General features: G+C 44.9%; 1 protein-coding gene and 1 pseudogene across 3 annotated transcripts; one reads left to right on the top strand and one right to left on the bottom strand.

The window, feature by feature from the left end:
• Positions 1-30,345: 30,345 nt before the first annotated feature.
• On the top strand, positions 30,346-69,811 carry Slc26a5 (solute carrier family 26 member 5). 3 transcript variants are annotated; one of them, XM_032905319.1, is made up of 18 exons: positions 30,346-30,497; positions 31,318-31,457; positions 36,590-36,700; positions 39,368-39,534; positions 40,030-40,194; positions 42,800-42,952; positions 45,707-45,789; positions 55,715-55,862; positions 57,225-57,338; positions 58,567-58,644; positions 59,344-59,439; positions 60,047-60,153; positions 63,419-63,488; positions 64,633-64,725; positions 65,568-65,675; positions 66,611-66,811; positions 67,324-67,378; positions 69,618-69,811. In XM_032905319.1, exons 1-18 carry the CDS (start codon positions 30,346-30,348, stop codon positions 69,809-69,811), a joined length of 2,235 nt encoding a protein of 744 aa, XP_032761210.1. The 3 variants fall into 3 exon arrangements, with proteins under 3 accessions (XP_032761210.1, XP_032761212.1, XP_032761211.1); XM_032905321.1 differs by lacking the exon at positions 36,590-36,700; XM_032905320.1 differs by lacking the exon at positions 59,344-59,439.
• A 700-nt stretch (positions 69,812-70,511) lies between these two features.
• On the bottom strand, positions 70,512-71,603 carry LOC116904490 (annotated as a pseudogene).
• Positions 71,604-71,874: the final 271 nt, after the last annotated feature.

Genomic DNA, 71,874 nt, shown 5'->3' with positions numbered 1-71,874 from the left:
GTCACACTGCTGCTCTTGTCAGTGCAAAAGGCTGCCACAGAGGGAGTGGGCACAGCAGATAAAGATAAACCAGTGGGTTTGCGTCAGGGCTGGGGATCCCTGAGCTTAAGAAATATGTCCTTTAAAGGGGCTGTTAGCACACCTGCCTGATCTCTGCTCTAGAACACTACTGGTATCTCATTTGCAGTGAAAAGCACTCTGTTCTAAGAGAGAGACACCATCTTTTTCTCTAAGGTTCTTATATCTCAAGAACCCCTGACAAGATAATCCAGACGAAGCTGTCACACTATGTAGATAGACAAGTAAGGCCCATAGAGAATCACCTCCCAAGACTCCAGTGTAGTCACCTCTCTATGCCCCAGTCCCTCGTCAGTCGGCAAGCCTAGTCCAGCAACTGAAGAGCCGCACATCCCCTCCTGCATCAAAACCAGGGCTGGGGCAAGATTTCGTCACTCAAGTTGCTGCTTTCCCCTGCACCCACGCTGTCCTCAGCGCACCCCCCTCCTGTCTCACCCTTGTCTATTAAAACACCATTCCTATATCAAATAATCATTGGTCTCGTGGCTTGGCTTTGACACTGTGGGCCAGAGTTCCCCTGGAATAACCTCCCCCACTTTCTGTTGTGCACTTTGTGGGTGACGCTTCGGCTCTGACAGGAGTTAGGTAGCCCACAGCTTGACTGACCAACACCTTGGAGCTGGGCTGGCTGTTGTCAGAGAAACCGGATGCCTACTTCTTCCTGTAAAGCCACGGACCTTTGGCTAAGTTCTGCATCCACGGGGATGAAATGAGCAGAGGTTTTGTAAAACCAGGCTCTGGCAGAAAGACACTGCTTCTAGTTCTCCTAGCCTGGTAGCTAATTACCTTGCCCTAAGCTGAGCTGGCTCATCCACCATCTGCACCGACCCTGCTCACTTCTCAAAACACACATGGCTCTACTGCCTCCTGTCTAGACTTTTCCAGAATTCACACTGCCTTTAGACTAGAACACCATTCTCAGCATGATCTGCCAGGCTGACCTGACTGGCTCTGCCTGCCTCTCCTCCACCAGGATCTTCCTCCTGCTCTTTGTCCTCCAGGCTGCATGCCAATCCTGACCCCTCACGTAGCATCTTAATGAACCCTGTCTTTCCCCCACCACCCCACATCCCTGATGATTGACACCTCTTCCAGGTATCTGGAATAGATGTGTATTTGCATGTGTTCATAGAGAGTACTTGCTCTTAGAGCACTTAGCCAAGTTTACGGTTGTATTTTACAAATGTGTTTTAAAAAAAAAAACTCACCAAATTCTGTTCTTTGTTCTTTCTCCATGATCTTCACAAGGTGTTTGAAACAGTGACAGTTGTTAGAACAGCAAATGAACTTATAAGTACATTCAATAAAATTAATTATTCATAAACCTATGTTCTTGGACAAATCATTTAATATTAGTCTATTTGTAAGACAGGAGAAATGGCATCTACTCACAAAACAATGAGAATCAAATAAATCCCCCACCTCCGGGTTATTCATACCACAAGGCCATGCCTAGCATTTTACAAGGATGCTGGTAATCTAGACTTGGTCTTCATATTTGTGCAGTGTTCTTTCTCACTGACCCGTCTTTCCAGCTCCATAGTAAATATTCCTATTTAAAACAAAACAAGTCAGCCATGGGCTGACTTCAAGAAAACTGTTCTCCCGACACAGCAGGTCGGTGCAAATGTAAACTCAGAGATTGTGACAGCAGGAGACCTGCACAGGCAAAGGTCCAGTGTGGAGAAGAGGACAAGGCACAAAGCCTCACCTCCCGACCAGGAAGCCATTTGTGACCCATAGCTGCTAAAAGGGGAACATCTGCTTTCTGGAAGTGACCCGGGGTCTGTCAACCCCACTCCAGGGTAGGCTCAGGAGTAGCTGGCCAGCACAAAGCAGACTGTGTGGGTTTGATTTTTTTGGTTTATCTCTTCTTTTACATTTACTTTTAGTTTTAAAAGAAAGAATCAACGTGAACTTGACCAGGGGATGGGGAGAGGTGGAGGGAGTTGGCAGAGGGGAAGGAATAGGATCAAAATACATCGTGTTCGCTTTTCAAACAATAAATAAAAACTAAAAATGGAAGACAAAACAATAAATGAAAAAAATTGAGGAGTAAACAAAAGACGTGAATGGATCGTTAATGGGTTTCTATTAATTTGAGATGGTTCTTAAATATATGGAAATATAGCCACCTTCCCTCATAGTAGGCATGCCAGTTAGACCTCACTGAGGTACTCTTCATGCCTACAAGGATGCAAACTCAGAGACTGAGCAACTGAACTTGGAGGGGCTCCTATCCACAGAGCCCTTTATTCATAGCTGGTGAGAGAGCAAAATGACAGAAGTTTGACTTGCAGGCACGTCCACCTTTTTGACATCACCACAGAGCATCTACAAAGTCACTGTTCTCTAGAACTGCTCAACCAAGCTACAAAAAGTCACATGCACACACACTCTCTCTCTCTCTCTCTCTCTCTCTCTCTCTCTCTCTCTCTCTCTCTCTCTCGTGCATGCACATATGCGTGCACGCCTGTGCATACACACACACACACAAAACTCAAAATGGCTTAAGTTTATAATTTTTTGTTGAATCACTCATAGCTGTCCTAAGCCACCTGCAGCAGCATGCTGTCCCCAGGGCAGACCACGGTGGGCACACCTACACGGAGAAGACGATGACAGAGGTTTTTAAAAATTGCATATGGATTGGATCTGGTAACCCGGTAAATAGAAACACTTCCAAACACATGAAATCCCACATGGGCAGATGACTGACTGCAGCAACATCTGTAACTACAAAATACTGTTTAAATGCCCAAACATAGGTGATTTTTTTTTTAACCCAGTGGATCACGTAGCTGTAAAAGACAGTGAGGAAGACCTCTGTGAGGTGATGTGAAGTGGCTTCCCTAAGATATGGGCATGTGAAAGATGCTAGCCACATAAGAGCATAGAGAACACCCACCTGCATGTCTTTTAGCCGTGCAAAGAGAAATGCAGCAGGGAGAACAAAGCAGAAAGTCCCAAGACGGTTTACTCCAGCATAGGCAGAATAGGTGGAGGGAAAGGGGGAATGCTTCTGAGGCTGTGTGCTGTTTTCACTATTTGATCATGTTAACGTTCTACAAAGAATAAAACTAAAGGACTGGAGAGTAGCTCAGAGTCCTGAGTTTAGTTCCCAGCGCCCAAGTCCAGAAGTTCCCAACTGCCTGTAATTCCAACTCTGGGGCATTGGCGCCCTCTTCTGACCACTGTAGGCATATGCACACATGAGGCATACAGACATACGGACTCACATGCAAACTCTTAAATAAAAATAAAAAGTAAATCTCCTATTTAAAAAAAGCAAGCCCTGGGGTTGGGGATTTAGCTCAGTGGTAGGATGCTTGCCTAGCAAGGCCCTGGATTCGGTCCCCAGATCAGAAAAAAAAAAAAAAAAAGAAAGAAGAAGAAAAAAAAAAAAAGCAAGCCCTACCAGGCACCAGTGACACATGCCTTGAATCCCAGGTGACACATGCCTTGAATCCCAGGACTCAGGAGGCAGGCAGGTCTTTGTGAGTACAAGGCCAGCCTGGTCTACAGAGAAAGTCCCGGGACAGCCAAGGCTACACAGAGAAACCCTGTCTCAAAACAAAACAAAACAAAAACAAAAAAGAATTAAAATATAAATACATACATAAATAAATAAATATGGGTGGGCACAGCACCTGAAACTCAAACTATAAACATCTCTGAGCCAAGTGAACACGCATATTGGGGTGAAAGGCCTTACTTGATGATGATTTCTAGGGTTCTGAGTGCTGCCCCAGCGGTAATGTTTAATCTATCTATACGCAACGGTTCTGCACGAGTGTGGTTCTCCAGCAGCCTGGATACTTAAGGGGCAGGGTTAGAAATACTCAGCTGGGGGATCCACTCCAGACCTACCAAATCCAACTCAGCATTGTGACCTGGGTCCATGGGTGCTGCTGGGGCGCTTACAACTTCCGAAGCAGTAAGCTACGGGACAAGTATGTGACAAAGCAAACTTAAAATGACAACTGCAGAGTTCCAAATGACTGACAGCGAGACAGCCAATTTCTCCTTGGGAAACTTGCCCACAAGGACTTGTTCTGAGGTGACCAAAAGCCTAAGGGGGAAAAAACCTGTTTTACAACATTGCCCAGACTCCACTACTCAGAATAGCAGGGGGCCTCTCCTCCTGTGAAGCAGGATCTGCAGCCCTTCCTCTCATACAGGCCTTGGCTGGTCAGGCTGGTTTCCTTGTGAACACTACAGCAACCCGTTCTCTTTTCAACTTTTAAGAGGGCTGCTACGGTTGGTCATAGGCCACTACAATGAGCGGCCACAGAATGCACAAATCAAAAAAGCGTTTTCTAATGAGCCAATCCTAAGTCTTGCTGAACCATAGAAGCAGAGTTAGCTGTACGTTGAAGCCGTTTCCACCCCTCACCTTGTGGATGCTGGCATTCGCCAGGGCTCCCAAATCCTAGCTGTTGGAAGTTAAACGGCATTTATTTCCCCCTCCTTTCTCTTCGCCTTCTTTCTTTGTACCAAGTAACACGGTAATCTGGTTCAAACAGAACAGCTGCTTGGTAAATTCTAATTCCAAAGCCTGCATAAGAACCACCGGCAGCTAAGTGCACACAAGTCACTATTCACAAGTAAAGTTCTGATCAAAGCTTAAAGAAAAACACCTTCAGTTGCCACCCAGCATTCCCTAAAATGTATAATTGTCTGATGCCCGAGTCAGCTAATGATTATACTTTTTTCATTTACATAATACCAAACCACACTTTCTATTGAACGCTACTGCAGCCTCCTCAAAGCTATTCAAATCTACCCTGACAAACTCGCTAGCCATGTCGGAATGAGAGCAGACTGTCAGACCAGTCACCCATGTCCTTGCAGATAATTTTACCCAAATCTAATTTTCCCAATGCATCTTAGAAAGTTCTAGGTGTTTGAGAGACCTGCGGAGATCAGGGAAGCGGGGATCCCGGGCTCTGAGGCGGGGCGGTCTCGAGTTACAGCTCCACCACCTTCTGAGCCACCTGTGCCTGCTCCAAGAGCTCGCACCAGGACAGTGAAGTGGAGTTCACTGCAGTGGCGGCTCCGCCCAGCGCAGCCCGGGGCAGCGCTGGTGGCCGGTGAGTACGTGGGCGGCCAGGGTCCTGGGTGCTCTGGAGGGGCCCTCCGTTCCACCAGACCCTGCGTTCTGACTCTCACCACCTCTCCTATGGGTCTATCCCTCTTGCTCTCTTCTCCCAATAATGACCTGACTGCCTGCATCCAGCATCCCGTTCCCAGACCCTGCAGGGTAAGATTATCAAGAATCGCTTTCATCCAACAAACTTCTTCAGACCCTTTTCCTCTGTCAGCTCCTTGGGGACGCTTTGATTGGAGGGACCACTTGAGGTCTCTTTGATGTTCACCTTGATTTTGTCATTTCCAGGGCGCCCTGAACTGTCTTTGTCCAGGGACCCTCTTAGCCCTAGCTTCTTTGAATCCACACATTTCGTCTCTGGCGACTCAGAGTCCTCCTGTTGGGCGAACTCTGCTAGCACCTGCCTATTCTGGGTTCCTGGGTTTCAGGAGTGGGCCCCCTGCTGAACGCTCAATAAAGCGTGAACCTCAGTTTTCCACTTCCCAGTTAGGACTGCTGTGAACTTTTCTGCCCTGAAATATGGTGTTGGTCTCCTGCCCAAAAACCCTGTGCTCACCAAATCCCTTAGATGGCAGGTGCTTTAGTGTAGTGTCCCGGCGGTGTTTGTAGTTAGTAGAAGCCCTTTGTGTTCAACCAACTTTACTGGTGCTTACTCTGCCTCCCTTTAACTTGCCCATGAGCCAATCTCTGCCCAAGACACAAACTTGACGTTCTTGGTGAACTCAGCATGCTAAGATAGAAAAACTGCCAGGACCTGCTGGGCCCTGGTCCGACATGAAGAGAGATGGGGAGACGAACTCGTACCTAGGAGAAGGCTTGTGATACTGCTGGAACTAGAACTAATGATAACAGTAATAATAATAGCAATAATAGTAGTAATAATATAAAGTCAACAACAACAACCAAAAAACGGCAATTTGGGGAAAGATTCAGTTATTTCCTATCTGAAAAGGGGGAATTGTATGTACTGGATATCAATGTATTATCTACCAGGAGTGTCCAACATTTGACATTATGATTTGATATCAACATCTACAAATGCGTTGGGGTTTGTTCGTTGCTGTCCTGGGATGCATGAGTCCCACAGCCCTAGGACTGGGACATGCATGAAAATTTGGAAGCAAATCTGAAATATGCAATAGGAAATCTAAATGCTTAAAAAAATAAAATTTGAATTTCTGGGGATGGGGAGCGTGGGGGCCCAAAACTCAGGATCTAGCACAAGCAAGTCCCCATACTGAGCTGCAGCCCTGGCTAAAATACACTTCCACCAGCCCATTTGTCTAAGTATGGGAGCAGAGAATTGCCCTGTATCAGAATACCTTAGCAAGGAGGGAAAATGAAAGTCAAACCAATTTGCAACAGAAAGAAATTTAAGGGTAAGGAATTCCTAAGTGAGGTTGATACCTTAAGTGCACTGCTGGACTGCTTTCTGGTCTGTTACGTAACACCAGGAGCCCCATTCTGTCGCACAGAACTGCCTTTTTCTCTCCTTAACTACTCTGAAACTAGACAGAATTACATGGTCCTCATTAATTTATGAGTGATACCAAAAGAATCGGCTCAATCCAAGTACCTCAGTGTCTTCTGTGCATAGACGCTTTGCTAAGAGCTGAAGGCTGAAGACTGGGACCTCCCCTCTTAGCCGAATGGAAAGGCGTGGGTGCACGTTTGCCCAGCCGCTTTGATTGACAGACAGTCCAATCAATCTTCAGCTCATTTGCAATGCCTTCTGGACGTTCTGATCCATCTTGCAATGATGTATTTGCCCTTGCACATGGCAATGGTTCCAAAGAAAGCAGTTTTCTAGGACATACCCTGGTGTTTGCATTGCCATCAAGATGGTTAAGATCCAGAGGTGACATAAGGAACTTGCTTTTCCTTCCCTTGGCTTCACTTTGCTTGGCTTTACTCTGTTTTCTTTCTAACTAGTGAACTGTTGAAACAAAGTCAAAATGGATACATTTAATCTTCCAGGGTCTCTACCCTATACTTTTCGTCTAAGTTTTGATTTCATGAAATGTTTCCTTTTCTTTTCTTTTTTTTTTTTTTTTTTTGACACTGTTTTATGTTGCCCAGACTGGTTTCCAGATACATAGCCAATATCACCTGCTTATATCTCCCACATACTAGGATGACAGGGGTAAGCAGCTATGATCAGCACGTGCAGGTTTGGGTATCAAACCCGGAGGTTCCTATATGCTAGGCAAGCATTCTACTGAGCTAGGTTCTCAGTCTTCCAGATGTAAAATCTTCCACTGTAGACACCAGAGTCATCCTTGAAACCCAGTGGTGGCAAACCTTTCTCAAAGTCTAGCAATGCTCGGGACTTTATCTCTAAGAAACTGTGCAGGCACTCAAAGTGTGGCATACCTTCCAGAAAACTCCTGATGCCCAAGTTATGGGACATCAAATAGAGAGCAAATAGATGGAGGGGAACAGCTGTGCAGCCGGGATGTAGGTAAGCAAACGAAATGCATCTGAGTTAATGTGCTGTGAAACAGAACAATCTAACCTCTGGAGAATGTCTTTTATGAATGAGGTGTGCCAGCTGTGTCATTTGAGAAACTTAAAAGACTCATACATTTTTTTAATTAAAGCAAGATCACTTTTTAGGTTAAAAGCATTCCACCTTCACCAAATCTCACGTACCCCAGGCTAGCCTTGAATTCACTGTGTAACTGAGGCAGGCCTTGAATTCATCGTCCTGCTACCTCCAGTCCCAGTGCACTTTGAGTGTGCGTCACATCCAACTCTCTCAGATCGTGCACTGAGATTGTGCACCACCACAACCAGCTCTCTCAGTTTTCTATTTCTTTTGCTCTCCTCGAGGATAAAAAAAAAATGCTCCCTAAAAGATTTGTTCCCAGTACTGATGCTCCATTTGAGGGAACTGTTCCTCACACACAGGTCTGTCCTGATGAATATCAGAGTGGCTGAGTATCCTGCTAATTCAAGCCTACAATCCCAGCTACGCTGGAAGCTGAGACACAACTATCACAAGTTTGAGGCTAACCTAGACAATTTAGAAAAGCCTGACTTGGGGGTTGGGGATTTAGCTCAGTGGTAGAGTGCTTGCCTAGCAAGCGCAAGGCCCTGGGTTCGGTCCCCAGCTCCGAAAAAAAGAAAAAAAGAAAAGAAAAGAAAAGAAAAGCCTGACTTAAAATAACTAAAGGGAATTACAGATGTACTTCTCTAACCAGTATGGAACTCTGGGTTTGATGCACAGTAACACACACACACACACACACACACACACACACACACACACAGAGTTTCTCTTTATATTCATTTTGGGTTTTTTATATATCATGTAAGTATCATGTCATATAAACCACTGTGATAACAGTAATTCTGTCTTGGAAGGGAATGGGTTAATTATGAATGTCAAGGGCTGAGAAGATGGTACAGTGAGTGAAGGTGCTTGCCCCCAGGCCTGCTAGCCAAATTTGATCCTGGGACTCATGGTAGAAAGAGAGAATCAACTCCCTGGAGTTGCCCTCTGACTTCCAGGTGTATACTATGATATATACACCACAGACACAATTCCAGGTGTATATTATGATATATACACCACAGACACACAATTCCAGGTGTGTACTATGATATATACATGCACAGACACAATTCCAGGTGTATACTATGATATATATACCACAGACACATTTCCAGGTGTGTACTATGATATATACACACACAGACACAATTCCAGGTGTGTACTATGATATATACACCACAGACACATTTCCAGGTGTGTACTATGATATATACATACACAGACACATTTCCAGTTGTGTACTATGATATATACACCACAGACACATTTCCAGGTGTGTACTATGATATATACACACACAGACACAATTCCAGGTGTGTACTATGATATATACACCACAGACACAATTCCAGGTGTGTACTATGATATACATGCCCCACACACACACACAAATAAATAAATGTTTTAAGAAATTGTGGGATAAAAAGGGTACAAAATATTATGGATGTAATTTCCTTCATAGAATGAACCAGAAAATACTGATTTAATTTCCCTTTCCTCTTTGCGTAGGGAAGGGCGTACTGTCCCTTTTCCAGCCCTCAGCAGTGTACGGCCCTGTGCCTGGAGCTCCCGGCTGCGTGGTCATCCCCTGCCCCTTTTGCTACACATTGGATCTAGGTGAGTAAGATCCTAGAATCCTGGGATACCTAGGAGCAGGTCAGATCGCGCCTGAACCAAAGACAGCCTTACATTTTCTGTAGGCCAGGACTACAGGACGCTATCTGGAAGGAAGGTTTTAAGCTAGAATGAGATCAGACTAACTAGTTTTAGAGATCCATCAGCTTTGACTTAAGCCTATTCTTAATGGCAAGTAAGTGGCTCTCGGTCAATGCTAGCGTCTCATGGGTAGAAGTCACTGGAAGCCATGGCTAAGTAGGCGTGTGCACTGGGTAAAACACAATTCTGTGTGTAACAATAGAACCAGTGGCTCTCAACCACGTATGGGGAATTCCATTGTGCTTCTACTGCCAAGGAGTTTGCTTTAAAATAATGTTTTAAACATTATTTTAAAGCAAATGTTTTTAGCTCGTTGGCTTGGCAACCCAGGTATCTCTAGTTTTGAAAAGTTCCTTGAAGTTCCTTCAGTCGAAACAGAAGATTACCAACTGACCAGACACACTGTCCTTGTGGATAGAAGAAAAGTCCTCAAAACCTCCATCATACCCAGTCTGCAGCAGCACCAAGCTCACCAAATGCTCACACACATGCACATGCACCTCTCAGCCGTGGTCCAGCCCCGGCTTCAGTATCTCCAGGCACAAGACTGTGCCTTGCCTCCTCTCTACTCCCACAATGCTTTGCTGAGTTCTCGGCTTCCTATCTCTTTGGATGGGTGAAACTCTCGCCTATCAGTGTTGATCAGCTGTTCTGAAAGGCCCCGGGAGACGATAACATCTCTTCTCTGGGTATCCATGCCAGTGTTTAATAGCCTCTTGAAACTGCGGAGAAGTGATCAGCAATTGTGCCGTGGGGAAGAAAGGTGTCAGCAAGGAATAAAGAGATCATCTCGACAGTAGCTGAAATGTGAGTTTCTGTGTCCAGGCCGAGATAAAAACCGATCCTCACACCTTTCTCAAGTAGCCAGAGGCTATTGAATTTCCGGACTAGGGCAGGAAAACAAGAGCCCGTTGCTAACCTTACTTAGTACTCGGGACCTGATCTTCTTGCCGTTACATTGTAATTTCTGTCACTGTCATTCTTGAAAAACTATGGTTTGATTTAGAGATAACTTATGACAATGTAACTCATTCTTTTCATTCTCTTTACTCCTACATTACTTAGGATACAGGAAAAAGTGTAGATAGTAGACTCAGGCTAGGGCTAGAACAAAAGGCAAGCTGAGGAACTGTCAGAGAAAAGAGGTGGTAAGAACCATATTGAATTTCTTACCCCACTCCCCGCCCTACTCCCCTTGACTCGTCCTACAGCTTCCCATCCCAGAAAGGATTCGGGATCCTTTCTGTTCCTCATGGGCTTCCTTACAGTGTGTGGAGCAGCAGCTCCATGGGTGACCTGGTGACCTAGATACACCTGATCTGACCCAGATGCCAATCCCAGGGTCTTAGTTATTTTTTGAGAATGTCTTGGGCTAGAGGATTTTTTTTTCTAGAATGGGAATTGACTTGCAATAAAGTTCCTTAACTGAAACCAGAAACCTAAGGCCTATAGGACCTGCCCTCCTCCACCCTTCCAGCCACCATTAAAGACATGTCCAGGACTGGACTCATTTGATAAGCTTCTTGCTAATGAGATGTCGTACTTTCGAGCATAAGCTGTGTCACCATTTCATAATCGATTCTTTACCAACTGCTTACACTGAATCAAGGGACGAACAAAGACACTAGGAAAAGATGAATTTGTCACCATAACTTTATTGGAAACCCTATGATTATTAACCTCAAGGGCATATTCACATGGGTCTGTGCAAGCATTTGTCCTCCCATATACCGAACATGTTTAAGGTTGCACAAAGTTTGTCTTGGTCCTTAAGATTATCTTTACTTTCCTTTTCAATTTATTCAAAATAATAAAATGCTGTGAAATAATTAGAAATGATAACTTTTTCTCAACTAGTCCCTGTGTGCTTGCTACTAATGACAGGATCTCCTTCCTTTTGAAGAGTAGTGTTCTATTGTGCGTACACACCGTATTTCCTTTGTCTATTCATCTGTTCATGGCCGTCAGGCTGTTTCCATGCCTTGCCTTTTATAGATAGCACTACAATGACGAGATCCATGTTGCTTTGGGAAATTGTGTCAGTAGAGTTATTAGCGTATATGCTAGTTCTTATCTATAGCTGGGGGGGTGGGGGCTCTATTCTGTTCCCTAAAATGGCCCAACTTACTTTCCCCACCAACAATATACAAGATTTCCCTGGTCTTCACACCCTCAGCAATACCTCTTTCCTTCGTCCCTGCTTTCCTGAAGGTCATCCAGGCTCACCTGCATCCCCACTGTCACTTTGCTGCATCATGAAATCTTGGTAGCCTCAGTAGTTTCTGTATGTTACTCCTGAATTTAATATCCAATGCCAGAAGACTCCTGTATCTGCAGAATTCTGTGAAAGGAAAACAGAAAGCATCCGTTGCTCCTGTCCTGACCCCAACACCTGTTATTCTGCAATTAGGCAGCAGTTTCTACTATGGACAAGCTAGAAGATGCGGCAAAGCAACAAAAAGAGCAAAGCACCTCCTCCCCTGCCACTTAACGTAAACACGTACCCATCTTCCCTATATGTGTATGCATGGCAAGACAAAGAGTACATTTGGTAAATTTTAACATACACCTGCTCAGAGTGCAAAATAGACAGTAATAAATCAAAGGCTCACGGTAAGAGAGTAACACAGGCATTTGTTTTTTTTTTTCTCCCCCAGAACTCCATTTAAATGGCTGTAAAGTTATGCACAAAGGGAAATCTTTGAAGAGAATGACATAGAGAAGTGTTTAGAAGCAAGTTAGTGACAAAACAGAACCAAGAGTTAGTGTCAGAGGTCGGGGAGGACTGGGGCAAAAGTCATGTCCTCTGGAAATGACTGGACCAATTCACTCATAAACTCACATTAGCTGTTCTTGGCTGGACAAGATAAGACGGTCAGCATTCCGGCATGAGTCAGGAGAGAGGCCACGAGACTCTACCGATAGTTAAAGGAAGGAGGGTTATTTTTCTTTAAAGGCATGGGCTTCTGGAGGGTCAAGCATGTCCCACTGGGTGGTCCCCACACCTAACGTGAATAATAAGCATAAATTGGACACGGTGGGTTATAAAAGAAATAGATAAAGAAGGGGAGGGGGGATTAGGGGGATGTTTGCCCGGAAACCGGGAAAGGGAATAACATTCGAAATGTAAATAAGAAATACTCAAGTTAATTAAAAAAAAAAGTAAAATAGTTATTTCAAAAAAAATAAGAGATAGATGTCAGATAGATAGATGATAGATAGATAAATAGATAGATAGATGATAGATAGATGACAGATAGATTCACTAGAGCACACGAGGGGAAAAGAACACAACATCAGAAGGAGGGTAGCGTGCAGGGTGGATCCAACAGGAATAAGGGGGGAGGAGAAGGGATGAATATGGGCAAAATATATTGTTCACATTTACAAAACTCTCAAAGACTAAAGATAGTATATTTTTAAGAAGAATTAAAGGACAACCACAAAGAAGCCAGAGATTCTCAAGGAAAACACACACACACACACACACACACACACACACACACACACACACACAAAATGCAAGCGCGGACCCTTTCAAAAATGGAAAACATTCATGAATAGAGTGTCGGAAAGCAAAGAGATGTGACAAAGTTCTTGTGGGTTAGTTGTAGTGAACTCCAGTTCCTCATAAGGGTGTGAAGCCTGCAGGGTACAGTCGGCCCTCAGTATTCATGGAGATCGTATCTAGTACCCCCTCCCTAATTGCCAAAATCCACAGATACCCAAGTTGCTTATATAAATATTTTTATATAATCGACACACATCCTTTCAAATACCTTAAGTAGTCCTCGGTAAATTATTTATAATATCTGATGCAATGTTAATGCTCTTTAGAAAGTTGTTTGGAGAAGATGATAAGAAAGAGGTCAGCCGATTCAGGATGCAGTTGCCATCCACGTCTGTTCTATCTGTGGTTGCTTGAATCTGTTGGGCATAGGATACACATGTAATACAGGGAGGCAATCATGTTTCACTTTTGTCCGACACTCAAAAGGAGGGTGAGCCCTGCCCGGAAAGCTGCCTCCTTACTCTAATGTGAAACTAGCTGCACACAAGGTCTGCTCTGTGCAAAAGCCTTCATTTTGGGGATTGAAAAGCCTAATTCTAGAATGTGTAAAGATCAGACAGTGGAGGAAGGCAGCTCGAGTTAGGTTAAAAAAAAAAAAAAGTTTGTGACATCCTTAACCTGTAAAGAAAATGTAGAAGCAAGAAGAACCTGACGTATAATAGAGCAAGAAAAAGAAACATCAAAAGAAATCATGCTATTGCCAGACAGAAGAGAATTCAAGGGAATGAAAAAAAAAATTTTTTAAAAAAATCTGGCTACCAATGGCTCCGGCTGCATATGTAGCAGAGGATGGCATTGTTGGGCACAATGGCAGGAGAAGCCCTTGGTCCTGCCAAGGCTGAATTCTCCAGTGTAGGGGAATGTCAGGGCAGGGAGGTGGAAAGGGGTGCGTGTTTGGGTGGGGGAACACCCTCATAGAAGAAGGGGGAAGGGGATTGGATAGGAGGTTTATGGATAGGAAACCGGGAAAGGGGATAACATTTGAAATGAAATTTAAAAAATCCAATAAAAAAATCTGGGTACCACTAGAATAATTAAAATATATTCCTTACAAACAGCAAAAACAGAATATTAAGAAGAAATTAAAAATAAAGCAAATATATTACAACAAATTTGTACATATTAATAAAATAACATTTTATTACCCCTGCTCAACATAGCAAGACCTCCATCTAGCAGTATAGGGAAAGTAGTACTATTGATAATAATAATAATTATTATTATTATTATTATTATTATTTCTTAGCCTAAAGTGTACATTTTAAAAGTTCTTACATTGCTATTTATTTTGTACGTGTATGTGTGTGCACATACATACGGGTCATGGTTCCTGAGGAGGTTTAGCCTGCAGGAGCTGACTCTCTCTTTTGACCATGTGGGTTCCAGCCCTGGTCCTTGGGCTTAGCAGCAAATGCCTTTACCGTCTGCACCATCTCTCCAGTCAAGTAAAAAATCTAAATCTCTCAAGTTGCCTAACAAGGAGATGAAGAATATGCCGAGAATAGGCAAGAATGAGGTTAAAAGGAAAACAATTCAGTCAATCTACTAGAACTTCAGGAGGAGAAAACAAATGGAGGGGAAGAAGTTGACTAAGAAATTACAGGGGGAAAACCCTATAGTAAGATGGACTTAGCAGGTTGTAAGTAGACAGACAGATGTATAGATACGTAAACGCATAGACTGATTGCCTCTTTTCCTTTATTGTAATTATCAGTCTCAGAGGGAGTAGGAAGCATCCAAGGGCTGGATGGAGGAAATGGAAGAGGAGGTGATTGTAACTATATATTTTAGCATTTTAATGTAAACAGGGGTCTGGACATGCAGAGATGAATGTTTCGAAGTCAGGGCGGAGACTACTGGAGCTTTATCTCAGGGGAAAGCCAAACTTGTCTGCTGAGGATTGGCAGGAAGCTGCTCAGGAATGGACCGGATCCTGTGGGATGAATTCTTTCAGTTTTGCTGGAGAGCATGATCTCGTACATAGAAATCGATTGCCGGTAAAACCATCGCTTATATGTAAAGGTGAAGTGAAGCTATCTTTGGGCAGTGAAAGGCACCTCATCCACTTCCGGCGGCACTTCCGGAAACAGTGGCCGGAGGACACGCTCCACACAAATGAGAGCGAAAGCACAGAGGAAGATGTGGAGTTAAAAATGGCGGACCTAACCCCCAAATACAATGAATGTGTCCTATGGTGACATCGTTTCGCAGGCTCACGTGTTGGGCACCATGGTGCACACCACAAATCCCACTACTCAAGAGGCTGGAACAAGAGGGTTTCATTCAAGCTCCGTTTGGGCAGAATAACCAGACCCTACCTCAAAATCAAAACAATAGACACCTGGCTTAGAAAAAATACAACAGGTAGCTTGCTTATAAGATGCAAGATGAATGACTAGGAATTAAACAAATCCCATTTAATAATAAAACTAGTAATGGACAGTAATCACAGTCATTGTAACTGGAAGATAGGGACACCAAGGGCTAAGCTGATTCCTTTAGCTCCCCCATCCCATACAATCACACACACACACACAAATGGTGACATACAGCAAAGTGTTTAAGTGAATCATCTCGGAATTCACAATGCTACAAGAATGCAGAGAACTGTATGAAAAGGACAGTAGGCACACACCATGCTCAGCATGACCCAGAGGAGCTCCTCTGTGAGACACAGGGTGTTGTGAGGTGATCATCCCATCCACACCTGGAAAGGAAACACGGACTCAAGGCCACAGGAGGCAGAGAACTGGGATTACAGCACTGGAACAGCCTAGAGCCCGGTGACCTCTCAAGTCTGTCAACACAAAACCAGGGAAACTGTGTAACTACATAGGAAAGCAAGTTCTCCAGGCCGTGAATGAGAATTTAAAAACAAACTCACTCAAAACAAAAAAAAACCCAGGCCTGTACTACACATAAAGTTGACTTCAAAATGGCACTCTTGCCACAGCTCAGAAACCTCAAGCAATTGCTAAATAGAAGTGTAGAGGTCCAGTATAAACTGTCTCGGTCTGTGTCCACTCTGGCTAATACTCACGGTTTCTGAGATACCGGTTCTTGGTGACTTGGTTCTGTTACTCCTAAGCATGGGCGTGGTGAGGCAGAGCCTATACAAATCTCAGGGTCATCTACGGTGGACAGAAAACAGGGAGAGAGAAAACAGAGTTCCAGCATAAGACATAGCCCCCAAAGACATGCCCCCAGTAATCTAATTCCTTCTACCCCCCTAAAGGGTCCTAGCATGTCCACTGACACGATCAAGTTATGGATCCAGCAATGTATTTATGAATCCATTGATTAATTCAGTAAAAGTGCTGTAAATCCCAATGTTTGGATCCACCATCTGAGAACCAATCCTTCAACACGTGAGTCTTTGCTAGAGGAAATGCTTAACATCTAAATCTCAACAGCCAAGAACCTCCAGAACCCTGGCAGGGAAGACACAGAGTCCAGGGATGCTTCCAAAATGTAAGCACACAGGAACAAACACCCAGAGAACCCCTCCCCTTCTTATTTCAGATGTGTTCACAATGTGAAAGATCAGTCAAGTCTACGGGAGTATCAGCTAGGAAAGCAGTCATAAGAGAAGTTAAAATGCAGTGGTGCACGCCTTTAATCTCTCAGGAGGCAGAGGCAGGAGGATCTCTGTGAGTTTGAAACCAGCCTGGTCTACATAATGAGTTCTAGGACAGATAGATAGATAGATAGATAGATAGATAGATAGATAGATAGATAGATAGATAGATAGATAGATAGATAGATAGATAGATAGATACATAGATAGATAGATAGATAGATAGATAGATAGATAGATAGATAGATAGATAGATAGATAGATAGATAGATAGACAGACAGATACATAGATAGATAGATAGATAGATAGATAGATAGAGAGAGAGCGCCTGTCTCAAAAAAAGAGGGACAGAAGAGAGGAGGGGTAGGGAGACAGAAAGGAAGGACAGAAGGAAGGAAGGAAGAAGGGGAGAAAGAAAAGAGAAGTTAAAACATTAGAAAGCCAACAAGTAGAGTGGGGCCTATCTTCGTCTCTGTTCCCTGTCATTGGCTCCCCTTCCCGCTACCTGGACTGCCTGGTTGGGCCTAGGTGAGGATGTGCCTGCTAGGACTAGATGTCCCAGGGAGGCATGGTGCCCAAGCAGGGAGGGAGCAGGGACAGTGGAGAGAGGGATTTGTAAGGGCAAGACTGGAAATTGGGGAGAGGAGAGTGATCTGGATATAAAATGAATTAAAAACAAATTGTTGGTGGGAAAATTGGAAAGACCTGGTGGCATGGTAGTATATGCCTTTAATCCTATCCCTCAAGAGACTATGGGAGGGGTTGGGGATTTAGCTCAATGGTAGAGCGCTTGCCTAGCAAGTGCAAGGCCCTGGGTTCAGTCCCCAGCTCCAAAAAAAAAAAAAAGAGAGAGAGAGAGAGAGAGAGAGAGAGAGAGAGAGAGAGAGAGAGAGAGAGAGACTATGGGAGGAAGATTAAGAGTTCAAGGCCAGCCTCAGATACATAACAATACAAAAGGTTAGGGATATAGGTCCTTTGTCATAGCATTTGTCTAAGATGTGTCCCCAGCACTTGACAGGTAGAGGCAAGATTGTAAGTTTTAGCTCCTCTTCAGATGCACAGTGAGTTCAAGGCTAGGCTGGGCTACAGGGACCTTGTCTCGAAAGGGAAAAAAAAGATGAAAATACAAGAACAAGAAGATAAATATGTTAAAGAAATAAAAAGAGAGAGCCAGACATGAGGCATATACCTTTAATCCCAGCACTTTGGAAGCAGATGCAGGGGGATCTCTGTAAGTTCAAGGCCAGCCAGCTCTATATGATGGGTTCTAGGATAACCAAGGCTACAGAGAGACCTTGTCTTAAAAAATAAATAAATGAATGAATAAATGAATAAATAAATAAATAAATAAAATAACGAGGGAAATCAGATAATATGAAAATTAAATAAGCCTATTTCAAAAAGGTATAATAATTAAAATGTGGACACTAATTCAAAATATTTAAACTTTATTATTACATTGGAGCATGAACACCACAGCACGTGTAGAGATCAGAGAACGACTTAGTGAAATCAGTTCTTCCCTTCAGCTGTGGGTCTAGAACCAAACTCAGGCAAATACCCTTACCCACTAAGCTATCACGCTTGCTGGCCCTAAGGTGTTTTAATTAATCTACTATTTAAATAACATAGCCAAAAATAGTGAAGCAAAAGCTGAATCTGAGAAAGCTTAACTAGAATCAAATCAATGTCATTAAAAGCTGGAGATCTGAAAGGTACAAAGACACATGGGGACAGGCTGAGGAGATGGCTCATTGGGAAAGAACACTCTCTCTACAAGCATGAAGACCTGAGTTTGAATCCCCAGTAGCCACATCAAAAAGTTGAGGATGCCTGCAACCTCAACACGAGGTGTCAGAGACAGGTGGAACCAGAGAGCTCACTGGTCGGGCCGCCCAGTGAAAATGGAGGAGCTGTGGTCCAGTGAGAGACTCTGCCTCAAGGCAATAAGGTGAGGAGAAATAGAAGACACCCAGTGTCCCGCATGGGCCTCTACATGTATGCACATGTGCTTGTTTATACACATACACATACACACACATACACAAACACAGAGAGATACCACATATACACACAAAAGAACTAGATACACTAATATGCTTCAACAAATGTCTAATAGAAACTCCAGGGGTCCCCATTGGAGGAGTTAGAGAAAGGATTAAAGGAGTTGAAGGGGTTTGCAACCCCATAAGAACAACAATACCAACCAACCAGAGCTCCCAGGGACTAAACCACCATCCAAAGAGTACACATAGACTGACCCATGGCTCCATCTGCATATGTAGCAAAGGATGGCCTTTTTGGGCACCAATGGGAGGAGAAGTCCTTGGTTCTGCCATGGCTGGACCCCCCAGTGTAGAGGAATGTCAGGGCGGGGAGGTGGGAAGGGGTAGGTGATTAGGTGGGGGGAAGGGGATAACATTTGAAATGTAAATTAAAAAATAATCCAATAAAAAAGACACATTCTTATTAAATCAAACAGAAAAAAAAAATTCCAGAAGAGAGACTAGGAAGAAAGAATTGGCCTAGTTGGTTATATAGGTAAATAAGTTAAACATAGAGGTGTAACTTAGCGAAAATATGGGTGCATAAACACATTTAAATATTCATTTTTCATGGTGAACATTCATAGATAAAGTCTAAATTTGATAAACTGTTTATATATGTGCAATTTTATTGCTTAGGGCAATGGATCTTGATTCTGGAGTTTGTTTTCTGAAATAAAGTCTCACTGTGTTGTCCAGGATAGCCTCCAATTCCTAGGCTAAGGGATCTCCTGCTGACCCTCCCAACTAACTGTAGATGCACACCACCATACCCAGCCTTAGAGATCTGGAAATCAGTCACAGCGATTGGGTGAGCGTTAAGATGTGATCAAGAACGGAGAGTTTTGGGAAGTGTTGTATCTCGGCTGACAGCATGCTTGCCAAGCAGACATGACGCCCCGAGTTTGGTTCCCCAACACCACATAAACCAGGCATCTCCTCCTGGGGGTGGGGTGAGGCAGAGGCAAAGGAGACAAAAGTCAAGGTCATCCTTGCTATAGAGTGAGGTTAAGGCTAACCTGGGCTACAATCTATCATCCAGAGAGAAAAACCTAAACACACAGCACAACCTCATCAAATCCCACTCTATATTACCAAGTACACACCTGTCAGAGACTGGTCTGGAATGAAGGCCAGTGAAGCCAGTTACTTGGGAAACTGAGGTAGAAAGATCACCAGTTCAAGGCCAGCCTGGGCGATATAGCTAGACTTGGCCTCAAAATAAAAGGCAAAGTAAAAAGCACATACAAAAGCCCAAGATTCAAGCCTCAATGCCCACAGATAACAATGAAAATAAACTGATCAAAAAAATTATAATAATGGGGTTGGGGATTTAGCTCAGTGGTAGAGCGCTTGGCCCTAGGTTCGGCTCAGCTCCAAAAAAAATTATAGTAATAAAAGTGGTTACTTTAGGGACTAGAGCAGGAGCTGAGGAAGGGTGTAGTGGCTTCATCATTCACTTCTTCACCGGGCAGCCAGCTTTATCCAGTCTATGCTCTTTCGACTAAATGGTGCTGGGCTAAGGCCCTGGGTTCCATTTTCACTTGTCCCCAGCTCTGACAAAAAAGAACCAAAAAAAAAAAAAAAAAAAAAAAAAAAAAGAGTTCTAATCCTTTCCTGAGATCTTCCTTGAGCCCAGCTTCTCTTTTGGCTCCAACCACTTTTCTTTATAAACAATAAATCATGCCAAGTAGGAACATATACCTCAAATCACTATAAGGCAAACAATGCTAGATAAGCATTGCCGTACTCAGCCTAAGGCACACTTGGTGGGGCAGTTAGGATAAGAGCATAGTCTGTGAGCTGGGACAAACCAAACTCAATGCCAGCTGTCCTGAGGCCATCAGACCCTGAGGCACTTTATCTGACAATGTGGTCAATTGACTGCTGTGACTCTGCCAAGTTTCCCAACAGCTAGTGGTTGTAACTGGTTTTGACTGGTGTGTTTCATAAGACCCCCTATCAACACAAACTTTTCATACTTTTTAATTGTCTGCTTTGTGTGCTCATATAATGTATGGCTTATAATTAATGTCAACACTGCTTAAATATTATATATGTATACATATATATGTACATATATATATTTCCATTTGTAATAGCAGAATAGTGGAAGAAACCCAAATGAGTATCAGTAACAGAGTAAGTAAGTAAATCATTGTAAATATACTAGAAGATGTCACATACCCATTAGAATCTATGTTTATAAAAACTTTAATGACATAGCAAAATGACTTTAATACAACGCTAAGATAGAAATCAAAGCTGCCAAATGGTCTCTTGGCCATGTAAATAGACCACATATGGGTATATTGTGCATATATATATATAATTTATATACATTTATAATATATGTGTACATTATAATATGTGTACTTTATGGATGAAAATAAGTTTCCAGCTTTTTACAGCATAATAAAAAAATAGAATACATTTTATATATCCAAAAAATATCAGTCTCATTTCCTGAGCCTTGATTTTTCCTCTTGGTCCCAGCCCCAAAATTTCTGCCTGTCCCCAGGTGCTTCATCACTTCCCGTGGGCCTGCCCACCTGAGTGGAGTGTTTAAAGGAAGCTGATGCAGCAAGCATCTAATAATGTGTCCTAAAGCAATGAATGATAACTCACCAGTCCCTAAATATAACTAAGTTCTAGGTTACAACCTAACATGTAAACATACTGATAAATATACTGATATTTAAACTCAGCATCAGAAACTTAGTATACATCATTTAAATGAATACTTAAATCAGTATCTCAGCCCTTGTGAAATAGAGCAGTTTAAAAAAAAAAAAAGTAACTGGGCAATTAAATTTTAATATAAAGATCTGTACGGTGGCACAAGCCCACAGTAGCAGCTGTGTGTCAGACCAAAGCAAGAGGATTTCTTGAGTCTAAGAGTTCAAGACCACCCAAGGCAGCCTAGTAAGCCTCCACCTAAAATATAGTATTTTTTTTATGTATGTACTGTCGCTGACTTCAGACACACCAGAAGAGACCATCAGATCCTGTTACAGATGGTTGTGAGCCACCATGTGGTAGCTGGGAATTGAACTCAGGCCCTTTGGAAGGGCACTCAGTGCTCTTAACCACTGAGCTATCTCTCCAGCCCCAGATTTCTTATCTACTGAGATGACAATTGCTGAATTATGAAGACTATATCCTAAGCCCTTTGGACTTTATATTTAGCCTTGATGCAGCATTGTAAGTATAAATTAAACACGCCGTGATTCCATGACACCATGATTGCACACTGAACATCCTGTGGCTGTTTACAACAGGGTTCTCACAGAAAGAGCACCAGGATCTATTCTTACTTAACAAGGCCTCACAGACTTGCCTCCCAGCCAATCCCAAGGAAACAATTCTTCATGGAGGCTCCCTTTCCCCAGGTGACTTGTCTGTGTCAAAAAAAACTACGCAGCACAGAGGCCCTAAGACTACTGTCCTCTGATCCTGTAATCCAGAGAAAACTACTCAGCTTCCAGGCTCCGAGATGGTGCTCCCTGCTTGTACATGTCCCTACCTTCACACACAGAATCTGTTCACACCTGTCTACGTGCAAAAGGATTGACATTTTGAGCAAAAGGTCAAATTCTCTTCTTAGAGTGTTCTCTCTGGAAACCTTGATTTGAGACGAGGGAGAGAGAGGCTAAATGGTGGTTGCCAGCCAGGGACCAGAACGAGGGGGTTACTGAGGAGGCTTTAGTGAAAGGGAATACAATGTCATCCAGGCAGGAGTAACAAGCCCCAAAGAGTTGCCACACACAGTAGCCACAGCTAGCAATGAGGTCTCACACATTCACAGTGTTAAGAAGGAGGTAGATCTAATTAAATGCTCTTGTCACAGAATAACAAAGATGTCGAGAGAAAGCTCCCAGAAGTCATAGATGTGTGGAGGGCGTTGAACATGGGGAGGGTTTCACGGGTATATACTTACCCTAAATGCAGGCTTTCTTAACTATGCATAGTCTTTGCATTTCAATCATACCTTAACAACGTAATTTAAAAGTGAGCATAAAGACGGAGAACGAGACCCACCAAAGCGAGTAATCTCCACGTGGATCCGACAAGCATTTCTAAGCCTGCATACCAGACGCCAAACAGAAACCACCAGAGTGGATTCTGTTTTATTTGTTGTCTATTGCTGTGATAAACGTCAAGCCCAAAAAGCAACTTGAGGGGAGAGGGCTAACTTCAGCTTAAAGTTTAGTTTCCATCATGGAGAAAAGTGAGGCAAGAGCTGGAACCAGGAGGTGGGAACTGAAACAGGAACTAAACCAGACACCATGGAGGACTGCTGCTTATTGGCTTGCTTCCTGTCCTACATCATTCAGCAACCACGTTTGTGCAGCCTAGGCCCACCTACATCAATTTGTAATCAAGAAAATGCTGTGTATTGACATGTATGACCCTGGGTCGCTTTGATGGAGGCACTTCTTCAGTTGAGGCTGCCTCTCCTGGGTTGTCAAGTAGACAAGCAAGATCATCATGGCATCATAACAAACCACCACAGGTTGTCCAACCGTGAAGCCGACAGGCTGTGCATGGCTCTCACTGCATGAACTTAACAAGTTCCAAGGCTTGGGGAGACATCTGTGTTGTCAAAGTGCTTGTGATAAGCATGAGGACCTCAGTTCAATCTCCAGCACCTATAGAGTGCCAGGCAAGGTAGCTTGCTTCCACAATCCCAGGGCTGAAAAGTCTGCAATGGTGGCTGCCCAGGGCTCACTGGCCAGCCACACTAGCCCAGCTGGTGAAGTGCAGGTCCCAGTAAGAGACCAAGATGGACAGCTCCTTAGAGACAAGCCCTAGTTTTGACTTCTGCCCTCCTTCCTGCATTCTTGCATGTAAATGGACACACATACACATGCACACCTCACACACACACACACACACACACACACACACACACACACACACACACACACACACAGAAAAAGTACATTGGGATTTAGCATGCATACACATGAAGAGAAAAAGAAAAGCGTTCCAAGATTGGAAAACTAAAACCAGGCAGTATTAGGAGGTGATCTTGTCATGACCCCAACTCAGAAAGCTCGGGTCCAAGGAGCACACTGTGTGTACTTACGTCTTAGGAGCAGACACAGGCTCAGTTCTAAGGCCCAGCGTGGAACATAAGCCACAAAACCACGCCAATTCTCTATTGTCCAACAGTTCTCCAGCTCTTAATTGAGGGCTGATCATTTTGAAACCTTTGATTACACTAGGAAATGGAGTTTGTGATTTTAAGCATCTGTGGACGAGTTACTTACCCCCAGTGTAAATGGTGTCATTTTCTCACCTTGGGAAGTTAGAGTGAACTATCTCCAAGGCTGTTTCAGGTCTAAAACTCTGAAACAAAAGGTATTATAAAGTAGTCTGATTGTTTTTGCTTCATAGGTGTTGAAAATATGACTCGAACCTAAGTTAAATATTTCTTTTGTGATTTGTATTAAATTTCGAAAGACAAAAAAAGAGAATAATACTTTGCACAACTTGCTTACATCCTATTCAGATGTTTCCTTCTTTATTTTTAGGTAAAATGCATAGACGGGCTGGGTAGATATGTGGATGGGTACGTAGGCAAGGGGGTGGGTGGGTGGGTGGGTGGGTGGGTGGGTAATAGATGGGCAGGCAGGCAGTATAAGTATTTGTTTTGGCACCTTCTGGTCAGTAATTTTGTATTCATTTTGTTCTAATGCTTGTTTTCTGAGACTGACCTTGAAACTCTCAGCAGTCCTCCTGCCTCAGCCTCCCAAGTAACAAGATTACAGGTCTGAGGCATCGCACCAGCTTAAATCAATAGTTTTCTGTCTTGGCTGACTGCACAGTAGAATAGATGAGAGCTTTTAAAATGCCCCGTCCCTGCCGGATTCCCAGAACACTTAGATCAGAAGCCATGGCGATAGAAGCAGGCAGTGGCTGTAGTTAAAGCCGTCCAGTTGACTCCAGTAACAGACAGAGCCAGGCACCAGTGCCCAACACAGAAACGGCAAAAGGCAAGTAACGGTATACAGACTGAGCAGGTCGCTTTTGTGTATTTATGTGTATATGTTTTAGGAATATATGTAATATATTTAGGGATGTGTACATTAATTTTGTTTTGTGTAAATGTATATATGCATATTTGTATAATCATATATGTTGTTTTGTACAAATATGTGCACATGTAGATAGATAGATAGATAGATAGATAGATAGATAGATAGATAGATAGATAGAACAGTTAAAGAGAAAGGAGACCATGAATTTTGAAGAAATCAAGGAGGGGTATATGACAGGGCCTAGAGGAAGGAAAACTTATAGAAAATTATGTAATTATATTATAACCTCAAGACATAATTTTTTAAAAGTAATTTTCAAACCAGCATGGTGATACACATCTATAACTCTGGAACCTGAAGTGGAAGGGAATCACAAATTTGAGACTATTATGGTCCTCAAAACAAAACTTTGTCTCAGAACCCAAAATTAAAAAGGGAGGGGAAGAAGAAGAAGAAGAAGAAGAAGAAGAAGAAGAAGGAGGAGGAGGAGGAGGAGGAGGAGGAGGGGGGGGAGGAAGAGGTGGGGGGGAAGAGGGAGGGGGAGGAAGAGAGAGGGGGGGGGGGAGGAGGAAGAGGAAGAGGAGGGGGAGGAGGAGGAGAGGAAGAGGAGGAGAGAGGAGGAGGAAGAGAAGAGAGAGGAGGAGGAGGAGGAGAAGAAGAAGGAGGAGGAGGAGAAGGAGGAGGAAGGAGGAGGAGGAGGAGGAGAATGAGGAGGAGGAGGAGGAGAGGGGTAGAAAACACCAAGATATATCACTATACAGCTACATTCAGAGGTATATGGCTGCAAAAGGCACGGCTACCAGAATGAATAAACTCCAGACAGGAACAGAGACAAATGCTTGTGAATTTTGGAAAATCCGGGTCTCTCGTGGTTTGGCACGGGTCTCACGTGAAATACTTTTTTCTTTCTTTCTTTCTTTTTTTTTTTTCAGAGCTGGGGACCGAACCCAGGGCCTTGCGCTTCCTAGGCAAGCACTCTACCACTGCACTAAATCCCCAACCCCATGAAATACTTTTTTATTGACAGTTCTCTTACAAACTAGATTGTACCTACAATACTATGCAGAGTGCAGAACTTATACTAGATCCTGGATGTCAACCCTTGAAAATGCAAATCCTTAACAAATCATCTGAGCATGACCACTTCCGAATCACTCCAGTCCTAGTAGTCCCAAATACTGGACAAAACACACACACTTTCAGCGAGCCAAAGGCTAAGCTATAAAATACATCTGTGATGGATCTTACCGTCTCGATTAAATCTCCTTAGAAAAACCTATTCTTATTGAACCAGGCAGAAATCATTATAGAAAACCACAACTAATGAAAATTTAGACTTAATGCAGCCCAGCCTCAAATCAGACACTTACCACACAATTCCTGCCCCTAAGGCTTATATGGGTCATTGTGGAAGAGGAGGTTGGAAAAAGCTAGGGGAACAGGGAGTTTCTGGTGAGATTGTGTTTTCTAGGAACGCCAGGACCTGCACCCAGTGTGATTGCCCAAACATGAACTAAACAAGGACAGCATAAATATCAACTACCATTGTCTCACAGCAGTGGGGGCATCGCTGTGAGCTCCTCCCCATCCACGAGAATGTGGACTGGCTTGATCCTGTGAGATCCCTGAAGCAGCCACAGCTGTCTGGATCACAGCTGCTGTGTGTCCTCTTAACTGCTGTGTGTGTCCTCTTAAGTGCTGGCAGAATTTTAAGTAACGGAAGCTTTTGGAAACCATACAAATGCATTTAGAAAAGCCACAAATGCTGCAAGGTATTAACCTGATCAAAATTACTAGGTGAATAATTATGAAGTTTAAAAAAGTAAAATAAAATCAATATTTTGTTAACTCCTTATTTGAAATTTTAACAAAAGATAATAACAAAAGAAAATCATTTATCATCTTAGAATCCAAATAGAAATTACTCAAATGAAATATACATATTTTGTTTTTATTTTCCCTGAATCTTTTTTTTTCCTTTTCTTGACTTTAAATTACATTGGATATCACTTTTCCTCAGGCAAATTTGTGTTTTAATTTTGAAGACAATGGAGGCGAGAGAAAGTGGAAAACTTTCCAAAGTGTATCTATTGTAAAAAAAAAAAATGTTTGAAATACTGTTTTGTGACTGTATTCTTTAAAACACAATAGAAGATATTGAAATGATATATATATGATATATATGTGTATGTGTGTATATAAATACAAACATATACACGATGTATAGGCATGTGTATATCAGTGTGTATATTCTTGTTCTATATATGTGTGACTATATAGTTATCAGACACATGGTAAGTTAAAACACTCTAGACTTTTTTTAAGATTTATTTATTTATTTATTATATATAAGTACACTGTAGCTGTCTTCAGACACACCAGAAGAGGGCATCAGATCTCATTACAGATGGTTGTGAGCCACCAAGGGGTTTCTGGGATTTGAACTCAGGACCTCAGTGCTCTTAACCGCTGAGCCATCTCTCCAGCCCCCAGACTTTTTTTTTTTAAATGGTGAACAGCAAGCTCGGAAGCGTGTTTACTACTAACACACGTCCTTACCGTATTTAAAATTCCCCGCAACACTGGTTTCAATTACATTTAGCAATCATGTTATTTTTACTCAATATTATATTGGTTATATTGTCTGATATCTTAGAAAGCCTCCATTTAAAAATAATATCATCAGCTTTTAAATTTCACTATTAATTACCTAAACGCCAAAAAATTGTTCCCTTATCGTTTCTTAGAGTCTTTTCCATATCTGTTTCTCTGTCTTAGGTTGAAAATTGGTGTTTTACTACCTGAACTGCTTGAATCATCTAAGGATGTTCTAGAATAAATAATTAATAATTTTACCTGGCACACACATACACTTGCATGAGACACATACACACACATACACACACACACAACAGTGAGGGGCATGGGGGGGAAAGTGTACCCACCTCTTGGCTGAGTTCAAAGTCCCTTGTAAGGCCAGACTTCAGTATTAGTATTGTTTCTTAAGTTACTGAAGAGATTCCAGGCTTAAGCAGAGTCCAAAGCCAGTGTTTTAAATGCCAAGTAAGACCTGAGCCCCTGAATGCCCTGGGGAAATTTTACAATGTGCATGTAATCTACCTGGTTATAAAATAAAAGGAAATTTGAAGTTCTAGGAGAAATGAGGGGATGGTAAGTGGCCTTCAGAAACGCAGGTAAATGTAGAATTCCTGAGGTTTCAAGGACTTGGACATAACTGTAAGTCCATCATTGGGTGTGGCGAGATCCCAGCAAAACTGAGGCAGGTTCCTCCAAGTTCGAGGTCAGCCTGGGCTACACTGTGAAACAACGTCAGAAGAGGTAGAAAGGGAAGTGGCCCTGTGTCCTCTCCTCTGCTGCGTCTCACTGTCACTGTAGCGATTTCTTAAGTGGCCACAGATGACACACACAGATGAGGGGCCGCCAGGGAGCCTTGCTAACCCCAAATAAAAGATGTGATCATTACTGGTTCTGCTGGAGAAGTCTCCTTCGCTGGGTTACTGTTCCTGTCTTGGTTTATTTGTGTTGCTATTGCAAAACACTACAAACCATGTCTTCAGCAGGCAGAGAGCAGGCAAACTCCTTCCATCAAAGGACTCCAAAGCCCATGTATGAGGACAGAGTCCTGCAGCTCAACCACCCATAACAGCCACACATCCTCGTACTCCTGAGTGGGTAAATAGATTTCAACACGAACTTTGTAAGCAACCAAAACATCCCAGCGGTGGTACTTCCCTAAAACCCTTGCTGCATTCAAAGTGTTTGCCAACGTTCCATTCTAGTCTAGGCTGCCAAATTTTCAATCCCCTTGAACGTACGCATTTGTCTTTGTCTGATGATGCTTTAAGCACAACCCCTCCTTGGATGTGATTCCAGTTTCATAAAACCTAAAAGCCTGACTTCTCGCCATCACGGGGCTGTGCTGACCAAAATTATCAAGCCACAATCCCAGGACTCCACATAAGACCAGCTATTTACTTAACCCCAACTTAACTTACCTCAGGAACACTGGGTTTAGCTGCTGGGTACTTTTCATTAGCGATAACACAAGCCAGTGTCTCAGCGTGAACCACTTGACCCCCAGCTGGGGACTTTAAGAAGTGGAGCCTGGCTGGAGGGAACAGGCCTCCAGGAACGGCTTTGAAGATTGCAAAGGACTCCGTTTCTCTGTCTGTCTGTCTGTCTATCTATCTATCTATCTTTTATCTCTCTCCCCTCCCCCTTTTCTTCTCCCCCTCCTCTTCCCCTTTCCTCCCCCCCCCCTCTGCTCCTCTGCTCCTCCCTCTCACCCCCACACCATTCTTTTTCTCCCTTCTTCCTGGCTACCATAAGGCTAACCACTCTCTTCCACAATACCCTTCTGCTACAATGAAATGAAAGTATAAACTTTAAAAAATAATTCCTCCCATAAGCTGTTTTGCTCGAGGGTTTGATGGCAGTGACAGAAAGCCTGGCTGACACAGCCTTCCCAGTCTGTCACAACCTAAAACACTGCAGACAGACGCAGTTTGTTTAAAACCTGACTGTCCCTTTCCAGCCTTACTCCCCTTTTCTCCTCTCTGCTCTTTGTGATTATAATTTTATCATTGTCAGGAATGGTTTCTATGTTTTCTTTTAAAGGTGGGATCGCTCCAGGCAGCTCAAGCTAGACTGATACTATGTAGCCCAGGCTAGACTTGAATATTTTGATTTTTCTGCATCAGCTGAAATCTTCTCACTTTTATTATATATAAATGCCCATTGTGTCTCATTTTTTATTTAAGAAGTAAGTCCTTGAGATTTATTGACAATGACGTGTCTATAGCTACTTTCTTTTAGCTAGTACACATTGTTCCATTTATGTATACAGTGTGTATTTTTATCACATGCAAGTAGGTATTTCTATTTCTCCAATTACTATTGTAATTCTCCTATGAATATTCTTATATGTCCACGCATACAACCACGTTGGGGTTTTGTTCTGCAAATAATTTACTTATACGGGGGTTTTTCAGTGTGTATCAAAGGAAAAGGTAACGATGTGCTACACTGTTCCAAATAGAGCCAACTTTAAAACAATATCATGGTGCCTTGATGGTTTTAACTTGGCACTACTGTGAAGGTCACCAAGGACTTCCCCCATGGGGTTACAAGCCTCAGCTCTGAACAGAATAGCAAGTGAAACTTTAAGAAAGAGGGTAAACTATCTCCCAAGACGTGAGGTCAGTCTAAGGACCAATCTTACCATCGTCCCTTCTGTTGGACACAGCTGCTCAGTCTGCCTGACTTCCACTTCCCCCCAATGCAGAGCTAGGGGAATGGATTGAAGGACCGCCATTAACCTTAACATGAACTCTTGTTGAACATTTACACGTTACCTATTTATTGCTCTGAGGGGGAATAAATAAGGTTCATGGTTTGTTTGTTTGTTTGTTTGTTTTTTCATTTATTTTTGCTCACTATATTTGTAAGGGAGCACAGCTCTGCACAACAATATGGGATGTATTCTGCAGTTCGGAGAAATCCTCAGTCTAGAGCCTCCCGAGGAAAAGACGGCCTTTACCATCTAAAGTGGGTTTTTTGTTTTCTCCCTTAGTGGCCATCCAGAAATGCTTGTCTCCTGCTGTTGGTGAATAACCGCAGACCATGGATCATGCTGAAGAAAATGAAATTCCTGCAGAGACCCAGAAGTACCTCGTGGAAAGGCCTATCTTCAGTCATCCGGTCCTCCAGGAGAGGCTGCACGTCAAGGACAAAGTCACAGACTCCATCGGGGATAAGCTGAAGCAGGCATTCACGTACGCTTAACCATTTCCTCCTCCGTGGCATTTTGTGCGAGCGTCTCAAGGTCACGTGTGTAAAGGAGGGTTATCTGGCGAACTGGAAGAACAAACGGGGAGCACTGCCAGTTTACAGGGCGGTTCAGCTGCTGTCAGGGTTTTGGTTGGTCACGTGAGCACCGTGTATTTCACCACGGGTCCTAGTTTCAGGTCTGTTGCTCTAATAAAACAGCCTGAAAAAACCAACGTAAGGGAGGAAAGGGGTTCTTTAGCTTTACAGTTCGATTACTGTAGGCAGTCAAGGTAGCAAGCATCCGATCCACAGCCAAAAGCGGAGGGTGGATACACAGGTGGATCCTTGGTAGCTCGCTCCTCCACTCCGGCTTGGCAAATGGTCCCACAACAGGCTGGGTCATACCACCATTAACAGTCAAGGCAACTTCCCCACAGACAAGCCTGTGGACGAATCAGATCGAGACAATTCCTCATTAAGACTCTCTTCCCAGATGATTCTAAGTTCTGCTAGCTTAATTAAACTAACCAGCATACCACATTCATAGGTTTGCGACTGTGCCTTACATCTATGTAAAGGTTTACATCTGTTCTCAAACTCTCCACAAAGCTCTAAAGCATCTACCCCCCGAATTGTCACCCAGGGATGGCTCGGCCTCTCTGTCCTTGTTCCTATCCGTGGCTCCCAGCCTGTTAGGAGCATCTTAATTCCTAATGGTGGATTGTCCCTTATCACTCCTGGAGCTGAAGGATAGAAAACCCCTCAGTGTGAGGTCCACAGAGACGTCCCTCGCCGACAGCTGGGTCTGTGTCTTTGTCTTCTCAGGTGCACTCCTAAAAAAGTAAGAAACATCATCTACATGTTCTTGCCCATCACTAAGTGGTTGCCAGCATATAAATTCAAGGAGTATGTGCTGGGTGACTTGGTCTCGGGCATAAGCACTGGGGTGCTTCAGCTCCCCCAAGGTTAGTATAACTCATTGCTCTCTCGTGTTCTGGTGTGTGTCAGTCTGTCTGTCTGACCATCTCTCACTCTCTGTCTCTGTCTCTGTCTCTCTCTCTCTCTGTATGCCTCTGCCTCACTCTGTCTCTTTCTATGTGTCTATGTGTCTGTCTCTCTCTGTCTTGGTCTCTCTCTCTCTCTCTCTCTCTCTCTGTGTGTGTGTGTGTGTGTGTGTGTGTGTGTGTGTCTATCTGTCTGTCTCTCTCCCTGTATGTCTCTGCCTCACTCTGTCTCTTTTTCTCTATGTGTCTGTGTGTCTGTCTCTCACTCTCTTTCTCTCTCTTTCTCTCTGCATGTGTGTGTCTGTCTTTCACTCTTTCTCTCTCTGTATGTCTCTGCCTCACTTTGTCTCTTTCTCTCTGTGTCTGTCTCTCACACTCTTGCTCTCTGTCTCTGTCTATCTCTCTCTGCATGTATGTTTGTGTGTGTGTATCTGTCTGTCTGTCTGCCTGTCTCTCTCTGTATGTCTCTGCCTCACTCTGTCTCTTTCTCTCTATGTGTCTGTCTCTCACTCTTGCTCTCTCTCTCTCTCTCTCTCTCTCTCTCTCTCTCTCTCTCTGTGTGTGTTTCACTGTCTTGCTCCCTCAAATAACCATTTAGCTTATGTGCTTCATAGTTTCAGATTCATGGTTTGTTCTGATGAATGCCTTGGGGTCATTCACGGTAGAAAGTGATGATACTGGATGTGTTGCCCAGTCAACATTTTACTATAGTTGCGGTAAAGTTCTTGCTTCTAGGCCCATGACATAACTGAGAGGAATTATGGCATGCTGAATTTCCCTTACAACTCCATGGTTTTATCTGTAATATAAGAATGTTAGAAAATATCAACTTGTGACCCAGGCCTGGTGGCACATGCCCTTAATCCTAACACAGACGGATCGCTGTGATTTCAAAGCCAACTTGGTTTAAATATCAAGTTCTGGACCAGCCAATGCTACACAGTGAAACCCTGTCTCAAAAAGAAAAAAGAAAGGTACATACATATTTTTAAACTATAAACATCACAAAGGAAAAGACAGGACACTGGAGATGACAGGGGAACTAATTTAAGTAAAGAAGTATTGAAAAGTTGTTTGGAAAAGTGGACTCAACGATGCATTAATACAAGCAACTGTAATTGAATGACTTAGTGGATCACACAAAGAAAAGAAGGCCTCAAAACAGGAAGGGGAATTGAACATAAAGAAGAATTGAAAAAAGAGGGGGAGGGGATGAGAGTGTAAGAGAGGGGGAAATGATCAAAATTTAGTATAATGAAATTATAAAAAAAATAAAAAAAAAATTAAAAGCCAATGTGAGGTGAGCTCAGGAAGGTGAGCACAAAGGGACAAGCACTTCAGAAGGGACATTGTGAGTCAAGGTGTGACTGGGAAAAGAATTGGGTGTAGTCAAAGGGCCAGGAGGAAGTTAGCATCCTAGGATTGCAGGAGCATACAGTGGCAATCAGAGCTGTTCTAACGAGGATGATGATTGGACACTGAGTTGCTCCAGAAGAAAACCCATCAACAAGTGAAAGGATTTTTTTCATGAAAAAGAAAGAGAGGCCTAGAGAGATGGCTCAAAGATTAAGAGCACTGAATGCTCTTCCAAAGGTCCTGAGTTCAATTCCTAGCAACCACATGGTGGCTCACAACCATCTATGGTACCCTCTTCTGACCTGCAGGCAGAACACTGTATACATAATAAATACATAAATCTTTTTTGAAAGGAAGGAAGGAAGGAAGGAAGACAGACAGACAGACAGACAGACAGAGGTTAGCCTGGCCTGGTGGTATCAGCCTGTAACCCCTGCTGTTCAGAGACTGGGGCAGGAAGATTATGTTAATGGCCTCCCTAGTCTACAGAGAGGAGTTCTGCAAGGAATCAGACTAAATGGAAAACAATTTAAAGTCAGGCACACGTACTAAGCTATGTGAGCACCAGGATGGAGAGAAGGAAACAAACCTTAGTGGCAAAGGGAAAAGGCTGCTGTTGCATAGTGAGAAGCCGGAACACTAGAAAGTCAATGGTTTCCATTCAGAGTTGTTACATTAGGCAATGAATACCACAACAGACAACTGGAGTTGGTGAACCCACCCTGCAGAACACCGGGCACTGACACACGGTCCACTGAGTCTCTCAGTCAGTATCAGTTCCATCCTTGCTGTAGGGACTGCGGTGTGTCATAGGATGCTAGCGGCTTGCTGGCCTTTGACCCCATGCCATCATGATGACAGTGTCTCTAGAATGTTCCAGAAAAGCCCTGGTTTAGGAAAATGGACAGAAAAGCAGGACAGGTATTAGTCCTGGGGTGATTGCTCCTGGAGATGACACCAGGAGGGGGCAGTAGGGAGCAGGGGCCGCCCCTCCCCAGCCAGAACCTTGGCATGCCACTCGGATCTCTCTATGGTGCCCATTTTTTTTTTTTTTTTTTTTTTTTTTTTTTTTTTGCTAGAAATGACTTTTTAAGGACCAGGACTAGCGTGACTGCACCATTGCATATGAAGCAGGGATGCTTTCTGACTCTTTGGTTTGCTGGTCACTTTCCTATCGAAGAATTAAAACACAGTCAGTGCATTTTCCAGGTGTCCTAGAAATCTCTCTGAGATCTCCAGGCTGAGGACCAAGAGTGGAGGGGTCAGAACCAGGACTGGGAGTGATGGCGCCAGTTGTTCCTACCATGCATCACTCCAGCAGAATGCGGGAGGAGAGGGAAAAAAAAGGAAGGAAGGAAGGAAGAAAGGAAGGAAGGAGGAAGAAAGGAAGAAAAAAGAAGGAAGGAAGGAGAGAGGAAGGAAGGAAGGAAGGAAGGAAGGAAAAAAAAAAAGAAAGGGAAGGAAGGAAGGAAGGAAGGAAGGAAGGAAGAAAAAGAAAGAAAAAAAGAGACAAACCTCAAGTAAGTCCACACATCTACACAGCCATTTTCATAATGGCCAAACCTTGGAAGCGAGAGGTTAACGGTTTAAAAGGCAAAAAACCAAAGCCAACCACGGCGCATCCAGAAGATGGAACACTACTCACCACTAAGATGAGTAGTAAATAAAATGAGTTCACTGTGTATGGAAAGGCAGGAGAAACACACATGCATATTTCTAAGGGAAAGTTGTGGGTCTGAAGGGGCATGAAGTATGTAATTCCGATGCACTGGAGACAGTAAAAGGATAAGTGGTGACTAGGGATTTGTGAGGAGGGAGGAGCACGAGGGTAGACTATGGGGGATTGGAAGCCCAAGGGGACTACTCGGTATCATTCTGTAATGGGAGGTGTATACAGGACACACGACATCACAGGAGCCCAAGCCTAAACTCTGGGGGATAAGGATGTCTCGTTGCAGGTTCACCCTTTGTAGCACATGTACCACTGTGATGTGGGAGCACTAACAGTGGGGACAGCATGTGAGGGAACTCTCTACACCATCCGGTTAATCTATCGTGAGCCTAGAACTGCTCTGGAAAAGTCCATTTTTAAAAAGTAGGAGTAGTTGACAGGTAAAGGCTGGTGTGAACTATCTGGGGCTGCGGAACTATCTGGGCTGTTGTACAAGAACATCCTATGACCAACTGCAGCCATCTTCAGGAGCCTAGCTGGGCCTGTATACCAAAGACCACCACAGCCAGGCCTGCTCACTGCTGCTCACAGCTGATATTTCCTCTGAGACCAAGGGGGCAGGGAGGGTCATGGGACCTTCACCTGAATATCCGGCCACCTCTCCCATCCAGCTCGTGCAAGTCTGCCCCACTCATACACAGCTCCAGAGTCCCTGGGAGAAGCTAGAGCATTGGTTCTCAACCTGAGGGTCTTGACCCCTTTTGGGGAATTGCATATCAGATAGGCCACGTGTCAGACATTTACATAGCCTAGCAAAATTACAGTTATGAAGTAGCAACAAGGTAATTTTCTACTTGGGGCTCACCACAACATTAGGAAGGCTGATAGAGATGGGAGGCCAGGCCGGGTGCACAACTTACAGTGCGGCTGCTTCAAGGTCACCCACATCCCACCACAACCCTCACCCATTGCTCTGTCAGTAAGCCTGATAAACTCATTGCCTTCTCCGAGGGTGCTCTGGTTGAATCACGTTCCTGGGACCTTAGGAGGAAGTAGATATTATTCACGTCTCTCCCCAAGGGGAGGAATTGTAGCCCCCTAAAGGGCATAACCTGCTTTTCTAAAGACTTGTGGGATAAAGTGTCAATCATTCTGTTTGGAAAACTGCAAACATGGAAGTGGACCAGGCTTGGCTCACTTGGGAGATACCTTTTCAAGGCTACATACAGAATGAGCAGACGGCAGCAGGGGAGTCTGGGAGACCCTAACTTCTGATGAGCAGCAAGTGAAGGGGCCTAGGTGTCAGGTGGAGGAGAACGCATAGGCCAGGAAATATTCCTGTGTGGATGCTGAGATCAAAGGGGTCCTGAGAGAATCCTCAAGCAAGCCATTAGGGACAGCACCATCCAGGTGAGCCGGTACCAGACTGTATCTGTCAAGAGACATCTTTCTACTCTCACCTGTGGCCGAAGGCAGAAAAGCCCACCCACGCAGACGGGAGGTGACAAGGCAAACCTCCTGGTTCAGTTGCTTGCCTCACTGTGGTGACAAAATATGGGACAAGAGGACCTCAAGGACATTTCACTTTGGCTCAGTTCAGAGCACAGTCTGCCGTGGCGGGGAAAGCTTAGCAGCAGCAGGAGGTTGAGGCAGCCAATCACATTCCATCTACGGTCAGGAAGCAGGGGGAGATGAACACTGCTGCTCAACTGGCTTCCTTAAATCAGTCCAGGACCTGGGGAACGGTACAACCCACATTTTGAATGGTTTTCCCACCTCGACTGACCTCATCCATATAGTCAATCCCTCACCAGCTAGCCTAGAGGCTTCTCTTCCGTGAGTCTAGATCCTGTCACGTTGACAGTCGGTGTTAGCCAGCATCCTGCTATGGCCTGGACTATGCAGACACCAGATTGTTTGTGGGGTTGAGGCAGAAGGGAAGGCGGGCCGGACCCACACACTTACATTAAGGTGGGTACCACACGCTCCTCAGAAACCAAGGAGAGAAAAGGAATGCTCTGCCGTTTGCTCGCCATGACGCCATGTCTGCTCTCTGGTCCTGCAGGCTTAGCCTTCGCGATGCTGGCAGCTGTACCTCCGGTGTTCGGCCTGTACTCCTCGTTTTACCCTGTTATCATGTACTGTTTCTTTGGAACCTCCAGACACATATCTATAGGTAAAAAAAACTGATATTGGGCGACCTAGCCCAAAGCGACTCCTCCAAGCTTTGCATGTGATTGTCACTATTGCTTTAATTGCCTTCTCTGACTGTGTGTTGTTTCCAAAACGCCACTGCACTCTGCTGAGGCTGTATGTGGGTAGTCAAGATCCTGCCCCGACCAGGTTCATTCTCCAGCATGTTCCCTCTCCTTCCTCCTCTTCTAATCCCCCTCACGCTTCTCCAAGATTTCTAAAATTAATAGCATTCTTATAATCTTGGGTTAATTACATGGGCAGCTTTCTTGCTTAAGAGAGCAATTACTGGATGCTATACAACGAGATTAGCGCTTTATTTCATAGCACACTTGGCTCGTGTCTGGTTTTCCTTCTTATTTGTTTTAATAGCGATGCTCAGGGTTTCTAATCCCATCGGGCGTACGTGTGTCTTCATCATACTTTAAGCCCCAGGTTCTCCACGTTCTCTCTGCAGCGCATTTGGGAACGGATTCGTGGAATTTAATTATATCAGAGCTTCGTGAGGCCAGGAGCAGCGAACACACTTGTACAGTGTTTCAGATATCTATTGCTTGGTGACAAATGCCGCCCAACGTTAGAAGCTTATATTGTGTATTGCTTTCAAGAATATAAATTTAAAATTTGTAAATAAACGGGATTCGTGAAAAGAAGTCATGTTACTATCTCTTCTAAAGTCAAGAAGAGGCCAGCATTTCAGAAGGACTTACCCAGGCAACTCCCCCCCCTCTCCTAGCCCCTCCCTTTCTTCTCCTTCTCTTCCCCTTCATCTTTTTTTTTTTTTTGAAGATTAATTTATAAGTACACTGTAGCTGTCTGCAGACACACCAGAAGAGGACATCAGATCTCATTACAGATGGTTGTGGGCCACCATGTGGTTGTAGGATTTGAACTCAGGACCTCTGGAAGAGCAGTCAGTGCTCTTAACCACTGAGCCATCTCTCCAGCCATCACCACCCCCTTTCATCTTTTATCCATGCGGTCTCAGGAACTGTCCACATGGCCTTGCTTTAGCTTTCTCACACATGGTGACCTAGGTTCCAGCAGAGGTTTTGAAGCTTTTGAGCCAGTAAAATGACTCAGGAGCCTGTCTGTAACTGTGGGCTTTTCCACCCTCGCCTCTGTTCCCGAATAATGACTCAGAGACTTACTTATGTTCAATATTAGGCCATAACTAGCTTGTAACTTATATAACCTGTTTAATCTATTCTATGTCTGCCACATGGCTGGTTACTTCTCCTCAGTTTCACGCATCCAACCTCCTCCCAGGTGGTGGTGGTGGGGAATCTCTCTCCCAGAGTTCCAGTCTCTCTACCAGAACTCCCACCTTCTACTTCCTGCCTCTTGCTAATAGGCCATCAGCTTTTTATTGACAGGTGATGCTTCCACACAGAGTACACAAGATCATCCCTACATGTGTCTCAATGACTGATGACCTGAGTTCAATCCCTGTGACCCACCAGAAAGAAAAACCTGACTCCCGTAGTAGTCCTGTGATTGACATACATGAGCTATGAAGCAAATGCCTACTTCTTTCTATCATATAGGGGTGTGTGTGTGTATGTGTGTGTGTGTGTGTGCGTGCATGCACATACATGAATATATCTATATCTATATCTATAGATATAGATATAGATATCGAGGTGAATGTCAGGTGTCTTCTGCTATTTCTCTCCACCTCATATCTTGAGGCAAAGTCTCTCACTGACCCCAGTATGTACTGGCTGCCTGGACTAGTTGACAAGTGAGCTGTAAGGATCCACTTATCTTCACCATTCCCTCCCCCGGCACTAGGGTTCCAGACAAGCAAGATTCTATGTGACTTCTATAGATCCTAACTCAAGTCCTCAAACTGCCAGTGCAGACATGTTACCAACTGAGCCATTCCAAAACCCTGCAGCATCACTGAGGAGGTCCCTGCAAATGCTACAGCCAGCCTGCAGAGAAGTGGGCCACATGAGGCAAAAAGGAAATCAGGTTCAGCATGACTTAGTTACCAGAGCTGGCTCAAATGTCTAGAGTCTAACACTAGGAAGTTTACTTTAGACATACTTAAGTGCAGTACAATTTGGTAACAATTATTAACTAACAACCCCACACATACAATAAATATTAAGGCATGGCTACATCAAAACTCCTTTGCAGAGTACATGGGATGGGTTCTATGGCTTAAGTGCCTAGGACCTGGTATGTTCTCAGTCATGTAGATAGCATAGACATCACCAGGTAACACAGTATATGTGACATCTCTCCTAACTATTGAGTGAGGAGCAAAGTTCAAGATAAAAGTCTAGGAGGGAAGACTTTTGAGTAAGTGTAATATTTCAGGGGGGTTCGGGTGTGTCCCAGTCCTAAAGATACACACATGACCAGGCTGTTAACAACATCCACTCCCAGCCTTCTGGGTGGGAAACAGGTATATACAGCCCTTCTGTGGAAGAGACAAGCCTGCGTGCCTCGCCTTCCTGTTTTCTCTGGTGCTTATCTGTGAGTGTGCAGATCCCAGAAGTCACTCAGGGGTCCTGCTGCTTCATTATCTTGGTTAAAATTAAGTCATAGGCCCCTGAGCAGAGGTCACTCCTGATGATCGCATCAGTGGCTTCAACCCTCGAGCTTCTGATCAGAGCTTACTCCCCTGCCTCTGTTTCAGGTCCTTTTGCTGTTATTAGCTTGATGATCGGAGGTGTGGCTGTCCGCTTGGTACCGGATGACATCGTTATCCCAGGAGGAGTAAATGCAACCAATGGGACGGAAGCCAGAGATGCGTTAAGGGTCAAAGTCGCCATGTCCGTTACCCTACTTTCAGGAATCATTCAGGTGAGACTGCAGTGTGGGGAGATGGACTCTGTCTGTCCATCCATGGAATAAACGCCTAATGAATTCTCTCAGCTGGTCTCACAGTGTGCGGGCAGAGGCAGACAGCAAAACTCCAGAACTGAGGGCTCCAGACGCTTCCACTACCTGCTCGCCGGTGCTCTAGCTGTGACTAAGAATGCCTAGCGAGCTTCCCTTGAGTGATCTGAAAGCAAAAGGAGTTTGAGGGAGCGGGTGGTTTGGGGAAGAGGCCTCCCTTGGGGGCTTGGAGGCAAAGGCGTGTGTATGAAGCATGGTCTGCATGAGTGAGCCCCTCCCAGCAGGGTGTAAGCCTGGGTTAGCGTCACGCTCTTTATAACCAGTGATGCTAGCTGCTGCACAGGTCTACGGGGTTAGTCAATAGCGTAGAGAGAAATGCACAGGTTTCCCGTTGGTTGTCATTTCCTGACTCACCACGCCACTTGTTTTGTTCCTCTGTCGTTTTTTTTAAAAACCTAGTTTTGCCTAGGTGTCTGTAGGTTTGGATTTGTGGCCATATACCTCACGGAGCCGCTGGTGCGAGGCTTTACCACGGCGGCGGCCGTGCACGTGTTCACCTCCATGTTAAAATACCTGTTTGGGGTCAAAACGAAGCGGTACAGCGGGATCTTCTCAGTGGTGTATGTAAGTAAGAGACTCGTGACTCCCTGGTTCTGGCTCCCCACCCCTAATCCTGTTCGCTTCTATGTATCTTTTACCTTCAAGGCTTCAAAGGAGAAGACTTAGTTATTCTAAGGCTTTCTGGGAAGACGGCTGCAACCATGATTAGACCCGGACATCCACGTTGTGGATATGTGATTCTAACTGATTAGAAGGAATTTGTGCTTAGGTTCCTATCAGTGGCTGCACCAGTCACTCTAATTAGGTGCAGAGGTAGATAGATTTTAAGAGAAAATTAGGTTCTTGGGAGAGAGGGGTGCAGATATTAATAATACTTTATGATATAATAGGAAGCTGAGTGTGGCGCTCTGCACATTTAATCTCAGCACTTGGAAAGCAGAAGCAGGCAGATTTCTGTGAGTCTGAGGCAAGCCTACTCTACGTAGTGACTTCCTGGTCAGCTGGGGCTTTGTAGTGAGACCGTCTCAAAAAAACAAACAAATAAAAGACATAATAGGAAAGTACATCTCTCTTAAAGGCTGCCTATTCAAGCAGGCAAAAATAAGTAAGGCTGTAAGTGGTTTAACTAACATAAGCAATGGGTTTAATAAAACATGTGTAGACCACAGAGAAAGCAAAATGGATTGCAAGAGCATAGCAAAAATAACTGACCAAATTAAAGTTTATTATATGACGTTGATAACAAATTCTTAAATTCAACATTTTTTTCACACAATCCGATATAGCTAAAAATCACTCACAGAACAGTTCCCCAAATCCTGAAGGGGGACAGGAGAGGTGTCGCAGATCTTAAGAGCACTTGTTACTGGTGCAGAGTACCAGGGTTCAACACCTAGCACCCACCTCAGGCAGCATAACCACCTGTGTCTCCAGCCCCAGGAGGTGCAATGGCCCCTTGCGGATTCATCGGGCACACAGAAACATGAACACATGCACACGCTCATCCGTGTGCGCACACACACACACACACACACACACACACACAGAGAGAGAGAGAGAGAGAGAGAGAGAGAGAGGTTAAAAACAAAACAACTAAGGGTTGGGGATTTAGCTCAGTGGTAGAGCGCTTGCCTAGCAAGCTCAAGGCCCTGGGTTCGGTTCTCAGCCAAAAAAAAAAAAAAAAAAAAAGAAGAAAAAAAAAAGAAAAAAAAAAAAAAAGAAAAAAGAAAAAAAAACCAACTAGTACTACAAAACCTGTATGTTTAGAATCCAAGAAAAAAATGCATTTCTAAATGGCCCCTGAAGTAATTGTAGCCAGTTGACTACTACAAAGGACATTTTCAGACCCTCAGCCATAGCCTCTGCAGGCCTGTGCATGCCAGACCCTTCTCTAGGCAGGATGGTGATCTGAGTAGACTCGGCCTGGCCTTGGAGCTGGCAGTCCAATGGGAAGATAGCTGTGGTAGCCCATGAGTTGTTCAGCTTACTACAAGTATGTTAAATGCTACAAAGAGGGGAGCAGAGAGCTCAGAAAGTACAGACACCTTTACATTAAGGTTCCGGAACAGCCATTTTGAGGTGCTGACATTTACATTTGAACCCTCAGTTGACAATACTGGAATCAAACTGTAAAGATATCCCATAAGTTACTGATTTCTTGTGACAAGTGGAAACACACCTCAGACTCTGAGACTTCTCAGAATGACTCGTCCCAGAGAACGTGCAGCCTGCGCCTGCATGCGGCCTAGGCTGTGCAGCCCAGGTGTGGGGGCCTCTCTCTTCTGTTGGTGTCAGATGAAATGATTATATTTGGGGCATCCAGACCATAGCCCTAAGCTATAACTAAGTAGCTTTCTTCTCTACCTCTCCTGGGCTTCTTTCTAAACATCTTTCCCTGGCCGCAAAGCCTGCCTGGCTTCACTATCAACTTCTCGTGACAATTTCTTCTTAAACTTCTTAAACTTCTTCAACTTCTTCAACTCACGTCCCTTTTAAGCTGAGGCTCATTGGGATTATTTTGAATTTTTTTTTTCCTGTGTTAAACTATACCTGACAGGAAGTTAGGCTGAGAGGTCCCTCGGCAGTCAAGAGCCTCTTCTGCCCCTGCAGGAGACCTGGGTTTGATTTCTAGCACCCAGTGGTGCCTCACAACTGCCTGTCACCCCAGCGCCAGGAGATCCAATGACCACTTCTGACCTTCACAGGCTCCCGTATGCGCGTTGTTCAAGTACACACACTCGGGCATACACACAGACTCAATCGGTATTTTAAAAGTGCGTAACAAAACACAACTCGCGGTTCACACGACTTTTAATTCTCCCCCCGCCCCCCCCCGAGCTGAGGACCAAACCCAGGGCCTTGTGCTTGCTAGGCAAGCGCTCTACCACTGAGCTAAATCCCCAACCCCCCCCACATGACTTTTAAATACACAGTGCATTCTTTTGACCACAAAGCTGTGGTCGCCCTCCATTCTGGAACCTTCCTGAGCAACGGGGAGGTAGCTTCCCACTCAGAAAGTTCCCAACCCTTTCTCTCCACCCAGCCCTGCTAGCCTCTGTCGCCCTTGTCTCTGTGGACTGCCTGTCTGGGGACCTCACGCGTGTTGACTCATGTGATCCAGGAGCCGTTCGTTGCTTGACGTAAACGTCCCGTGTTCACTGTGTTACAGAGTACGGTGGCTGTGCTGCAGAATGTTAAAAACCTCAACGTGTGTTCCCTAGGCGTCGGCCTCATGGTTTTTGGTTTGCTGTTGGGTGGCAAGGAGTTTAATGAGAGATTTAAAGAGAAACTGCCAGCGCCCATTCCTCTAGAGTTCTTTGCTGTAAGTACGAGCGCCTGATCCCGCAGGGGATTCTGAAGCCAGTGATGGGGGACAAGGAGCTGGAGGGTCCCCATCTCTGTCCTGCAGAACAACTAAAAAAAAAAATTGTAAAAAGAAAAATGCTGTAAAATGAAGATATGGATGACCTTTAAAACCTAAGCATAGATACAAATAAATGCACATTTTAACATTGGTTGCCTATGAAAGATGGGATGTGGAAGAATTTGGGTTTTCTTTTTATTATCTGTTTTTTTTTTTAAATATCACGCAGTATTTTAATTAACCATGATAACGTCAATACCTTTACTTACTATAATAAGGTGACTTCCACTTTGAAAAGTCAAAATCTCCCCAATTTTCTTTGTTTTCTGGTGCTCCTAGACTGAAAGAAAATGTCTCAGGGCCTCACATAAGTCAAGTCCAAATGTCTCACAACATATTCATGACTGAAAAATTAGTACCATTTTATAAAAAAGAAATGTGCAGATAAATCGAAATAAACAATACTAGGTCCTTAAATGACCACAGTGGTTTGTTCATGGATGTGCGCCTGGAGTAGGCCTTCCACAGCTGCAGCCCTGGAGTCAGAATGAACGCCACTTCTGCACTCCTCTTCACAGAGAGCATCCACAGAGCACCCAGGTTTTGTGACAATGTGACAGTTTCAGAAGGAACATGGTCTGAACAGATGTTCAAACTGTCCTGCCTCCTACTAGGAGTCTACACAGCTGTTTCCCCCCAGCCTTTAAATCCTCAGTGGCTTGCTCAGTGGATTCCTGAATTGAAACTTTGGAACCCACAAAGATTTATTTTTTTCCAAAAAAATCACAGGCGTCAGCCTGTATGTGCTTGTAATCTCAGCCTTTGGGAAGCTGACTCAGGAGGATCATGCTTTCAAGGCTAGCCTGGGGTACATAGGGAGAACTTGGTTTTTTAAAAGAAAGAAAAAGAGCAACAAAAGTAACATATATTTGATACAAATTTGGAAGCAGAAAAGCTCCAGCTGGGAAAACAACTGTCTGATGTGGCTCATAAAGAACTCCTTGCCTTGGTCTTAGCAAAGTCCCACAAGTATCTTTTTTTCCGTTTATTCTGTGCTTAGAATCTCATTGGGACTTTCTGCGCTAGAAATATGTCTGCCCTGAGCCATATTCTGGCCCTTTCTTAGAAAGTGAAAGGGCAAAAGAGACCTGACAATTTCAGAACCCCTTCTGTGGCTAGGAGCTGGTGCAGGATTCCAGCTTCTTCTTAGAACAGCAAGAGAGATGGGACAGCTGTGCCAGGCGAAGGGCAGCAAAGCTCGCTGAGGACATAAACCATGCAAGTGGTCGTCCTACGTTGGGCACCAGTTCTGCCCACTGCCCAGATTCCTTTTAAAGACCCCTTCCTGCTTCCCCAGGGAGTGGCTCTCCACAACCATCATTGAAATTACACTCTTTCTTTTTTTTTTTTTTTCCTTTTTTTTTTTCGGGGCTGGGGACCGAACCCAGGGCCTTGCGCTTCCTAGGCAAGCGCTCTACCACTGAGCTAAATCCCCAACCCCGAAATTACACTCTTTCAATAATACCTTCACAGAGCCTTTTAAACCTCTCTCCTAGGCAGATGCGATGGCCAGACAATCTGAGTTCTATCCCCAGGCCCCACACGGTAGAAAGAGAAAAGTAACTCCCCAAAATTGTCCTCTGATTTCTACTTACACAGTGTGGCATGTACTTGAGTGCGCGCACACACACACACACACACACACACACACACACACACACTTCATGGTTCTTTTTAAGCATGCAGTCTATGTTTTATTATAAATTTGTCTTGAGTTTTGCATTCGGTGATACATCTCTTCATGTCAGATGGTTTGGTAATGAGTTACCACCATCATAAAAGCGAGCCTTGAACCGTATTTGTTCTATGAGCTTAAATATTCTAGGCATCCCTCCGGTTTAAGATGTACAACAGATTCCTTTCTAGTTGACAGGTACAAATGCCCTCACCGTTACAGAGCCATCTCACTGGAGGGAGCAAAGCTACTGGTACCCCTGAGTCTGCTGTGTCTAACAGAAACAAGCTGGCCTTACCAGCAGTTATACAGAGGCCACCCCTGGAGGAGCTGCCATCCCCAGTGCCCTCCTTCCTTCTCTTCTGGATAGCCCATCCCAAAAGTTATGGAAGCCATAGTTGCCGAGGATGAAGGGAGAAGCTATCACACCTTCTGCCGTGTTTGTCTGCTTGAAGGTCGTGCTTTGTAACTCATGTAAATCTAGGTTCTGACCGTGCAGCCTGGCCTCAGGAGCACCACTCCAAGTGACATGCTATATGTGTACTCTGAACCTGTGCCCCTCTGGGAGGCTTCTGGCCATCCCCACACTGCTTTCCCAGAGGCAGGGACAGCAGCAGAAGAATTCTGAAACAAATGTGAGTTCCATGGTGATATGTGAGTTTAGCACCCTCACCTCACACTTAGTATGGCCGACATTCCTGCCCCAAACTCAAGGCCAACCCTAGTGATGGCCTCCCCCAGCTGCAGTCATCTAACCAAATGCCTCGCCTGGAAACAGCAAATAAGAAAAACGGGTTCTGGCCTTGAGCTGTGGGCCCTTTGTGGGGTAAAGTCAGAGAGGAATTGGCTGGCAGCTGAAGACCCTACTGTGAACACTGAGAAGTGAGGACAGATCTCCTGTGAGACAAACTGAGCCTTGCTTTTGTCATGTGTCAGCGTTCGTCTCTCAGCTGTGTTTGGTTCTGTGTCTGTTGTAGGTGGTGATGGGGACCGGCATTTCTGCAGGGTTTAACTTGCACGAGTCCTACAGTGTGGATGTTGTTGGGACACTTCCTCTGGGGTAAGAAAACAGCCAAAGAAGAGTGAATATCTCAAATGTTGCATGAAAAAAATCACCTTTTCTATACATATCGGACAGCTGGAGACTTTATAGGCATGAGTGTGTGTGTGTGTGTGTGTGTGTGTGTTGTGTATGTGTGTGTATGTGTATATGTGTGTGTATATGTGTGTGTATGTGTGTGTATGTGTGTGTATGTGTGGATGTATGTGTGTATGTGTGTGTATATGTGTGTGTATATGTGTGTATATGTGTGTGTGTGTGTGTGTATGTGTGTGTGTATGTGTGTATGTGTTAGTTAAAACTTGTAGCAACTGGAAGAGATAGCACAGACCTGTAATCACAGCACACAGGAGACAGGTAGATCTCTGTGAGTTCAGGGCCATCCTGGTCTACATAGCAGGTTCCAGGATAGCCAGGACTACATAGTAAGACCCTGTCTAGTGGGAGTAGGATAGCATACCAGAAAAAAAATGAAAGATTTTATTTCTAACCATTTTTTTAAAAAGATTTCATGTGTGTGTGTGTGTGTGATGTGTGTGTGTGATGTATGTGTGTGTGTGTGTGTGTGTGTGTGTGTGCATGGTGTGTGTGTTCATGTATACATGTTCAAGTATCTATGGAGGCCAGAAGAGGGCTTTGGATTCCCTGGAGCTATTGCTGCAGGAGATTGTAAGGCACTTGGCCCGGGTGCTGGGAGTCAAACTCCTCAGCTCCACAGAAGAATTAACCTCTCAGCCACTGAGCCATCTCTCCAGCCCCACTAAGCTCCTGTAAACACTCAGTTCAGTAGTGGCGACCATATTCATACTGTGAAACAGATGTCCGCGCACGTTCGTCTTGCTGATCTGAGCTCTACACTTATTGGGCATCCGTACCTTTGCTCTCCGTCTCTCGGCCCCTGGTAACTGCAATTCAGGTTTTTGCTACATGGATTTGACTGTTCTCGGTATCTTTGTTATCAATGATCACACAGCACTCATCTTTTGGGGGATTGGCTTATTTCACTTGGCCCAGTGCCCTCAAGGTTTATCCATAATGGGACACAGGACAGCACATTCTTCCTCTCTCTCTCTCTCTCTCTCTCTCTCTCTCTCTCTCTCTCTCTCTCTCTGTATCTATTCACTTTACATCCCCATCACAGCCACCATCTCCTCCCGGTCCCACCCTTACGAGCCCCTCCCACACTATCCTCTCCCCTTCGCCTCTGAGAAGGGAAGGCCTACCATGGGCACCAACCTGCCTTGACACATCAGATTGCAGCAGGACTAGGCACATCCTCTCCCACTGAGGCCAGATGAGACGGTCTAGTTACAGGACAGGGATCCAGGGGCAGGCAACAGAGTTAGAGACAGACCCTGATCCAGTTGTTAGGGAACCCACATGAAGAGCAAGCTGCATGTCTGCTACGAATGTGTAGGGGCCTGGATCCAGCCCTCCGTGCTCTTTGATTGGCGGTTCAGTCTCTGGGAGCTCCCATGGGCCCAGGTTAGTTGACTCTGTAGGTCTCGTGTTGTCCTTGACTCCTCCGGCTCACTCAATCCTTTCCCTGATTCTTCCACGAGACTTCCTGAGCTCTACCTAATGTTTGGCTGTGAGTCTCTGCATCTGTTTCCATCCACTGCTGGGTGAGGCCTCTCAGGAGACAGTTATGCTAGGCTCCTGTCTGCAAGTATATCAGAATATCATTAATAGTGCCAGGGGTTGGCTCTCCCCCATGGGGTGGGTCTTAAGCTGGGCCAGCCATTGGTTGGCCAATCCCTGGATCTCTGCTCCATCTTTGTCCCCGTACATCTTATAGGAAGTCAGATTTGGGGTCAAAGGTTTTGTCGGTGGGTTGGTGTCCCCCTCCCACCACTGAAATCCTGCCTGGTGACAGGAGGTGGCCACATCTGTTCTTCCCTTTTCAAAGGCTGAGTGATATTCCCCTGTGTGTATACCCTATACTGTGTTCCTCCGTTCATCCATCAATGGATAATCATTGGTACCCACCGCTTAGCTCTTGTGAATAGCTGTACCTTGGGCACCGATATGCAGGTCAGTCTTTCAGTAGTTCTCTTGGGATTACCCAATATGATGATTAACCTCAATTATCAACAGGATGGAATCTAGAATCACCTGGAAGATGGGCCTTCGGGCATGGGGATTTTTCTAGATTAGATTGAAGTGGGAAGACCTGCCCACTGTGGGAAGCACCATCCCCTTTGCTGTGATCCTGGACTGTATACAAAGGGGAAAGTGGGCTACACACACCACACATCATCATCTTTGCCTCCTGACTGCATCCACAATGGGACTAGCTACCTCAATTTCCTGCTGTCTAGAATTCCCCATTGTAGTGGACGATACGTGAGCTACAAGCAAAATAAACCCTTCCTTATGTTGTCTTTTATTAGAAAATCTTGTCACCACATCAGAAAAAGTATCTGAGACACTGATGGTATTTTGAGTTGTTTTTTAAGGACCTCCATACTGTTATCTAGAGCAGCTGCCAGATTTTTCAATCCCACCGACAGCTGGGAGTAAGGTTTTTCTTGTCTTTAAACCATTTTAAAAAAATCTCTCCTTGAGTGACACAGGGTTTTAGATCAGAGACCTGAATTCTAGCCTGAGCCTTTTGCTGTACATCCTTGGGCAGATGCCTTCTCCTCTCAAAACCCTACGTGTCCCATCTGCCGTGAGTGTGGTAGTCCACACTTGGCCCTGTGATGGCTGTGAGACTGCAGAGGACAATACAGGGAGGGCTGGGGGTGACACACATGGCAGGCATCTAAGGCAGGCTGGCTAGCTAGGAGTTCCAGGGCTCACCCCAGGGGGCTTTCCACTTGTGGTTTCTATGCTGGTTTCTTCTTTGCCTCCTCTACATTATCTAATTACACATTTTTAAGAATTAATTCTTTTACATTTAAAAGACAAGAGGGAGTCTCTACCTCCACCTGTCTCTCCCTGACTCTGGCCAATCCTCTCTGCAGCCCCCCCTCTCTGTCTCTTTCTCTCTCTGTCTCTGTCTCTCTATTTACCTCTGTCTCTCTGTCTCTCTCTCTCTGTCTTTGTCTCCTCTCTCTCTCTCTGTATCTGTCCCTCTCTCTCTCTCTCTCTGTCTCTCTCTCTCTCTCTCTCTCTCTCTCTCTCTCTCTCTCTCCCTTCTCCCTTCTCTTCTCCAGCCATGTGCCCAGATGTTGGGCACAGAGAGGAGATGTCATGCTCCATGAGGCTGCATCCAACAGGAGTTTCCAGGGGGGCAGAGAGACAAAGCACCTCACACAGACAGACTTCCATGAGCCAGGACTTGAGGCAAAGCTTCCAACCGTAAACATCAAAACAGAGTCGGTTTCATTTTTATAATGACTCAGGGTAAAAGCGTAGTAAGGCAATAACTTGGTTTTCAATTTAGACTGAGAACTTGTAAAAACACTTGTATACCCGCCATCCCATCTGAGGCTCGTAGTAAACCTACTGACAATACATGTCGCTGCCCCTGATTTTTGTGAAAGTTCATTTATCCTCATTTGTTTTGCTTGGCAACTGTTTACTTAATGCCAACCCCGTGCCAGGGACATGGCAGTTACAAACGCACAAACGAAAAGTTGTCCTTGCCCGCCGAGGGCTTTGCGGACACAACAGTCAATCAGCAAGAGCAAGCAGGGAGAGCGAAAGCTGAGAGGACTGGGTGCCGGAGGAGGGAGGGGGGAGGGCTCCGGGGAGCCTGACACTTGAGAGTCCTGGGTCAGACGCCTCAGTGGCTCAGTGCTGCGGCTCAGCCTGGCCCCAGAGCCAGCTCCTCTGATACCCAGTTCGTGTTCTTTCCATTACCTCATGAGGACTCTCTAACAGGGAGGTCTATGATCAACACTCGCCTCTGATTGGATCCAGCAGATAATCCTACTCAGTTACTAGTTACAAATAATTTAATTAAACGAGAAAGCCTGACAGTTAACTTTCTCCTTTAAACAAACAAACAAACACACACACACACACAGATATGTTGGCACCCATTAACATCCATGTCAGTGACTCCTCCTGATGCCTGTCCTCCTATGGCCCGTACCAGGATGCGCTGAAACCCCTTCCACGGGTGCGAGCTTAGCTTTAAAAAGAAGGGCTATTTTACCTTCTGAGGCTTGGGTCCCCAAAAACATATCCTCTTGAAATTTATAGAGAACCGAACAGGTGTCCAAATGTGGTGGGGTGCACCTGTACTCCAGCACTTGGGAGGCTGTGGTGAAAGGGAAGCAAGTGCGGGGCTAGCCTAGGCTACACGACGAGTCAGGAAGCAGCCTGAGCAGCTAGCTGGCTGGCATCTTTCCTCATGGCATCTCCAGCTGAACAGCCAAACCTCGTTTCCTCAGAGAGGAAAGCTGAGGGCTTCCCAGGCCTTACAAGGCCTCAAGTGATGTCACTCACTCTGTTCTGTGGGTCAAGTGTGTTACGGCAACATTTTTGGATCACTGTGACCAAAACACCTCATAGGACAAGAGAGAAAAGGAAACAGAAGGAGAGCAGCTCAGGGTGTCCTCTGAGTTTCGGAGTGATTTGGTCACTGAAGCAGGTGAGGTGGGGAGCAGCAGGAGCACCCACTGACTCCACAGGTGGTGACAAGCTCAGATGGGAGAGCACGGGAGAGAACCAAGGGGTGCAGGTGACCTGCAAGGTCCCTCCCCCACTGACCTGCTTCCTCTTTCCTAAAGGCACATGGCCTTCAAAGAAATGCCAGAAGCTACGGGCTGAGGGTTCAAAACATGAGCTATGCGGGGCGTTGCAAAGTCAAACCATCACTAATTTCGAGTTCAGCTTAGAGGCTGAACAGGGAATCTGGACTACACATTACTTGACGTCACAAGTTTTTCCGTCTAGAACTTTGGTGGAAGCCGAAATGACCTAAAACTGCTGCATTCTGCACGTCTGCAAAACCAGCACCATGTCCATGATACCAAGTTGTGCTGCCAGCCTTAAGAAATAACTGGGGCCACCTGGGGCGCAGCCACAGTAGCCTGTGAGAGCCTGCCTGCTGGGACCTGGGAAAGCTTTTTCCTAGGCAGCCCCTTTTCTGCAGAGCATGCCTTCTTCTTTCTTGATTTTGAAATGGAAGTTTCAAATAAATTTGCCTTCTAATGCCCTGGGGCCTTCAGGGAGAGGGGTCTGGTTTTCCTTTTGTTCCATGGAATGGCCCCTGGCTTCTCTTTCACGGCGAAATTCTCTATATCATCTGTAACTACATCATTTGCTCTGTCTGTAGCAGCTCTGTCTTTTTCTGGCCAATCTGCCCGTGTGTTTATCTAAATTCTCATTAACTGGCTAAAAGCAACAAGGAGTCACTTTGCCTCGGCTGAAATGTTCCGCTGTCTCGAAGCTTCCCCCATCACTGTGATTGACCCATTACCTTCATGTTCAGCCTCGTTGGTAGTTTCAGAACATGGACCCAAATATCCAGGATCCTGGCCAAACGTAACACAAAGCACCTGTAGCCCAGTTCTCCTTAGAGACTTGCAAACTCCCAGCAGAACCAACCAGGAAGCTCTCATCAGCCTTCTAGGACTTATCCAGCCCAAGCTTCAAACTCTTCCCTATTCCTCCCCAAAGTCAGTTCTAAGGACCCAAGTAGCGAGAAGTCAGGCCTGTCTTGGTGACAGCTGTTTCTTCCATTCTTGGTTGTTTGTTTGTTTGTTTGGTGGTTGGTTGGTTGGTTGGTTGGTTAGTTGGTTTGGTCTTTAGTTTTTGGTTTTTGGTTTTTCAAGATAGCATTTCTCTGTGCGACAAACCCTGGCTGTAGACCAGGCTGGCCTTGATCTCAAAGAAATCTGCCTGCCTCTGCCTGGCCAGTGCTGGGCTCAAAGGCATGAGGCACCATGCCCAGCTCTGCATACTTTGTGACTGTGATCATATCACCTGGCAGAAACAACATAAAGAAGGGGAGAGTTGTTTTGTCCCTCTCAGTCCCTCTCACTCCACTTTGGGACAGGCAAGACAGAGCAGTTCCATCTACTGTGGAGATGTGAGGGTGAGACAGTGACTCCTCACAATGGACGGAGAGGCAGAGCAGCTGAGGCCCGAACCAGGGGTAGAGAGAGCTTTCAAGGCCTTGCCTCTGCTGGCCAGGTGTGGAACAGGCATGGTCCCCATACACTCATGTGTGTAAAGGCTTGGCCTTGTAAGAGTGCCACCGTGAGGAGGTGTGGCCTTGTTGAAGTAGGTGTAGTCTTGTGGAGGAAGTGTGTCACTGTGGGGGACAGGCTTTGAGGTCTCACAAGCTCAAGCTACATCCAGTGTGGATCAAGATATAGAGCGCTCGAGTACTTCTCCAACACCCTGTCTGCCTGCATGCCACCATGTGCCACCATGGTGATAATGGACTAAGTCTCTGAGACCGTAAGCCAGCCCCAATTCAATGTTGTCCCTTATAAGAGTTGCCTTGGTTATGGTGTCTGTTCACAGCAGTAAAACCCTAAGACACCAGGCCTCACTCGTAAGGGCACCACAGCTTTCGAACCAGTGCCACAAATGCAAGCCGTAACAGCAAACCTGAAGGCCAGCCCAGATTCAGCAGAAAGCCACATCTAGATGGAGAAGTAGTTACACCCGAAAGCGTGAGAGGAACGGCTGGCGCTGGGTCTGAAGCTAACGGTTGTGCTTAGCAATATGCACTCATAAGAAAGCAGACCCTTCAGGCCCTAGAAAGTGGCAGTTGATTGGTGACGTTCCCAGGGTTACTTTCTTGAACTCACTTCAGAATATGTCCTGCTTCAGTATCCTATATTTCAGGCCTAAACCAGCCGCCAGGCTGCCCCTGTTTGTAGGCAGATCCCTGACTAAGTCTCCATGTTCTGTCTCAGGAAAATCGCTTCACAACTGAAACTATTTTTTTTAACCTGTATTTTGAGATATTGGTGGCACCTATGAAATAGGCGCATTGAGAGGAAGAGGATTAACAACCCAGGCTTGGGCCTATTTCCCTTCTCTTCCTTTTCTCCTTTCCTTAGGCCAGGGTTTGAACTTGTACCATGACACGGTATGAAAATACTGGTGTAAAAAGGCAAGTTTGTTGTGTTATAAAAGGATAGAGAGAGGATAAGGAGAAGGGGGGGTTATGCTCTATGGAGGTTTGGGGAAAGGGGTGCCTCAGCAGGCCCGTGCTGACACATTCCTTCCCTCTGAGGGACCAGCCACACGACGATGACTGACCATAACGGTGTAATATAGAATAGAGTTTATTCAGGGCGTGGGGAGGGGAGGTAAGAGGGTAGTAGGGGCAGAGAGAAAGAGAGGGTAGAGAAGGTTAGAGAAGGAGAGGAGTAGAGGCTGGCCATGAGCATGTGGAGAGGAGGAGGGAGGGGAATGGGGAGAGAAGGGACAAAGGGACAAGAGAGAGCAAGAGGAAGCAGGAGCAAGAGAGAGAGGAGGGGGCAAGCAGCCCCTTTTATAGTGTCAGGGATACCTGGCTGTTGCCAGGTAACTGTGGGGGTGGAGCTTAGCCAGAATGCTAACAAGGTTATTCGTGGTTTTGTGTTCTTAAGGAAGAACTGATTGGGCCCACAGTTGTTTGACCTTGTGCATTATGTCCTCATCTGTAAAGTCTGGGTTGATGATGCCTCATTCACAGATCATAAGAAGCAGAATAGTTGACTGACAAACTCTGCCAAGACAGGGTGATCAGCCCTTCAAAATCTGCATTTCAACAGTCTGTCAGTTGATTTTGGGCCAGAGGCTGAAGACTTGTGCTCACATGTTGCTAATAGGGGACTGTGCTAGTGGAGATTTGTCTCTACAACCTCTCAGTTCTGGAAGCCATGTTTGACTTCCTATGTATATAGATATTTGGTCAGTCAAAGATTTCTGACGGGGTTGAAGACTGATTATAGTCTCATAGCCTATCAGGCTATTGAACTTTGAATATACATATTTTATTGGATAGTTATCAGATAGTATACAAGCTAGCCAAGCTATAATATAGAGTTTAAGTCTTTCTTAAGCTGGAATGGATAACTAAATGTTCTGTTTAACTGATATAGTAATGGACTGGGTGTTGAGTATATCATATGCTTTATAAATTATAGGATGGCAATAATTGTACTCAATTTATATGTAAGTGAAAAGGCTTTTTAACTGGACAAAAAGGGGGAAATGTTGTGGTTTGCCCTGAAGTTATCTGTATTTTGATGCTAATTCCACAACCCCAAGGACAGCTGCCTAGTCACTACTCAGGAGTCAGGTGACTTCACCAGAACCTTCTCCCCATTGAATTTGTAAAGTACAGGTAAGGGGCAGGTACAGGATAGAAGGAGGCCTGTCATTGGAGGAGAAGGAAGGATGGGCGGGAGAGAAGTTTGAAGGAAGAGGAGAGAGGGAGAGAGAGAAGCTGTGGCAGGACGATGACGTTAAAATTCCGCTCTGTGCATTTACAGGTTGTTATTAATGTTCCTAAGGGATGAATGGTACTGGGCTTTGTATGTTTAGGTGGGCAATTATATCTTACCAATTGAATCTAAAAAAGAAAAGAAAAGAAAAGAAATAGTTAAATAAGCCAGAGCCCAGCTCAGGGGACTTCCCACACAAAGAATGTGATGATTGACTTATGCAGCAGTGAGGTGAGTGCCGCAGTCATTTAACCTCAAATTAAGCTAGAGGCATCTGAGAATCCCGCTGTTACTCCTAACACTGAAGGGACTCCCTACTCTGGGACTTTAGGATAGGTGTTCCAAATACACTATTGAAGAGTGAGCTCCCCTTCGCCTGGTTTCAGAAGCCACACTTTGGGGTCGTCCTCTGAAAGAACCTAGCTCTAGTCTCAGGATGGTGTGCCCCAGGAAACACCGATCCCGGACGAGCCCCCAGATGAAAGATCCCCGAAGAGAGACCCTTTCTAAAGTTGCGGGAAATTGTGGACCCCAGACACAGAGAGACCATTTTGGATGTAATAAGCAAAGCGAGGTTTATTACAGGAGATCTATTCACGGGATCTCGGGTCGACCGTATCCTGCGCGGGAGACAGAGGTGTCGACCCAAGCTCAAAAATCAGGGGTTTATATAGGGAAGGCTAGGGGGTTTGGCACGGTTACACACAATTGGCTAATTTCTGGCGTGGCTATAAGTGATTGGCTCATTCAAACATGGCAGTGAGATTACAGCACAGCAGAAGAGTACGTGCTGACTGGAGCATACAGGATTTTAGAAGCTAGGGGCTTATCAGGGTTTGAAGGACATCTGGCTAAGGTGTGACTCTGAGTAAGCTGGGGGAGGTGCCTTTCTGCCAGATGGTTTGTGTCAGTCCTGATAACTCAGGCTGGTTCCTGCATTCCTTTTCTTTATCTTTATGGTCTGTTAGTCCTAGCGGCAGGGCGGGGCTGCCTGGACTTGCTTTTCACAGTGTTTAGCCCTGAGTCTGTGAATTTTGAAACTTATTCTTTTAACTTCATATTTTTAAACCTTAAATCTGTATAATTTTCCTTTCACCTCCAGTTTCCACTAGAGACCTAAGTGAGGCGGGGGGAGGGGATGCTTTCTGTGGTAGAGCTCAGCTGAAGGCACAATGAATGACACAGAGAGAGCAGAGCAGAAATTCTCCCTTAAGCCATGCTTATCCAAAACACTCCCCACCCGAAGCCTGGCTCTGGTGTCCCTGCATCTGAGTACTCCACTGAGCCCCTCTCCCTAGTCTGGAGTCTTACAGTCACCAGTCGTCAGGTACGAGGTTACTCCGCTATAAATAACTGGGCACCCAATCTGTAGAGACAGCGCGTCCCACAGAGCTCCGCTCAGCAGCCTGGACCAGGGAGGGCTTAGGCAGCAGGCGGGCCCTTCTTGTTGCCACATTGGAACCAGCAGGGTCATCTCCTGTGCAGATAAGGTCCTCTCGCTGTCCTGCTCCACTCCGTGTGCTCGCTTACCCGATAGTGAACACAGCGCTGGAGTTAACATCACCTTGGCTTTTCAGGCTACTCCCACCCGCCAACCCAGACACCAGCCTGTTCCACCTCGTGTATGTGGACGCCATTGCCATCGCCATTGTTGGGTTTTCAGTGACGATCTCCATGGCCAAAACCTTGGCAAATAAGCATGGCTACCAGGTTGATGGCAACCAGGTAAATATCATCAGCTTCCTGTGCACGATTCACTGGGGGCGAGCACCAAGCCTCTCTCCCTCTCCCCCTCCACCCCCTCCTCCTTCCCCTTCCCTTCCCTCTGCCCCACCCTCTCCCCTTTCCGCTCCCCGTCCCTCTCACTTCCCCCCTCCTTTCCCCCTCCCCCTCCCTCTCACTTCCCCCTTCCCCTACCCCCTACTCCCTCTCTCCCTGGTTACACACAAGGTCTCACATTATCCCTAATGACCTGGTAGGATTCATTATGAAACCAAGCTGGCCTCAAACTCACACAGTCCTGCTTGAGCGTTCTGAGTGTTGGGAATTTGTATTCTCTTTGCCACCTTCTTGTGTAGCATAGCTGCCAGAAGGAATTTAACCCACAGGCCATGATCTGTAATCTTGTTGTATTGTCTATTCTAGCTCACACATTTTTATTTAATTTTGTGGCAGATTCTTTTCATATGTTACTAAATAGCAAAGGCTTAGCACAGAATGAGAATTCATTCTTACTAAGAAAGGTCAAGCAAATACTTCTATTCATTTGTTTGTTTGAGACAGAGTTTCACTATGTGACTCTGGTTGTCCTGAAACCCACTATGTAGACCAGGCTAGCCTCAAACTCAGAGATCTGCCTGCCTCTGCCTTCCAAGTGCTGGGATTAAAGGCGTGTGCCACCACACCAGGCTAGCAGATACGTTTTGACGTCATGGAATACTGACTTTTTTTTTTTTTTTGTGGAGTCTGGGTCTCACCCACCATGTAAGTATGTAACTAGGGCTGGCCTCAAACTTGCAGTAATCCTGCCTCAGCTTCCAGAATGCTGGGATTAGGGGGCATGGACCCTGTGCCCACACAGGTCTAAAGGAGTCAGATGTTCCATATATATATGAAACCAACCCAGAAATTTCAAAGTAGCCTTAAAACAGGACTCACAGGTCCCAAGAAGGCACAGGCATGCACCTCTTCATGAGCGACAGGCCAGATATCTAAGAGATGCCAGTTGCCATGCATCCAGAACTCTCTCTCTCTCTTTTTTTCCAGAACTTTCTCTCTTGAAAAGTTTTTTTCAGTTATATGCATGTTTTTTTCCAGTGGTGTTTGCATAGAAAGCGAGTTTGGGAAACTGGGAAGCGGGTAGGGATCACAGCATTTGTCTCCAATGCTGTGAAAATCCAGTTTTTCTCCATGACACAATGTGCCCGAATTCCAAATGTGAACTCACAGTAAAGAAACGTGGTGTTGCGTAGTGGGGGAGGGGCAGCCTGTGTGGCTGAAGACGTGTGTCCAGAGCGCCTCCCCATCCTTCCCTCAGAGGGCCTGACCTACTGTCTGTTGTCTTTGCTTTGTCCCCACGTGGAAAAGGAGCTCATTGCCTTGGGAATATGCAACTCCATCGGATCTCTCTTCCAGACCTTCTCAATCTCCTGCTCCTTGTCTCGAAGCCTTGTTCAGGAAGGAACTGGAGGGAAGACACAGGTGCGTAGACAGCAGTCCTCCACGAGCCAGCCATCTGGGTGGTGACTGACAGTCCCGATTCTATTCTGAATCCAGCAAAGCTTCTCCGCCTGCTGATCCATACTTCCCTGAGCTGCGCAGCGAATCAGAGAAAGGCATAGTTGATTGAAGCAAATCCAAATAAAACTTAATCCGTAGAACAGAGGTACATTCTCCAGTTGAATTAGAAGTTATATGAAACTCTACTCGCTACAGTTAACCTTAAATGTTCAAAAATAGGCTTTCTCCGAAGGCCTAAAATTGACTATGGCCATGAGGCTGGCTCCATCCGATGGAACATTCACACCATCCAACATGGCAGCCATTAGCAACGCGCAGCTCTTAAGTGCTTGAAATGTGGCTATGCAACATTTAATATTAATTTTTAAAAACTGAACCCATGACCTACATGCAATAGGTGGCCACCATATTGGGCAGCAAATGCTAGTCTGAACCTTCTGTTCCTGAGCTCAGATTGGCCACCCAGTGTCTTTTTCCACCTCTGACAAGAACATTTAACCAGGATGTTTAGGCAGTTCAGATTCTGCTTAAAATGAGTCAGAGGAACTCACCGTCAAGGAGGGCTAGAGGCATAGGTTAAAGGTTATAAGCTGGAGGTGTAAGTTTATGTAATAGTTTGGAAGACTTCTGTACTGGCTGGTTTTGTGTGTCAACTTGACACAAGCTGGAGTTGTCACAGAGAAAGGAGCCTCCCTTGAGGAAATGCCTCCATGAGACCCAGCTGTAAGGCATTTTCTCAACTAGTGATCAAGGAGGGAGGACCCAGCCCATTGTGGGTGGTGCCGTCCCTGGACTGGTGGTCCCGGATTCTATAAGAGAGCAAGCTGAGCAAGCCAGGGGAAGCAAGCCAGGAAGTAACACCCTCCATGGCCTCTGCATCAGCTCCTGCTTCCTGCCCTGCCTGAGTTCCAGTCCTGACTTCCTTTGGTGATGAATAGCAATGTGGAAGTGTAAGCTGAATAAACCCTTCCCTCCCCAACTTGCTTCTTGGTGATGATGTTTGTGCAAGAATAGAAACCCTGAATAAGACAACTTCTTCATTTGTTTGGAAATGTTAGGAAAGGAATGTTCTGTAAACCGATACGTTCTTGATTTTCCCACAGTGAAAATAGCAAAAATAAGGTCAGCTTGTGCATGCCGTGGCCCTAGTCTAAAAGCCTCTTCCTCCCCCGTGTCCTCTCCCATCCAGCTTGCAGGTTGCTTGGCCTCACTGATGATCCTGCTGGTCATATTAGCCACTGGATTCCTCTTTGAGTCATTACCCCAGGTGTGTACGCTGGGCTGGGGGGGGGGGTCATGCTACTCCGTTTATGTTTTCGTGGCTCTCTTAAAGAGTATTTTTCCTATCTGCTGCATCATTAGCAGGGTACTATGGAAAACAGCCGTGTCTAGGTCTAAGTCCTGCTCATAACCTATTGACCGATGCCTGCCCGTGTCTAGGTCTAAGACCTGCTCATAACCTATTGACCGATGCCTGCCCGTGTCTAGGTCTAAGTCCTGCTCATAACCTATTGACCGCTGCCTGCCCTTGGGCTCCGGCACTTAGTCTCCTCATCAGCAAAGTGGTCTTTGGGCTGGCTGACCCCAAGATACTTCTATCCATGACCTTCCATTCTCGTTAAAACTCTGATGACCTACAAGACATTTATTTACCGGTTGTACTTAATCTAAGAGAAATCAGAAAAAAAAGAAGTAAAGGCCTAAGGAGAAGAACCGTAGACGGGAAAATAATGGCTGTAGTCACAAATTTGATTCTGGACCTCTCTGCCGCCACGGAGACTTCCTGTTAGGACATAGAACTGGTGGTCCAAGACCAATTGTCCATGCCTCAAAAGGTCCCCTGAGTGCCCCATGAGGAGTAGGTGGGACTAAGGGGTGGAAAAGGCAGGAGGGAGGTGGTAAGAAGCCGGCCAAGGGGGCCCTGTGTGTATGACTGGAAGGCACTGATGCCAGCGCTGTGTGGCAGGCCGTGCTTTCCGCCATCGTGATCGTCAACCTGAAAGGAATGTTCATGCAGTTCTCAGACCTGCCCTTCTTCTGGAGAACCAGCAAAATCGAGTTGGTAAGTAAAGGTGACTGTCCGTTACACGTCACCGCCGAAGCCACCAGCAGTGTGAATGAAATCGTGAGAAAGATAGTAATGCAGCCAATTGTTGTGTTACTCAGGCAAGGTGCGTGTGTGTGTGTGTGTGTGTGTGTGTGCACGTGTGTGTACATGGGTGTGTAACTCAGGCAAGGCATATATGTGCATCTGTGTACTTATACATGTATGTGTGTATGTGCATGTGTGTACATGGGTGTGTTAATCAGGTAAGGTGTATATGTGCATCTGTGTACCTGTGCATGTATGTGTGCATGTGTGTGTGTGCATGTGTGTACATGGGTGTGTTAATCAGGTAAGGCATATATGTGCATCTGTGTACCTATACATGTATGTGTGCATGTGTGTGTGTGTATGTGTGTACATGGATGTGTTAATCAGGTAAGGTGTATATGTGCATCTGTGTACCTGTGCATGTATGTGTGCATGTGTGTGTGTGTGTGTGTATACATGGGTGTGTTAATCAGGTAAGGTGTGTATGTGCATCTGTGTACCTGTGCATGTGTGTGCATGTATTTCTTATGGAATTATTAACGCGTTCTCTAGAAGTTTTTCGGCTTCCCTTTAGACCATCTGGCTCACCACCTTTGTGTCCTCCCTGTTCCTGGGCTTGGACTATGGACTGATTACTGCTGTGATCATTGCTCTGCTCACTGTGATTTACAGAACACAGAGGTGAGTGCCCTGCTGAAATGGTCGCAGCTGAAGTTACCCTGTGACCTCAAGCATAGACTCAGTGGGAATGGAGTCCAGTGATGTTCTATTGGGGCTGGAAGAAGAGCTGCATGGGTAGGACTCATGTCTGCTGTGTTCAAAGTCTTGAATTCAAGTCTCAGTGCTTGGAAATGGGGGGAGTAAAACGTAATTCCATACAGTGTTGTCAGATGCTCTGCCGTGTCCAGTTGAAGAAGACCCAGATGGTCTCGTTCTAAGACCATGCATCCTAATGGCCTGGCACAGGATGCCCTGGCTTATTCGCCCTCCTCTGAGTTACTCATGTTTTGGTACCACATGCTGATCTGGGCTCTGATAACATGGTGCAAATTCCAACACCTAGTTTTACAGGTTTCTAACAGTCCTTCATTTTGAGCCACCATGCCCTGTTGTCCCTTTGTCCTGATAGGAAAGCAAGCCCCTTGGGGAAAGTATAAAATAATCTTTCTAAATATGAAGTTTGCATGAGGATAGGGGTATAGAGATGTAGACGTGTTCCTGTGGTCCCGCCTACTCAACTAAGGGCAGTCTCCCTCCCACATGAAACATGCAGGTCAGTCTGCCTGCGGTTAAAAGTCACACAATGGTCCTTTAAGTTTGAAAGGTCCCTTGGGTGGAAGGAGTGAGGATGTTAACCCTTTTCCTGCAGAATAGCGGTGCTCCTGCTTTCTAGGTAGGAAGAGAACATTTTCATAGTTGAAAGGACACAAAAGAAAAATGTTAAAAATATGCAGTCTAAATTGAGAATTGATTTAACTACTTTTATAACAAGTTTTTAACACTGCTGTCCAGTTTTTCACCTTTTATATTTCAATATTTTATGCGTGCAAGTATTTTTGCCTACATGTATGTCTATGTATCGTGTGCGTGTCCAGTGCTTGTGGACACCAGAGAAGGGTGTTGGAGCCCCTGGAACTGGGATTTCAGACACTTGTGAGCTGCCTTGTGCTTGGAATTGAGTGCCTAGACTTGAACCTGGGTCCCCTGGAAGAGCAGCCAGTGCTCCTAACCACGGAGCCTTCTCTCTGCAGCTCCCTGTCGTCCAGTTTTCCTCTACGGAAGCTTTTCCCATTGTGGCCTGTAACACAGGGTCCTATTAAGATCTAGAGTTGTCGGGCTGGAGAGATGGCTCAGTGGTTAGGAGCACTGGCTGTTCTACCAAAGGTCCTGAGTTCAAATCCCAGCAACCACATGGTGGCTCATGACCATCTGTAATGGGATCTGATGCCCTCTTCTGGTGTGTCTGAAGACGGCTACAGTGTGCTCACATATAATAAGTAAACAAGTAAACAAATAAATAAATAAGTCTTAAAAAAAATCTAGAGTTGTCTATCTCGGAGTTCTGGTAAACAATATGCTTCAAAGATACCTAGGGAGCTAAGGTGTAGCTCGGTGATGAAGCCTAAACTCACTGGATGCGAGGTCTCAGCTCGGCCCTGAGCTCCAAAGCAAACCAGCCAAACTCCATGTCCTTTGACAAACGACAAAGTAGGATTTCAGATCAAGCTGCTTGCTTCCTCTACGTCGTAAGGTTCTATGATTTCTTTTTTATTTTGGTTTTAATGATATACATCTCTGCCTCCCTTTAATAATCAGACTTGAGTTTTATGTCCTGTTCTTCGTGATTTCCCTGGGAGTTTGCAGGTTGGCATTTGGGAAGCCATTGCTCAGAACACCCGTTTATTCTCAGTTGCTTCTTATTCTAGAAGCAGGGCACACTTCCAGGAGTCAGCTACCAGCACCTTGTCTTAGTGAGGGTTTCTATTGCTGCAATTAAACGCTCTGATCAAAAAGGAGGTTGGAAAGGAAAGGGCTTATTTGACTCACTTCTGCATTTGTAGTTCATCCCTGAAGGAAGCTTGGACAGGAACTCATACAGAACAGGAACCTGGAGGCAGGGCCATGGAGGCGTGCTGCTTACTGACTTGCTCACCATGGCTTGCTCAGACTGCTTTCTTATAGAACCCAGGACCACCAGCTCAGGGATAGTGCCACCCACAATGGGCTGGTCCTTCCTCCATCAATCAGTAACTAAGAAAATGCCTTACAGCTGAGTCTTATGGTAGCATCTTCTCAATTGGTGATCCCTGCTTTCAGACTCTACTTATGTGGACATGAATCCGTCCAGCACAAGCATGTTCCAAGCACTCAGGTTTCCTCAGAACACACAGCTCTGAAGAGAAATCACGGCATTCAACAAGCATTCCTAAACCCCTTTTCCATGGTCAGTGGGAGCTGTTCATGCAATGGAGTTTTTTCTTCACCTACAAGCTCACAGTTCAGTCAGTTTTATAAAGCACAGTAAAGTAATTCTCAATCTTCCTTGAGTTGAGATTTGTGGAGATTCTGCTGTGCCTCCGCTGAAAGACTAGATTCTCAAGCTGTTGTAGTCAGATGTTGCCCTTCCCTTAGACGAGTTGGTCTTCCCAGAGGATGACAGGCAGATGATGATGACACTGATGTGGACAAGATAAGGAAATGGGAGTGAGTGACCCTGACCATGAATGTGCCTAGTTTTCCGTAAAGACAGGTGCCTTATGTCATTCCACTCTCGCAACCCAATGGTGCATCTCCAGTTCCACACCCACAGAGATGCAGAACTAAGGTGACTGGGGGAACTTACCCCAGTCATAGCATGTGGTGAGGGAATGATTTAAATGTAGCTTTTCATAAGCCTAGAGTTTTTCACAGATCAGTAATCAGTCACCACACTGGTTATTTTGTTTTTGTTTTGTTTTTTGTTTTGTTTTTTTGTGTGGTTTTGTTTGTTTTTTGTTTGTTTGGGTTTTGGTTTTCTTTGAGACAAGATTGCTCTGTATATCCCTGGCTGTCCTGGGACTCACTCAATAGGTCAGGCTGGCCTTGAACTCAAAGATCTGCCTGCCTCTACCTCCTGGGTATTGGGATTAAAGGCGTGCACCACTACCACCTGGCTTTAGAGACTGGTTTTTAAACCAAATTTTATCATTTTCATAAAATTAGAACATATAGATAGCTACACATGCCACTAGGTGTGACAGACTGTAATAATAAGCAATAAGACACTATGGATATTTTGGGAAAGAGATCTCTTTGCTCTAGGCATCTGCTGGACAGTAAACAGGGCTGACTTCTCTGGAATCAGTAGGTCCTAGAACTGCACAGAAATGGTGCTCAGGCACTCCATGGGGTCAGGATAGCCCTTCCCTTGTTAGCCTCTTGAACTGATCTTTCCTTCTCTCCACAGTCCGAGCTACACAGTCCTGGGACAGCTCCCCGACACCGATGTGTACATTGACATCGATGCCTATGAGGAGGTAGGACATTTGTCCAATGTCTTAAATGGTTGTAAGCATGTGGGTAATGTTTCTACCCATGGCAAAGGAAGAAAGAAGAGAGAACTAGGGGTTGGTATGACAAGATGCGATCTCAGTGACTGTCTAGACTGTTTGGTACTCTGTACTCCATATTAACCGCCCCACTTCCTAATGCTCATTCGTAATGAGAATGGGTATCCAAAGCACACATTTAATGTGTGCTGAGAACATGGTTCCTATGGACATGGTTTTCTTTCGATGACTTTAAGCCAATAGAGAAGTATCCGTTTCAACCATGTTAAAATCGAGGTGGTGAGACTACAGCATTGTTTAGCTTACTCTTTAAAATCATACCTTCAAAGTTCCTTGATTCTGAATGTTCTTGTCTTACATAGATTCTCAAAGATTTTTTTAGAATCTCTGAAAACTAATTCATCTGTTTTCTGCTTGGGGGAAAGAAAATCTCGGATTCACTATGAAGTATTAGGAAATGAGCCTGATGTTAGAATAGGTAATTATTTTTTCTAATAAAGTGCTAAGCTCTAAATAGCATCTTTGGGTCCACAACGATTCTCAAGAATTGAATTGTGGATCCAACGAGGTAAATCTGCATCTGCTGGAGTCCACCTCATTGGTCTGCGGTCCCGACAGACAGCGCGGCCCCTCGGGGAGTTCACCTCATTGGTCTTTGGGCCTGACTGGCAGCAGCCTCGCTTCCCGTCCATATTATTTTCTCCTTCAGGTGTTTTATCCCAGCTTTTCCTTGCGTTTACCATTTTTTAAAAAAAGAAAGAAAGAAAGCCTATCTTGTAAAATAAATGGGAAGATGTATGTTTTTTAAGCTTTCAAGTAAGACATGGCTGTCTGTTCTGAGGTCTAGGCTCCTGACGAGGTAGAGGTGTGAGAGTTGCTTAGCCCAGGAGTTGAGGATTAGCCTAGTTAACCCACTCAAGAGAACAAAACCATTTCTTTGTGCGATCCTTCCTCCCAGAGATTGAATAGAGTGACGTAATTTTGTCTAAACATGGAAAGAGGGCTCGTCACGCTATCTGTCTGTGTTCACCTTCATATTAGAGGAGGAAGCTGATTGGAATTTTATTAGAAATATACCCAGGTGTTAAAATCATCGTGTTTTATTTCTCAGGTGAAAGAAATCCCTGGAATAAAAATATTCCAAATAAATGCCCCAATTTACTATGCAAATAGCGACTTGTACAGCAGCGCACTGAAAAGAAAGGTGAGTCACCTTTTGTTTACTTGTGAAGAGTAATAAATAAAAGTAAGGACAAAGTTTAAATTTTTTTATCAGAAATTAAAAGTCGATTCTTTCACAGGAGAGCATCATGGGTTAGAAGGGAGAGAAGGATCACTTCTCACTATACCTACTAGAGTAAACTATATGTAAAACTTACCATTTGAAACATTTTTAAATGTAGCGCCCAGTGTCTGGCATTAAGTACATTTCCATGTTTGAGCCATCGTCACCTCCGCTCATCTCTGTCACGTGTACACAGTACCTTTAAAGAGAAGGAAAAAGGCAGCCTTACTCTAGGGACTGGAGGTCATGCTTAAAAATCAACATCCCCTAACCCGCGATCAAGTCTTAAGAATCTAAACCTTCCAAGTTTAGTAAGTACCACAGCACGGTTGTCATCGTCGTCGTGGTTGTTTCTGCTGCTGCTTTCAGGTCTTTATTGCCTGCTAAGTCTTTTTTTTTTTTTTTTTTTTTTTTCGAGCTGGGGACCAACCCAGGGACACCTTGCTTTCAGGGCAAGCGCTCTACCACTTAACCGCCTTGTCTTTTTTTTTTTTTTTTTTTTTTTTTTTTTTTTGAGCTGGGGACCGAACCCAAGGCCTTAAGCTCGCTGGCAAGTCCCAAACCTGAAGTCTTGAAAGACTCAGACCAAGAAAAATAACTAATGGTCTCACGGGGGTAACTCGATTCAGGGCGTCCGAGGGAAAGGCAGAGCAAGGTTCGGGCACAGAAAGCCATTGGCCAGGCGAGTTGAAGATTTAGTGGCGTTCGGGTGGGTACTGGGGGGGCTGTGCCATGACCTTACATGCACTGTCTTTGTAAAGACTGGCGTGAACCCAGCACTCATCATGGGAGCGAGAAGAAAGGCCATGAGGAAGTACGCGAAGGAGGTTGGAAATGCCAACATAGCTAACGCGACTGTTGTCAAAGTGGTGAGTGACCTGCATATCCCCCATCTTTAACCAGGCTAAAATCTAAACGCAGCCTGAAGTTGTGAACACCGGGAAGGATCTAGGTTTCTTCTGTGTGGTATAGATATGTGACAAAGCTAGGTGCGGTAGGACACGTCAGGAGGCATGGTGGCTCACAACGGTCTGTAACTCCGGTCCTGGGGATCTGATGCCCTCTTCTGGCCGCGATGGGTACTGCATGCACACGATCAAGGCCAGCGTCAGCTATATGGAGAGTTTGAGGCTAGCTGGGGACACATGAGATCCTGTTTCAAAAACACAAACAAGACAGTGATAAAGTCAGCTATGAAAATGTTTATGAAATAAGTAGTGAAAGAATTTGTTTTTGAAACTTAAAACCACAGAGCACCTTAAGAATTTGGCCGCTATACTTTGTAGTTCCGTTGACAAAGACTCATTGGCTAGTTTTTGCTGTTTAGACTTGTGGTAACTTGTGGCCTGTCATGCTGAAGTTAATAGGATTTTTCTAAATTTGGGGAAAAGTAGAGACAAGAATAGGAAGTATAAAGTATACTGGGCTATGTGGAGTTTGTGTGCCTGAAGAAACTAAGCAAAATCTAAATAAAGGTACATGTGTTTTCTGAGAACACATGGGCTTATTTTCCATTATAAACCTGTCTCACGGAGGGGAAAAATGAGCTGTTTGGAAAATTCGTGTCTTAATGGGGCTGGAAAGGGGGCTCCGCCTTTAAGAGCATTGGTTGCTCTTTCAGAGGACCCAGAACCCCCACAGTGGCTCATAGCTGTCTGTAACTCCAGCCCTGGGGATCTGATGCCCTCTTCTGGCCGCGATGGGTACTGCATGCACATGATGTATACATGCAGACAAATCACGCATAAAATAAGGTTAATTTTAAAAACGGAAAGAAAACTCCTTGGTCTCATTTTGGTCCTAGGATGCAGAAGTAGATGGAGAAAATGCTACGAAGCCTGAAGAAGAGGACGACGAAGTCAAATTTCCCCCAATAGTCATCAAAACAACATTTCCTGAAGAGCTGCAGAGGTTTTTGCCCCAGGGGGAAAATATCCACACTGTCATTCTAGACTTCACGCAGGTCAATTTTATGGATTCTGTTGGAGTGAAAACTCTGGCCGGGGTAAGTGCCACCTGGAATGAGTCCTTCAGAGTCTGCAAACCCAACATCCCCATCAGCCACCACAGGGACCACAAGCCCTTACTTTGTGGTTGTTTTTGAAACTTTTGGTTATGAACTTTTTAAAATACACAGCACAGTATGATGATCCCCGAGTAACAACTCTCCCTCAGCTTCAACAATTAACAGTTTATGGCTGGCCTGACTTCCCGAATTCCCAACACTACTAACTTCTCATTGTGAAGCACGTCCCAGATGTCACATTACCTGCACATATCCTAGTGTCTACCTCTATAATATTTATTTTAAAACCATTATCATAATATCTTTTATTACACCAAAATCAAATTGAATAACATGTTGATACTCTGAGTTCTTGTCGGCATGGAAACTAGAGAAGTGCAGAATCGCTCTCAGCTTATTAGCCTAATGGTGCATAATTGCTAAAACCAAGAAGCAATGAGTAAATGAATTTCCGTGTCTCGTATGTATTAAGCTTTGTTTGAATATTACAGATTGTGAAAGAGTACGGCGATGTTGGAATTTATGTGTACTTAGCAGGATGCAGTGGTGAGTATGCCTTAGATGGAAAAGGATATTTTCCTTTTTATCTTAGATTTATCTCTGTGGACTAGTGCATTGCCTGTGGGTGAGTGCATGTACCATATGCATGCCTGGTGCCTACAGAGGTCAGAGGAAGGCATCAGAGCCCCTGCAACTAGAATTGTGAATTGTGAACCACTGTGTTGTGCTAGGGCCAAAACCCACGTCCTCTGCAAAGGCAAGAGTGTCCTTAACAGATGAGCCTCTCTCTCTGGCCCTGGATGGGAACGGTTTTGATAACCTCGCTTTTTTCCAGATAGAATGAACTGCACTCATAATTTTTCCTATAAGCTTTTTATAAAAAATTATTCTAAAAACATCACTGTCCGTCCCATTTTGAAATCGGCTGGTGGCAGGCACTGAGATGTCTTCTGCTGGAATTGGAGGGCAGGAGCCGATCAGTGTTTATTTCAGTAGCCACTACCCACATGCCGTACTCCCGTAAATCGTTCTGCTTGTTCGGATTTCCGTCCAGTGGGAAGAGCAGGACTCACTTTCCTGCTATTTTTGTTTTTTCACTCTGTTTTGGTTAAGATGGTGCTTAAAAACAGAACCCACATAAAGACATTAAGTTGGTGAAAATAAAAATGCCCATAGTGGGCTGGAGAGATGGCTCAGTGGTTAAGAGCACTGACTGCTCTTCCAAAGGACCTGAGTTCAATTCCCAGCAACCACATGGTGGCTCACAACCATCTGTAATGAGATCTGATGCCCTCTTCTGGTGTGTCTGAGGACAGCTACAGTGTACTCATATACATGGAATAAATAAATAAATCTAAAAAAACAACAAACAAACAAACAAATAAAACCACCCATAGTGCGTTTCAAAGGCCCATGGTGGAGAGTGGGTTCTCACAGGTGAAGGAGTGACTGTGGGAAATGGAGCAAATCCCTGTGTGACGCAGGCATACACAGACACCTGTCCATCATCGTCTATAAGAACAAAGGGCTAGGAAGGTCCGAAGTGTCAAAAGAAAAGGAATCCTGATGGGGTGGGTGTGGTGGTGCACACCTCTAATCCCAGCACTTGGCCAGCAGAGAGCCAGGCGGATCTCTGTGAGTCAGAGGCCAGTCCAGTCCACAAGGTGAGTTCTAAACCAGCCAGGGGTATATAAAGAGCCCATCTCAAAAAGGGGAGGGTGAGCCCCAATCAGTGAATGAAAACATAGCTTTGTAATAGACGATCGTGCAATGGTGGATAAACGGATGTGTAAATAGGACTGGGGCTATGTGGCTCAGTTGGTAGAGCGTTTGCTGGGCCTGTGTGCATAAGGACCAGGATTCAACCACAGCCGGAATGAAAATTAAAGGAAACACAGCTCACAATTATAGACAAACAGCGTGTGTTATATTCTGGGCAAGGAAAGAAGGAAAATTAGAAATTGTTGTCTTTTTTACGCAGGCTTGTGCCTCAAAGCTGTAGTCCTCCTTGCCTGGCCCTTTCAAGAGACAAGATTAAAGACATGAGCCACGGCGCCTGGCCAGGACAGATATTTGTTTGTTTATTATATATAATTAATTATTATTTAAAAGACAGGCTTTCTCTGCATAGCCCTGGCTGTCCTGGAACTCATTCTGTAGACCAGGCTGGCCTTGAACTCACAGAGATCCACCTGCTTCTGCCTCCTTGGTGCTGGGATTAAAGGTGTCCCCATGGGTCATCACAATGGCTTTTTGTTTCTATTTTCTTTGCTTTTTTTTTTTTTTAAGATTTATTTATTAGCTATCTTCAGACACACCAGAAGAGGGCATCAGATCCCATTACAGATAGTTGTGAGCCACCATGTGGTTGCTGGGGTTTGAACTCAGGACCTCTGGAAGAGCAGTCAGTGCTCTTAACCACTGAGCCATCTCTCCAGCCCTGTTTCTATTTTCATTGAGATATGATGGGGGAATATACTAGAAAGAAAAGTTATTTCCTGAAACTAGAACTGCGAAGACAGGATCAAGACAGAGACTCGAGTAAGACTCACCTAATATTTAATATTTAAAACTTATGTGCAGAGTGCGGTGGCCACACCTTTGATCCCAGCACCAGGAGAAAGGTGGAGGCATATTCGAGAGTTCAAGACCAACCCGGGTTGCATACGAACCTGTTTCTAAATTAATGAATTAATTTTCCAAGCCATGAACGGATTGTTTTTTTTTTTTCACTGCTTAATTCCAAAACTTGGAATGTGAAATAATTTTTTCTTTCTTCGTACAGCACAAGTTGTGAATGACCTCACCAGCAACCGTTTTTTTGAAAATCCTGCCTTAAAGGAGCTTCTGTTCCACAGTATCCATGATGCGGTCTTGGGCAGCCAAGTCCGTGAGGCGATGGCTGAGCAAGAAACCACGGTTCTGCCTCCCCAGGAAGATATGGAGCCCAATGCCACGCCCACCACACCGGAAGCATAAAGGACCTGCATGGGGTTGTGCGCCGCGCCTGAATTCTGAACTTACACGCTTTAAATACCAGGTCGAGGCTTTCTTCCCACCGCCCAAGGGAAATGCTGGTGGTCACGGCTCGATTTGCAGGGTGAATGAAGCCTAGCAAGATGTAGTTCACGCTTGCGCTGTTTAAGCTGAATACTTAAAAGATTAACTGGCTTCTTGGGTTTATGCAGTGACATTCCCATCACACCTTAATGTTAGCTCTATTTTGTGGGGTTTTTTTTTCCTTACTCCTGATTTCTTTTTTATCTGAAGCCTTTGGAAACTAATCACATAAAATTACAAAGTTAGCAAATGTCTTTTTTTTTTTTTAAGATTTATGTATTATATATAAATACACTGTAGCTGTCTTCAGACACGCCAGAAGAGGGCACCAGATCTCATGACAGAGGGTTGTGAGCCACCATGTGGTTGCTGGGAATTGAACTCAGGACCTCAGGAAGAGCAGTCAGTGCTCTTAACCGCTGAGCCGTCTCTCCAGTCCAGATGTCTTAATCTATACATAAAACATAAATTACGTCTAATTTCAAATTCTCATTTATCAATGCACTACTAGAGTCTAAAAAAGAGAAAAAGAAACCACTCTAAAGCTAATCTTACACCATTTCTTACAAAAAGAAACTGTTCTAACTGTGCCCACCCACACCCTGATCTCGAAACAGTTCTAATTGTCTTGATTGAGTCCATTCCCAAAATGAGATTTTCTGTGTCGCTCCCACTGTCCCTGGGTTCTGAGAAGCCGTGCTTTCCTTTAGTAATGGGTTTTGGTCTGGCCGATGTTGGCTTCCCTCCACGGTCTTCCCTCCGATAATCTCCATCCTCGTCTTCGCCTTCGTCCTCATTGAAAGCTGCTGCCACTGAAAGCGTCTGAAGCGCGAGCCGGAACTGTTTCCTTAGGGTTACTTGCGCAGTCTGGCGGAGATGGCAGATGGGTTCCTTGTCGTCTGACTACCTATGGCAGATGCGGGCTCGGAGATGGGAAGTCTGCAGCTTCTTCAGCGGATCGCTTTGCAACGCTGTGACTGGAACTTCCCCTCCATTGCTGGAAGAAACAGTCTTACTTTTCCCAGGTTTTTTGCTGCTCCTTCGGGTTGGCCGGAGGCTCCAGCTCGCTGCGTCTTCTCACCCCCCACCACCCCCACTTAGTGTTATCTTTGTAGGATGAGTGCTTAAACTCTTAGAACTAAGTAGTTAGCTTAGAGCGTGCTGTTGCCGGGTGGCTAGTGGCTCCTGAATCTTGTACTTGTTTGAGAACAGACCGTAATCCGTTTCCTAACAGAAGAGGAGATCTATAATGCACCAGACATGCTGGCTTTGAAATAATTTTTTATTGTTACAGAAGCAAATAGGATGATAAGAAGGCAAGACATTCTCCCCACTCAGTCAACCACCACCGGCACCTTGATGAGGACCCCTCCAGGTCTTTTCCTGTGTGTATATATTTTCTAACAAAAATAAGCACAGGTCTGCACGGTGTTTTACAGTCGATCTTTTTAGTCGACAACCTCCACCTTCTTATTCCAGAGTATTTCCCCATACAGTATTCAGGTTTCCTACTGTCCTCAAATTTGCAGTTTGTCTGAACTTGTATTAATTCTATGACTTTACATTGTAATTGGTCATGTGCTTAAGTGTATCTCATTTGTCTCCTAACAAATACGGAGGCGACCAAGACAGTCGTACTGAAGAATCCCATCTTGTGAGCGTGTCTAGTTCCTTCTCCAGTGCTTACTGGGCTCGCTTGGCTACTCCGCATGTTGCCTGCCATTCAGAAGTCATCATTTTAGACACACGGAGATGAGTTAGGTATTTTATGCTGGTCTGGACCCTAGATAAAACACACGCTTTATAATGAGCCTCTCAGAAAAACGCACACTGTCTGGCTTCCCTACCTTTTAAAATGTGCAGATCAACTACTGGATCGGCATGGCAGACTAATCCTCCAGTGGGTTTTTATACTATATATTATTGTCCATATGACATTCCTTTGGCATTAAATGAATGTCATTTCTCAATAACCATTGAGC

The sequence above is a fragment of the Rattus rattus genome, chromosome 6 (genome assembly GCF_011064425.1).
Source record: "Rattus rattus isolate New Zealand chromosome 6, Rrattus_CSIRO_v1, whole genome shotgun sequence".
Lineage (NCBI taxonomy): Eukaryota > Metazoa > Chordata > Mammalia > Rodentia > Muridae > Rattus > Rattus rattus.
Note: the sequence above shows the minus strand (reverse complement) of the source record. Positions and strands in the feature narration are given on the sequence as shown.

What these genes read in the sequence shown, in the direction of transcription:
- Slc26a5 (XM_032905319.1), top strand. Translation starts at nt 30,346, where the DNA reads ATGGATCATGCTGAAGAAAATGAAATTCCTGCAGAGACCCAGAAGTAC. An exon ending in GAACTGGAGGGAAGACACAG is followed by an intron (nt 57,339 to 58,566) that starts GTGCGTAGACAG and finishes TCTCCCATCCAG; the next exon opens with CTTGCAGGTTGCTTGGCCTC. An exon ending in GTACTTAGCAGGATGCAGTG is followed by an intron (nt 67,379 to 69,617) that starts GTGAGTATGCCT and finishes TTCTTCGTACAG; the next exon opens with CACAAGTTGTGAATGACCTC.